Source organism: Barbus barbus (assembly GCF_936440315.1).
Source record: "Barbus barbus genome assembly, chromosome: 37".
In the NCBI taxonomy this organism is placed as follows: domain Eukaryota; kingdom Metazoa; phylum Chordata; class Actinopteri; order Cypriniformes; family Cyprinidae; genus Barbus; species Barbus barbus.
In genome coordinates, this window is record NC_136715.1 from 28,033,286 (window position 1) to 28,105,374 (window position 72,089).

A 72,089-nucleotide genomic window follows, 5' to 3' on the forward strand; every position below is an offset into this window, starting at 1 on the left:
AATGAGCAACTCGTCGTGTTTAATAAGGACACTTCCTGTATTTACCTGTAGTTTCTGGCCTTAAATTCAGAGCACAGCAGCCGTTTATATCTGACCTGAATCCATGCATGTGAACGCTAATGGTGTGAAGAATAAGAGATTTATATAGTGGTGCTGCTCATGGTTTGCAAAACGACAATCTTATGTGCAGACAAGTTCATAGACATAAGAGACGTCACCTTAAACAGTGAAAAGCATAAATAACTACTAGGAGTCTTTCTGAAGTTCATCTTAATTTAATAGTTATGAATGCTTAACACCAGAAGAGTAACATTCACCTGAGTTAACATGTAAAGGAAAGTGTAGAGCTTTGGTTTGAACTCAAGTTCATAAAAGAGCCCTCTCTATATAAAGGCTTTAAGGCATCTGTATTTGAACTGGTTTACATTTTCCCTAGAAACGAAACAGTAAGACCACAGCGACCAAGAAAAGCGGGACAGTTAGCATTAAGCGCCCGGATGTATTTACTGTAACTTAAATGTGTTTTGTACACCAAGACAAAGAACTAAAGCAATACAAAATGTTACGGAAGATCTACGTAATATAAAAATGGTGACATTTAAGACTGCGTAATTCATACGTTCACAAAACAAAGGTCATTTCAGAATTTGCAGTTTTCCATACTTAGAAAAAATATAACTTATGTACAAAAAGCATCACATCTTTTTGTTTAATCTTATTTACTGTGATTAATACATGAAAGCATGATGGCTTGTGAGTAAACTATTAAAAAGAAGACAACGATTTCACTTTCACACAGTTTTTTTTTCCCATCTTTCTTTTGGTGTCGTTCTGTTTTAACCCAGTATCCCCCATTTCTTGACATCAAGTGGACCGCTGAGTGATGTTTAGGTGACCGCGTCACAGTTTCAGTTCAGGGAATCGGAAAAAGACAGCTGAGAATATACAAGGAAGAGATGCATAAAGAGGAGGACGACGAGGTAAACCAACACCTTTCACAGCTCTCCGTCCCGGAGCCGTCTCAATGCATCTCTCCAGACAGCACACTGCATTAATAGCCATTGCTGCTGAGATTAATGGAGTGCAGATCTGTGACCTGCAGCACGCTGATGCCGCTGGACGCTAACTGCGGGTCCATAGGAACCAGAGTCTGCTGATCAGCTGCGGCGTCGGGGCTCACGCCGTTATCTGTGCTGCTCACCACACCAGAGCTCTTCTTATTCAAGTGTGTCTTGATGTGCTTGGACAAGTGGTCGCTGCGCATGAAGCGTTTGGGACACTCTGGACACGAGAACTTCTTCTCACCTGTGAGCAGACAAAGAACAACATAACAGTTTGAGTGAATGTGTTCAAACCTCCAGTCTCAATCTGTTCTTGTTAAATGAAAGCTTTAAAGCAGGGCAGTCCTGCAGAGTGGAGCTCAAACACGCTTCTAGTGCGTCTAAGAGCTCGAGGAGCTGCTCCAGGTGTTTAGTTAGGCTTCAAGCTGAACTCCACAGGAACAGGTTTGACACCACAGCTTTCAGGGATCAGAACTGAGAAAACAACTTTTGCATGCATATGAAGTCTAGTGTTTGACTCAACGGCCAGCATCACATTGTTCCACATGATATTCAGATTGTGAATAAACTCTACGCTCCCTTTATAAATCACCGGAGCTGTCCTTCACTTTAGTTCTGCTCTCTCACCTAAACTCCTGTTATAATCAAACCATCTACACCGGCGCTTCTCAGAGCAAGGACCCCTGATTCAAAATGTGTCAAGCAGAGCTACAGACTTCAATATTAATAGAAACTATCCATATTATGATTAAGAATTATTTATGTGATGCATACTGTTAAGACCGTAGATCAGAACTATGCACACAGTTATTGTTGCACATGCATCACTGCCTGTATATTACATTTTATTGTTAAAACTGAGATTTATGCATCATAAAAATATGGAGAAAAAAAAAAAAACAATTCATTGGTTGTTTGCAGTTTAATTTTACTGTGAGATGGAGAGTTAAGAGTCAAATCACTGAGTTTCTGAAATGAGTGAGGGTTTTCTAATAAAGTGCAGATGTAATCATGGCTCCACCATAACAAGAATAGCAATGTACACTGAGACATTTAAGATTATTCACCATGCATTACTTTTACAAATAATTGGAATGGAATTTAAATATATATATATATATATATATATATATATATATATATTGATAGGAATATTTTTCTAGTAATCTATTAGTGTAGTATAGAGCCATATTTAATATATAAGCCATATTTTTCATGCATTTACGTGCGAGTCATTTCCAAAATGTTGCTGTGTGTAATTGGCCGTCAGTTCTCTTAGCAGCATGAAAAACAATACTTTTATGTAACGGATTATAGCCATATAGCCTTGACAGTGTGAAAGACCGCTCACTTGACAATCACTAAACAGCTGTCACTCATCTCCGTTCGCAATCTCACAACGCTCCTTTAAAATCAATAAAGTTGTGTACATGCATAATGCATATCTTACTTGCGTTGTATTGTTGAAAACATGCCTGTGATTGGCTACATTTCTCATCACCGCAAATAGGAACAATTCATGTTATTGGAGATAGAACTCAAAACTGCAATGGATCGTTTGTTTCATTAGTAATATTATATCATTACAGTATTAACGGACACGTTTGCTCCTGACTCGAGCGGCGGGATGCAACAACACAATGTAGAGCTCATTATAATCAGTGAAGCTGTCTAACCGTAAACCGCTGCCTCGCTCTATGTATGATGTTCTGACAGAGTACACATGATCTGCAGCAGTCGCTCTGTAGACACGGTGTGAGGGTGCTCTCGCTTTCATTTCAGAGTGCTTATTTAAAATTGACTTTTTTTTTACCTACGTTTTAAGTTAACAAAAAATTATATGTTATCAAACATTAATTGGTGGACCCTGCACTACCGCTACAGACCCCCAGTGGACGATCCTTGGGCAATTGTGAGAAATAACTCTGCAACTGTGAGAAAAAAGCTGCTCTGATCGGGCAGATAAAACTAACAAAACCAGCTGGTCCTGAATTCCACCTCACACTCGTGAATGAGATCAACTTATCCAATGAATCCACACACCAGGCCCATCTTCATCAACACACACACACACACACACACACACACACACACATGTTGGTTTTTGTGGTTTATGGGGACTCTCCATAGGCGTAATGGTTTTTATACTGAACAAACTGTGTGTGCTATTGCCCTACACCAACTCTACACCTAAACTTAGCCCTCACAGGAGACTTTGTGCATTTTTAGATTAAACTCTTTTTGCAAAAACAGCCAGTTATTACTACGACTAAACATATTTACAATGTTTTTAATTTGTCCTGCTACTGGTGTCTCTATTAAATGCATTTTCCCTCAATTTTACCTATTAATTATAGCCATTCAAAATTACAGTATAACTGGAAGCCATTATTTTAAACATTTATTAGGCTCTGAAATATAACAACTTTTAATTTAAGTGATGTTTAAACAATCTTCACTAACTATAAATTGTATATGCATAATCTAAACAGATTAATCTTTATTCAGCTACAAAAGTTAATCAGTGACTAGAGTAGTCGAGTGATCTCTTTTTCTTTTGTTCTTTGATTTCTATCAGTAATCAAGTTTCCATCCAGATTTTGTGCTGTTTTGTTATCGACAAAGAGATATGCGTAAAAAAAAACTTTGTGAAATTTGCTGCCTACAGCCTGTTTCCATCCAACTGTCCTTTTACCCATAAATAAAATGGTGTGCGTCATGATGTCATCCCTAAAAAAATGAATTGTCACATAAGTTTTGGTGTATCGCAAAAATAAAAATGCCCTTGAGCTGTTTCCATACATAATTTATCCTATTGCGTAAATTATAGCCTAGGCTAGCTGTTCTTCATCCATTTGAAACAAAACAGCCTATTATTAAATTGTATAGGCCTAAAATAATTTTTATTAAGTGTCATGATTTTCTTTTTTTTTGTGTGTATTTTGTTATAGACTAGATGTAGATAGGCCACTGTTGCTAATCAAGCAATGATCATAAACAGTTGTATTATAATTTTTCTGATTAACGTTTATAGGAAATATGAATATTTTATTTCTCCTAACCGACGGTCGTTAAGCCATATTAACCGTTAACCGACAAGATTATGTTAAATTACAATTAAATTAAATTTAAATTGATAGGTGGCTTGACCCATTACAAACACCTAAATTTGTTTTCCAGGGATTCATTTTATTCACGCAAAAAGCAGCATAAACAACATGAAGGTGAGGATTCACGCTCCTGCAGCGCTTCTGCGAATGGAGAAAAACATAAGCTATTATATATAAAAGAAACAGGCCCATATGCTAAATATATTTTTCTAAATAATTAATGAATTAACGAAACGAAAGAAAGAAAACTGCAACTATTAGCCTATATGCAGAATTTCAGTTCATTTTGCGATGCAGTCTTGAGAAAGCGGCAGTTTTCCTTTATTTCACAAAAGTACGTTTACGAGGTAACTCGGCAAAACCGTGTGTTTTGAAATAATTGTGTGTGTTTTTGTCCAATGAGGCGCTACTGGTGTGCTGTCTGAGTACAGCGGCGGCGTAACCCCAGCTGTGTGTCGCCACATTCTCCAGTTACAAAGAAAATAGAAGAGAGAAGTTAATCTTCTGAAATGAAGCAGCAAAATCTTCTCCGGTAAAAGTTATTAGAACCGTGTCTAGGGACAAGCGGGACATCTCACTGCTCTGACCTTATCAGCCCGTTTGTCTCCTATTATTTGATTCGCTCTTGTCGATTATGACAGAACAGCTATGTGTATTGTATGCCTCTGCCTTCCTCTGAACCTGCACCCTGAGGGGCGCAACATCTACAGGGCTGATAGAATGGCTGTGGACTCCGGTAAAAGCAAAGGTGGGGGTGTTTGCGTCTATGTAAACAGATCCTGGTGCTCCGATGCTATTATTACTAAATCCCACTGTTCTGCTATTGAATACATCTTTATCAAGTGCAGACCCTTTTATCTTCCCCACGAATTTACAACTGCCATAATCGCTGCAGTGTATGTACCCCTGGATCTAAACTAGCCATGAAAGAACTATCTTCTGTTGTTAATAAGCTGCAAACAACACATCCGGATGGAGTTTTTATTATTGCTGGTTATTTCAATCATGCCAGTCTGAGAACTACTCTCCCCAAATTTCATCAAAACGTTGCTTGTCCTACAAGAGGAGACAACACTCTTGATCATGTTTATACAAACATCCCTGATGCTTAGAGAAACTCCCCTCCCCCACGTTGGACAATCTGATCACCTCTCCCTGTTTCTGCTACCCAAATACACCCCCATCATCAAACGTATGAAACCCACTGTGAGGACTGTTAAAGTTTGGCTGGAAGAAGCAGACTCTTCACTACAGCAGGAGTTCCTGAACACAGACTGGAATTTGTTTGCTTCTCGGGCCACACTGGACTCCCACACAGACGTTAACACCTACACCAGCTCTGTTCTACATCATATCAACAGATGTGTTGACAAGGTAACCACCCATAAAGTAATTAAACTGTACCCCAATCAGAAACTCTGCATGAACAAGGAAGTCCAGCTCCTGCTGAAGGCACGTGACGCCGCCTTCAAATCTGGCGACCGTGAAGCTTACAGCTTATCCAGGTCCAAACTGAAGAGGGGAATTCAATCAGCTACACACAATTACAAACTGCTCATTGAGGACAGATTTAAAAACAATGACCCTCGGCGAATGTGGACATGCACCCATGTCCTCACAGACTATAAACCAGCAAACAGTACACCCCCAAACAGCAATGCCACCCTCCCTGACGAACTGAACAACTTTTATGCTTGCTTTGATCGTGGAAACACAGAACCACCCATCAAAGCTGAGCTCACACCTGACGACCTGCCGCTCACACTTTCCACCAGTGACGTGTGTGCCACCTTGCGTAAGGTGAACTCACACAAAGCTGCCGGCCCTGATGGCATCCCTGGCCGAGTGCTTTGGGCCTGTGCAGAACAGCTGGCTGAGGTCTTCACCAACATTTTCAACCTCTCTTTGGCCCAAGCCATTGTTCCCAACTGCTTCAAAACAGCCACCATTGTACCTGTACCAAAACATGCTGGTGCAGTGGCCCTCAATGACTTCCGACCAGTTGCTCTTATTCCCATTATTGCAAAGTGTTTTGAGAGGCTGGTTCTTTCCCACCTGAAAACATGCTTGCCCCCAACACTGGACCCATACCAGTTCGCCTACAAATGCAACAGGTCGACTGAGGATGCCATCGCCTCAGCGCTCCAGTCTGCCCTGACGCACCTGGACAGAACCAACACATATGTCAGGATGCTATTCATTGATTTCAGTTCCGCCTTCAATACAGTGATCCCATCCACACTGATCTTGGCATCAGCCTCTCCCTCTGTAACTGGACCCTGGACTTTCTCACCAACAGACCACAGTCTGTTAGGATCAATAACACTAAACACTGGGATACCACAGGGCTGTGTGCTGAGCCCAATCCTCTACTCCCTTTTCACCCACGACTGCATACCTGTATATGGCTCTAACTCCATAATCAAGTTTGCAGATGACACCACGGTGGTAGGCCTGATCAGCGGCAATGATGAGACGGCCTACAGGGATGAGGTCCAGCATCTAGCAACATGGTGTGCCAACAACAACCTTACACTCAACACCCAGAAGACCAAAGAGTTGATTGTAGACCACCGGCGGACTAAGAAGGACCACACACACTCCCATCTACATTGATGGGGCCGAAGTGGAGCGCGTGGCGAGCTTCAAGTTTCTTGGTGTCCATCTCTCTGAGGATCTCTCCTGGACCCTCATTACCTCCACACTGATCAAAAAGGCACGACAGCGCCTTTACTTCCTTAGGAAACTAAGGGAAGCTCACCTGTCCCCCCACATCCTGCTGAACTTTTACCGTTGCACTATTGAAAGCATACTCACAAACTGGATCACAGTGTGGTACGGCAACTGCACTTTTTCGGACCAGAAAGCCCTCCAGCGGGTGGTGAAAACTGCCCAATACACCACTGGTGTCGTGCTACCCTCCATCAAAGACATTTACCACAAACGAAAAGTATCATCAAAGACTCCTCTCACCCCAGTCACAGACTGTTCACTCCTCTCCCATCTGGGAGACGCTATAGGAGTCTTCGCTGTCGCACCAGCAGACTCAGGAACAGTTTCTTTCCCTCAGCTGTGAGCCTACTGAACTCCAATCTCAGGCGCTGAACACTACATCCAAGATGGACCACCTAATGGTTAAAAAACTGCACTGTTCAATAACCTGCCTGCACTCCTCACTCACAATGTTCTTATTATTTCCTGCTATTTTGCACATTTCTGATATTTTGCACATTCCCTTGCACATTTCTACCTCCGGATGCCGTTAAGGTCATTGGCCATATATAAACTTGCATACCTCTCTTTATAATGCACCTTCTGTTTATATTTCCTTGCAATCTAAGTTGTAAGTGCAGTCATTTGCACTGAGCTAGTCTCTCCCCATCTACCTCATAACTTGCACTATATGTTATAAAACTTAATGTTTATACACATTTTTTATATCTATTTATATACTTTGTTATTTGCACTTCTGGTTAGATGCTAACTGCATTTCATTGGCTCTGTACTTGTACTCTGCACAGTGACAAAGTTGAATCTAATCTAATATTTTGTACCCGCCAACTGGCGACTGATACCTTTACATTTACAACACAGATTTTTACTCGCATTTGGTGCTTGGCGAGGGTTAATTTTAGGCCCTGTATATATGCATTAAAAATTTTTGATACACCCATTTTTAATAATAAAGATATGAAAAAGTGGTTTGAATTGATTGACTCACTCAAACACTTCACTTGTTTCATTAGTCTATGGATCAGCGTTTATGAACGAATCTTTTGAATGATTCAATGACAAACATTTTTTAACAGTCACTTGTCACCTCCTAGCAGAGAAACAATGCAATCACACTAACATTATTTGAAGCACCAATTACTTTGAAATGATGACTTGCTTTATTTTGATCATGACCATAGACATCAATGGTTATATCTTAGCTATAAACTTTCACTCCAGTATTTCTGTGATGATATGAATGACTGAAAGAGAAATAATACCGTGTAGTTGAAAGGTCTGTCTGTGAAGCTGTTTCTGCTCTCTGTGTCAGCGGCAGCGAACGCAGATCTGAATGATCCGGGATGATTCTCTCAAAGGTTTAATAGAGTTTAATAGAATCACTATCATTTAGAAATGGGATTGTGTGGGTGTTTGAAACGAGATTGCGAGCTTTCAATGATTAATAATGCAGCTCTACTTATTAGCATGCCTTTTATTAACATATTGGCTGTTTATTAGTACTTATAAAGCACATATTCTGCACGATCACATTCTACATCCCTAATCCTGCCCAGTACCTAAACTTAACAACCTTTAACTATTAATAGTGAGCAAATTAGGAGTGAGGCAAAAATCTTAGTTAATGGTTTGTTAATAATGAGAATTGAACCTTAAAATAAAGTGTGACCAAAAACAATTAAGAGGATAAATATATGCAACTGAAGGTACAAATGAAATAAACAGTGTTTTACTCTAGTTCTGTAATATTTCTTTTTACTGTTTTAGAAAATAAATAGTTCTGGTTGGTGACGCTCGACGAGTGACCCCTTCTGGTGAGCATTTAGAATGATTTCTGAAGGATTGTGTGACACTGAAGACTGAACTAACGATGCTGAGAATTCAGCTCTGATCACATGTGCTAAACTGTAATAATATTTGACAATATTACTGTTTTTAATGTATTTTTGATCAAATAAATGCTGCCTTGGTGAGCAGATGGACTTCTCTTTGAAACAAAAAATCATCTTAAATATTCAATTTTTGACTGGCGGTGTATATTTACAGATATACTGCATTTACACGTTAAGACCAATATTTGATTTTGTCACAGATCTGATATAAATATATAACTGTGTTCAGTTGAATCCTCAAGATGGGCTTTTGATTGAGTTGATCACAAGCAGTGTGAGGTCAGAATCAACTTTGAAGACTTTATTTTATTATAAGACTGAGTTTATTCAAATTACTCCAAATTATTGTTACAAATACCTCCAGCTCTTTCTTTTCGTTCATACTTTTTTTTTTTTGTCAACAACTTTATAGGTTTCTGCAATCTGCATGGCTATACTTACATAGCACAACATACACCAAATCTCTATTACCTGACACACAGTCACACACACTCACACACATACACAGACACACACAGACACACACACACACAGACACACAGACACACAGACAGACACAGACACACACACACACACACAGACTCAAGCACTCAGTGAAGTGTCTGTGAGCTCTGTAAGTGTGTGAAACTGACCTGTGTGTGTCCTCTTGTGCCGCTGCAGCTCATCGGAGCGAGTGAAGCGTTTCCCGCAGAAGGACCAGGAGCAGACGAAGGGCCGCTCTCCTGTGTGCCAGCGCAGGTGTGCCCGCAGGTGAGACGTCTTCCCATATACCTTCCCACAGCCAGGAATATGACAGATGTGCTGCTTCTTCTTACTGGGGTCACTGCTGGGAGATGACAGTTTAACAAAGACTGACATGAGAAGGCAGAGCTGCAGATGATGACCGGTTTACAGCTGGCCATAAAGATCTGTGCCGAGGGCTGGTCTAGTGAAATTAAAACCGTCAAAATACCCATCCCATCAAGTATTCTAGTTAATAATAATGCTTTGTTTATATAACACCTTTCAAGGATCGAAGGACACAAGTAATACAGGAACTACAGTTAACACAGTCAGTGATGTGTATCATTATACTGGATCCATGCATCAGGTCTTAAAGTGACAGCAGCCTATAAAAACCTGCTGCTGTCTAATCAAACTACAAAAAACAGCTTTAACAAGGATTAATCTGTATTGTTTTACAATCAGGCCTATTTGTTTGGTCAAGAAAGACTGTAGACTTCAAAACCATATATCTATAAAAAAAACTAATTTTGTCAACATTTAGAAGTACACTAGCATGTAGATGACCATAAAGCTGGGAGATATGTATATAACTAGTGCTGGCACAATGCTGAAGCTATAATATACAGTACACACTGATCCTCTACAGCAAGCACTAGCTAGTGAACGTGCCGCTGTCCTGTAGTGTGTGCTGAAGCCTGTGATGAGCAGCGTACCGTCCCTCTCCGTCTTTGCAGTAAGGGCAGGTGCAGGCTTCTCTGCGTGTGCGTCTGCTGCTGGGCGTCGGGCTGCTCTCCACATTCTCCTCCAGCGCACCGCTGTCCTCCAGACCGTCCCCCGCTGACCCGCTCACGTCCCCTGCAGAGCAAACACACACAGCTCGGAAACCAGGACGAGATCACAAAACTACCAGAAGAGATCGCTGCAGCTGCTCCCACTTAGAGGTGTGCGATATGATGATTTTTGATCGTGGACGATCTGCTTTTGAAGAAATATCGTCGTATCGCGCTACAGCACACATTCTATCAGCTGCAGCTCTGGCGCCGCCGTCTCTATATGCTGTACAGCACCACATACATTCACATCAGTGTTAACTCAGCGGTAGAGCTACTCTCACGAGACACTGCACTTATTCACAATCACAAAAGTACATGATTTGCGTGTGTTTTAAAGCCTTGCTGGTTAAACGTTTCATTCACACGCTGGTCTGACGTGCGTTTTCTCTGAGTCCGTACACCAGAAGCGTGCACTAAAACGCCTGTCTAACAGCGCATGATTACTCAACTAAGTTATCTTTTGCGCTAATACTGTCAAAACACACAAGGTTTACAGACAGACTCAGTTGGTTGTCTAAAATGAAAGTAAACAGCCGAGACAAACGGATGCGTGCCTGTATATTAGATGCGTGCAGCTCTTAAAGGGACAGTACTAAACATGCAGCAGACTGTCATTAAAGGGATAGTTCACCCTAAAATGTTACTTCTGTCATTATGTACTCACTCACGTGTTGTCCCAAACCTGTATTCATTTCTTTCTAGTGCTGAACACAAAAGAAGTTTTTTTGCAGAACGAGGGTAACCAAACAGTTGCTGCTCTACATTGACTTTGATTGCAGGAAAGAAAAATCCTGTGGAAGTCACTGAGGACCAGCAACTGTTTGGTTTTCCACCTTCTTCAAAATAGCATTTATGTTCAGCAGAAGAAAGAAACTCATTCAGGTTTAAAACTAATTTCGAGTAAATGATGGTATAAAAATAAAACACAATGACAGAATCGACAGACAGATGATAGAAAGTTTATTCTTTAATGTTAAAACAACAAAACACAAAGAGAAAAAAAAAATACTCCCTACTATTGACTGAAAAAAATAATAGAGTTGCTTTAATATGAATCAATCTATATAGTGTTTTATTTTTATATTTGCTCCTGCTAAATACACCTATTGTACCTGAAAATAAAGCACTGTTTGTTTTATTTGTATATTATGTCTATCTTTGTTCTTATTTTTTAATAACAAACAAAATATTGACATTTTTATCTTTGCCCACTTTGGCCTAAATATCCACCAATATTTTTTATATTTTGTTACTTTGAAAGGCTTTGTCTTAGGGAATAATAGGGAAATTAGTTTGGCTGAACGGCTGAGACAAAAAGAGTAAAACCAACATGACAAAGAATCGTGAAATTTAAAAAAAAAATTAATATTTTTGCCATATCTACTCCCACTGCTTGCAAGACGCTTTTGTTCCTGATCTGACAACAAGCAGAAATAACTGTGTTCATCAGTGTGCTCACTAGAAATAATGTCTTATATTGCACACACATCTGATCTCAAGTTTGCATAGCTGTGTTCTGTGTCACACTAGAAATGGTCAATTCTACAGACATGCGGCATCATAAAATCAAGAACTTTGCTTTGCTTGTTAACTGGATGTTGAGACGTGGCCAGAGGCAGGTGAACACGAGGGTTTAAGCATCAATTCACCAGCGTTTCACCGATTCATTTGAGAAATTATCATCAGATACAGACAGAAGGTCTTTACGACAACTTGCCAAATTAAAAGTTAGGGTTTAACTTAAAATTTAACTAAAAGAAATCTGAAGAACCTTAAAACACTTACAGTTCACAGACGGCAGGCAATTAAGATCCCATAACTCTAATAACTTATGACATTAAAGAGACCTTTCTACTGACTCTGAAAAACACCAGATCCTGATCAATGACCATGCCATAGTCCTGCTGCAGTGTCTGTAATGTAAGAGGGCTAAGACAGAGCTCGAGGGAGACAGAAGGACAGATGATGGTCCATGTGTGTCCGTGTGAAGAGTGGAGAACAGCGGCGAGATGCAGTCTGGTAGTGAAAGCAGCTGGTGGACAGATTGCAGATTGCCCACTACTTCAGTTAATGGTCTAGTCCTGTCCAGTTATTTTTCCCAGCTAGTGTCCTCACTAGTGTTGGGTGATATGCTCCATAATCATATCGTCCTATCATCAGCCTGTGAGATCGCAGATACACAATATTATTGTGCTAATTTATTTAATTATTTACTTCGTTTCATTGCTGGAGAATTATTATACTCCAAGGTATGGATAAAAGCAGCCTCATGTTAGTTGTATTTAACATGATCACAAGTTAATAAAAACATTGTAAGTTACTATTTAATTATAATCCTTACATCGAGAGAGAGCTGAATTCAGTCAGCGAGCACACACTCAACAACACTGCACTGCTTCAGCGATGACTCATCTGAACGCCTCTGATTGGCCATTGCATTCAAAAACCTAAAATAGTGTGTGATTGGTTATAATGCACAACACTGTAAAAAAAAAAAAAGGAAATATGATGGGACAGATAAGCCTTAATATTAATTAGGTAATAATACTAGCCTGATAATATTTAATAATAATAATAAAAATAATCATCATCTTGATATCGTAAAAGGCATCAGCCACAGACGATATCTCTGACTATCGTTGATACATGATACTATCCTCTAGTCCAGGGGTTCTCAACCTTTTGCAAGCTGGGCCCCCCCAAAGCTGGTTCATTGCAGTTGGGGCCCCAGTGCCCCCCCCACATCCCAAACACCACCTTGCATAGATAGATAGATAGATTGCCCTAGGCTATTATTTTTAGGCCCACATTATTATTATTATTATTATTATTATTATTATCATCAGTAGCGGTAGGTAGGCCTATTATCATTACTAGGCTATTGTTATAATTGGCAGTAGCACCAGGGGGCTGTTCCATAAAAGACGCTAAGAAAAGCGGGGATTAAAGTCCAAAACCTGACTTGAAATAACCTAACAAATCAATCGGGACTAAAGCGGTTCCATAAACGACAATTCAAGTTCACGCAATCTGACTAATGCTATCCAGGTTCAGTGAGTCAGGATAATGTGACGTGCAGCTTATTCTGAAGCAGCCCTTAATGTCGATCATGGATCAAATCGATCCACCGTAGCAAACAGCGAATATTTGTGCTGTTTAACGCATTTGACACATTGTGTTTTCCTCAGTGCATAACTGATACGTCACAGGTATATTTGTTACATCTGTAAATGTCAGAAAGCCATGCAAATATATCCATTTAGCTGTCAGGAGTGGGCGAGGCTTACGCGAGAGAACGAGCGCCGCGGCGCGCATGCGCGCTAAACAGACAGAGCAGAATAGAATACTAGCGCAAGAATTCTGAATAAAATATACATTCTGCTAAAATATTTGTTGTTGGACATTAAATGTGACACATAGAATTTTAATCCTACATTTAAGTGTATTTTTATGATAGCAGCAACTGTTAATCACTAGCTCAAATGAGTTAAATGTGTGTTCCTCTTATCAGTTAAAATGTACTCTGATTTCTATTATAAATTTACATTTTTAATTCAGTGATTTTAACTTTTGATTGTGTTTTTATGCTTTAATGCTTTAAAGAGACATTTTAGATTGTAATGTTTTAATGTTCTAATAACCATAAAAGGTACAGCTGTCATAAATTCAGAGAGAAAGGCTGCATGGCTAGAAACTTCTGATCAACTTCTGATTTAACTATGTTAAAATGTTATTCGCCTACATTTTGGGCACAATACATTAAATACAGTTGGTTGTAGCCTATTTTTTATTTATTTGATTATTTAAGGTGTATTTTCTGTATACTTTTATTTTTGGACCGATAATAAATGAAACTGACTGTATGTGAGAGAGTCAGTGGTAATATGATGCGTTCCTATTGGTCAGAGTTAGAGGAGCTCAGCTTAGCCTGACAGTTAGCCTGCTCCGGACCAGGTTAGTTTGCCAGCATAAGTTGCCGGGGTAACTGAGTTTGAACTTTTTTAAGTTTGATTTATGAAACCGAATCTACCAAAAATAAGCCTGACTAACCGAAATAAACCTGGTTTATACTCTAATCTTGGTTTATGGAACAGCCCCCAGACTTCTAATGTGAGCTTGCAGACATTATTATTATGAGTAGTAGTAGGCCTATCATCATTACTAGGCTATTGCTATATAATTATATGAGGTTACATGCTTTATTGTTGTTGTTGTTATTATTATTATTATCATCAGTATAGGCCTATTATCATTACTAGGCTATTGCTATAATTGGGAATTGGCACCAGACCTCTGATATTAATTTATGCTTTATTATTGTTATTATTATTAGGCCTAATAGTAGGCATCATCTGCATTTTTTACAGAAGCTTGCAGGTAGGTGATGTTAATGTGAGACCTGAGCCTGCTTTGCCTTGCAAAGATCCTCAATTCTTGGCTCAATGTTTGATAAACATAGCCTCAAATCATCCTCGATTTGTGCACGATTGCGGTATTTCGTTTTGAGTGCAGTCATTTTTGAGAATCCTGCCTCACACAAATATGTCGACGCGAAAGGAAGGAGAATCTTAAAGGCGACGTCACAGAGTTCAGGATATTCCTGCATCAATGCTGCCCAGAATGACGAAAGAGGGCAGGAGCTAAAGAGTTCCTTCAGTCTACTGGCCCTCTTCAGCTCAATAAGCTGTTCCTGCATATCAATTGATAGCTCGTTTGCTGTGCACACAAACGGATCTCGAACCCACGCAAAAGAGCGATAATCCTCTTTAAAGTATGTCGCAAATTGTTTTCTCATTGCTGACAGGTGCTCAGACGCTGATTGAAATATGGAGGAGAAATCCTGTGACGTGCCTGCATCAGTGATAAAGTCTGCAAGGCTGGGGAACATGTCGCAGTTCCCTCGACTGATGCGGCCATGCCAGAGGTCTAGTTCTTGTGTGAAGGCGTGCACTTTGTCTGCAAGGAGCAAAATATGAGTTTCGCGGCCTTGCAAAGACAGGTTGAGGCCGTTCAAGCGGTCAAATATATCGACCAAATAGGACAGAGACGCAAGCCACATAGTGTCATCCAGATGCTTCGCCAGATCTGATTTGATTTCTGTCAAAAACCACTTCACCTCCTCTCGCAGCTCATACAACCGCTGTAACACCCGCCCCCTGGAGAGCCAGCGAACTTCAGTGTGCAGAAGCAGCTGTTCATGCCCTGACCCCATCTCCTGGCAGAGGACCCCAAACAAGCGAGTGTTTAGCGGCCGTGATTTGATGAGATTTATAAATTTTCACGGATTGGTTCAGCACCGAGTCAAAAAGAACCGGCATTTTTTTAGCAGCTAGTGCTTCGCGATGAACCATGCAATGTGTCCATTTCACAAGTGGAGCTACTTGCTGAACGCGAGCAGCTAGGCCACGCTCACGCCCCGTCATTGCCTGCACACCATCCGTGCATAGGCCAACGCATCGGTCCCAAGCCAAACCATTTTCACGGATAAAAATATCAAGGACATTGAAAATGGCTTCTCCTGTAGTGTGCGGCAAAACAGGACATCCTCCTCAATCGCCTTGTCACGCAGATACCTGACATAGGTGAGGAGCTGTGCCTGCCCAGCAATATCAGTGGATTCGTCCAGCTGCAGCGCGTAGTAAGGACTCTTTTTTACGAACTCTATCAGTTGCTCTCTGATATCATTGGACATGTCTATAATTCTCCTAGCGACTGTGTCATTGGACAGAGGTACTGCACCGAGTTTGGCTGCTGCACTATCGCCTATCATTATTCTGCACATGTCTTGCGCTGCCGGCAAAATGAGACTCTCGGCGATTGTATGCGGTTTATCCAGTTTACCGACTCTTTTGGCCACTACATACGATGCCTCCAAACACTGTTTAGACACAGTGCTGTGCACTGAAATGGTTTCCTGTTGCTGATGGAGGCCATCAAGCTTTCTTTTAAAATATTCAGCCGGTTTATTTTTAATGCCAGCATGCTTTGTTTCGAGGTGCCTTTTTAATTTGCAGGGCTTCATACTGTCGTTTGCCAGCACCTCGGCACACACGACACACTGAGGTCTCAGATCAGCCGTGACTGTAAACCCAAACTGCAGGTATGCTGCATCGTACCTTCGAAGCTTTTTTGCAGCTGGTGGTGCGTCGGTTGGCTTGTTGGTCCTCACAAGAAATTTCTCCATTTTTGTTATGTGTTTTCAATAAAGTTTAGGCAATATGTAACTGTGTGTGTGGCTATGTTGAGAGACGCATCAGGGGCTAATCAGTAGGGACTTAGGCATGATCTTTAATTAAACCAACAAAATAATAATTTTGCAGACAATTCAGATTTTATTTTAATACTTAACGGTTGTCGTGTGTGTGTGTGTGTGTGTGTGTGTGTGTCTTAGTCGCGTGGGTAGTTTTAGCGAAGTGTAGCTACTGCCTAGCAGTTAAAAAAAATTACTGGCTAGGGCTGAGATTTGATCTAAACTTTAACAAGAATGTTTGTGGGTTTAGTCTTTAAAAAGACTGTTGGGGTTTTGTAGTAAAGGCCTATGTAAAACGAGATTGATAACAGACTAGCGAGAGCTGGCACAAGCGAACTTGGCAAGAGACTAGGCTAGAGTGAATGGAGAGCTATGTCGTGAGTCAATTTAAATGCAGGGATTTATTTTTGTGTGAGAGTGAGTGAACATTTACATTTACATTTACGGGAACGGCAGCAGCCATGCGCATGCGCGATTCATTTGCAGCCTGGACGCGGAGGGGTGTGTGTCTCTGACTGCTGCGCAAGGCTACTGAGAGACTGACCGCCTGTGAGTGCTTTTGGACGGGAGAGGGGCTCACGTTGAGCACAGTAGGCCTAACTGCAGAGTGATTCGTGCTTTCGAGTCTCCAAACACCACAAAAGTCTCCAAAAACACCAGTAAAAGTCACTGGATTTGTCGCTTGTGACAAAAAAAAAATTCACCAGGAGGATGATTTGTTTGTGTTATAATCAGTGCTTGAAGTGGGGGAAAAAGGTGGTGGTACTCTCTTTGCATTGGCAAATCATTACATTTTTACAGTGAAAAACAAAACTTGGAGATATTGCTGTTACAACAATTTATTGTTATTTATTTATTAACAACATACATGTATTTAAACATGTTTGTGTGTGCGTGGCTGCGTGCGTGCGTGTATTTCACAAAAACTAAAGGAAAGCTTTAACTGTATCCTATATTCTGACTAGTTTATTCGTTTTATATATATATATATATATATATATATATATATATATATATATATATATATATATATATATATATATATATATATATATACACTAAATACGACTTCACGTTTTATACGTTTGCAGCCTCTGCAACTTCCGTCCGTCATAAAAATTAATTCGGATGGTTCGATTTTCTGCATTTTTCGCATCCGTAGCAAATATTTTGAGGGGTGTTTGTGACAATTGAGAGCCACCAAATGACGAATATGAAAAAACGAATACGACAGTTTCGGACTCAGTCAGGGTGCAAGGACCTTAAACTTTTGAGGCTTGCGCAGCTTCTCGAGGAGAAATCAAACAAATGAGCGCCGTTTTCTAAAGTCTATGAGCGCAGCACACACAAATAAACTAAATTGACATACTGCAGTTAAATTTCAAAATGTGGTGTTTTTATATTTATAACATTTGAATACAGTTCAGCAACATGTGACATGTGACAATGATTTCATATGACAGTTCAACAAACAAGTTAATAATATTAAGTCACTTACATTTTTGATGAAATAATGACTGTTTTGGTCTATTTTAGCAGCGAAAATAGATCCGATGAATCCAAACAAAGATCACAGCATAGCGCATCTCACAGCAACACTCATTCGTGCTTTGAATGATTCAGTGTTTTGAACGAATCGGTTGAGTCAAAGATTCAATGACCCATGCACAAACATCTGTCTCATTCTTGATGAATCGGCCGTTTGAACGAATCGTTTGAATGAACGTCTCAATGACTTAAAACCGCTTATCACCTGCATTTGCGCTCACTAGCGACAAACCAATCAAATTTGTTCAAAACGCTTTTTTTTTTGGCTACAAACACATTTTAATTTTTATTCAGGAGTTATGTATATTTTTGTATAGTTATGTATAACTTTTTATGACAGTAGTGATAAAAAAAATTTGCGAATTTTTTTTCTCCAGTTTTTTTTCCTTCCATCCTGTAGCCTACTCGCGCCCCCCCGGCTGAGAACCACTGCTCTAGTCTATCGGCACAACCCTTAGTCCCGCCAGGATTTCGCAGGACTTTTTTCTGATTTTTGCAGCCTAAAATGACTGATTTTGCTGCGGCTTTTCTCAAAATTTGCGGTGATATTTGTGGCATTTCTTATTGTTTTTGCAGTAAAAATATCCCATGGACAACATTCTTCTAACATCGTTATAACTTTTCTGACTTAGAGAACCATCGTAGGGCTCCAGACTAACATTTGAGGACACCAGTAGAGGTCGACCGATATGGGTTTTTCTCTGGCCAGTGCCGATATTTAGAAATCAGGGCAGCCGATGGCTGATATGTTTGGCCGATTCTCTCTTTCTTTCTTTTTTTTTCCCCCTTCATCTCAGGGATGTTCATTTTTTTCAGTAATTTATCAAAATATTTAAAAAGGTTTGCTGCATGGTTAAAATATGCTGTGCATATAAAAAAAAAAATGAGTTTTTTAGAGCGAGAGAGAGAGAGAGAGAAAAATCACGTATAAGTCGCATTTTATTATTTCATTCAGAAATAGGCCTAATGCCGACGCAAAATGTTTACAAATATTATAAACACTGTAAACATAGCTAGGCTATTTTAGTTCCCCTCACTCCACAACAAATGCTTTCAATTAACAGATTTAGAGAAGAAAAAGAAAAATATAAGAAGCTAGCTATAAAGGACAAGCCAAAACAAATTAATTTAGGCTAAAACAAAACTGAAACCAATGTTGGGTCTCTCATTCGACACAAAATCAAATGTTTCCGTATTCGTGATGTATTTGAATGCCAAAATATTATTTATTATGTACAGGACAAGTGCATCTCAATAAATTAGAATGTTGTGAAAGTCATATATTTTAGATTCATTGCCTGACCATAGAGAATCAATGGGGTATTGTCAAGAGGAAGATGAGAGACACCAGACCCAACAATGCAGATGACCTGAAGGCCTCTATCAAAGCAACCTGGGCTTCCACTACACCTGAGCAGTGCCACAGACTGATCACCTCCATGCCACGCCGTATTGATGCAGTAATTCATGCAAAAGGAGCCTCTACCAAGTATTGAGTGCATATACAGTAAATGAACATACTTCCCAGAAGGCCAACAATTCACTAAAAATGGTTTTTATTTTATTTGATTGGTCTTATGAAGTGTTGTAATTTGTTGAGATAGTGAATTGGTGGGTTTTTGTTAAATGTGAGCCTAAATCATCACAATTAAAAGATCCAAAGACTTAAACTACTTCAGTCTGTGTGCATTGAATTTATTTAATACACGAGTTTCACAATTTGAGTTGAATTACTGAAATAAATGAACTTTTCCACCTGTACAGATACACCTGTACTTCACAGAATTACTGAATTTCACAGGAAAGATTTGTTTATTTTTTTATAAATAAAAGAACTGTATTTCTTTAGTCAATTATTAAAGTATTACATGTTACATGGGCTAGTTTATTCATTTTTAAGTATTTGGGATTTTAAGAGCAAGTGGGAAATGTGCTGAATGTTTAATTTCATCCAAGAGAAATTAGCAAGCAGTTAGACTTAATATACATTCGTTTTAAACGCGGAGCCATGCGCGAGTGGACACAGGTTGCGTGTGTGCATCAGGCCTCGTCCATATCGCCAGATGCGCTCGTGAGAGACTTGCGGAGCAGAACCGGGCGCGAGTATAAAAGAGCATTACGAGACAGGCTGCGTGTAAACGGCTGGTCCGTGAGACGCAGAGCGGAGCAAGTATGAGAAGCATTCAGAGACATGGGCTGTGTGTGCGGTCTTCTGAATTAGCCAACATGCAGTATATACATATATGTTTTCTTTCTTTTTAATTTGCCTAACGTTCGATCTGACCCTTTTTAAACGGTGTGTGTTTACGCAGTTGGCTAGAGCAGTGCTGATCGGGGAGAACAGAGGTGCGCTCACTCTGTTGGTTAGTAAGAGTAGTAGTCACTCAAGGCTGGCAGTCGTGCAAATGCTCTGGATCAGAGTAATATCGCGTCCACATCGCAGGCTTTGAGATTAGCAAATCGCAACGTCTCAAATCGTGATTGCGATACGATTTCGATGAATTGCACAGCTCTACCAGGTAGTTCTCGCTTCAAAAAGTTAGCAGGCAGAGGGGGACATCAGAGAGTTATCTGTTGTGCCAGTGGAATCTGTTAGCTGCACGAGGCAGTATTACGCGTTGCTTGCAGATGCGCCTGTATATTAATCGGCCTAATTCGCAGCACAATCGGCCGATGCCGATTAATTTAAAAATGCCAAAAATCAGCCGATTGATCGGCCGGCCAATCAATCGGTCGACCTCTAGACACCAGTGCCATTAAGTTCTACAGAAGGTGGCAGCAGCACCTGACAGTAAAGCACTCACCCTAATCACACATGTACATCTCGGAGATGTCTGTTTGATGTCTGCATTTACACATGCCAGACATATTTTTTAGGGTGTTTGCTCATCTGCAATACGTCTCCAAGATGTTTCCTGTCAGATGTCAAATAGACATCTGCTTCTGAGACGTTTATCAGATTCCAAGGCAGATGCTTCCCAGATCTTTAGCAGACGTCTTACTGATTTATTTGTGCTGTCTGGGTAGTTGAGATGCAGATCAAATTATATAACCTACTGTTTAAGTTTGTAAAATGGCACAGCTTTTTAAATATCTGAAAGTACACTCTTAACATCAGTCAGTCAAGCATTATAATATGACATTATGATAATCAAAGTATTATTTAGAACTTTAGTAATTAGAATTAAAACTTATGCATGAATGCATATACATTTTAACTGAATTTAGGACTGGGGGTGGTGCTTTTTTGGTCATTCACTGTTTCTGTTAAAAAAACGGAATGGAAATTATCATTAATATTGATAAAAACGATAATAATTTGAATTCTGCTAATAAAAACTTTTATACTGTTCTTATTAGCAGAATTCTTATTATTATCGTTTTATAATAAAACGCACTAAGGATTATTGAGCTGCTGGGTTCATGAATATTAATCAGGTTGTGTGCGTTCACTCGAACTGATTCGCTGAAATCAAAACTGGGAGGATAATAGGTCAGCACCAGCCAATGAGATTGCCGTTTGCACATTAGCTCCGCCCACTACCGAAGAAAAAATCCATAGGAACTCCGTTATTTTGACAGGAAAATACAACAAAGAATATCGTTTACATGTAGCGCGTCAATTCTGCATGTATGTAAGACTCAAAGCCACGGCGAGTCGTGCGCTTCACACTAGACTCACGGTACGTCAAATACAGAGCATTCAGATGATCTGAAAAATAGCACAGATCACTTGAGAGAGAGCTTAGCCTCCAACTCACGCACTAGAGAGTAAAATCTGAGAATTTACTAGCCATTGGCTAATATTAGACATCATCTAGTCACCCAGAGTGAAGATTAGTCGCATATGCAAGTGATTTACTCGCATTGTAGAGGGTTGATTAACTTTTATTACTGTCATTCTTATGAATATGAATTATATTCTAAATATAATTTGATATATCTATATATATCTATATATACATACACACATACATATATATATATATATATATATACACACACACATATACATATACACACATATATATATATATATATATATATATATATATATATGTGTGTGTGTGTGTGTGTGTGTATATACATATATATATATATATATATATATATATATATGTATATACACACACACACACACACACACATATATATATATATATATATATATATGCTAATAAATGAAATGGCTAATAAGCCTATAAGTCTCTGCAGCCATATAGTGGTAATTTAATGTCCTTTTTGTTTTTAAATAAGTGTTTGCTTTCCTACATTATGAAACTTTTAGTTTTATAAATGGAGGCAACCATATGAAGGATAAACAAATACTGTCATCACATTAAAAATAACTTTTAAATTTGGTAATACTTAAAGCTTTGAAGTGCCGGGAAAAGTTGTGTGAAGCATTTAAAAACACTCAATAACATTAGACCATTTCTGCCACAAGTTGTTCCTGTAGTTATGTTAAATCCATGGTGAATGGTGGAGATTTGTGTTTATTGAACAATGCTTTTCCTGGTTTCCACATCAGTGGCGTTTGTTCTGATATCCGGAGCTTTAACAGAATTCTGCGCCGAATTTGAATGCTTCTCACAAGGTTTGACAGAGATGTTATTGAGACTACTTTCTTCACTGTATCTCCCAGAGCTGTCTATAACGGTGTCGCGTGATCGAGAGCAGCCCGCGGCTCCGGCCCCAGCAGATAAACGCTCTGCGCCACGTAGCCCAAACGAGGATTCGTTCCGCTTTCGGTTCGTTTGTCTGATGTAGCTCTGCAATGCTGTTCATTCCATTGTTCAAATTGAGAAACAAGCATTCTTTGACTGAATGTGCGATGCGATGACGTCACAGGACGATCTAAGCCCAAAATTTGCAGAAAATGTTCAGCAATTAGAAAAATTTGTGAGCTCTTGTGAAAATGGCAGAGTTTGATAAATTCAGCGATTGTAGAATCACAAAATCCTGGAGGGACTGAACCCTAGACCAGACAGCTGATGTGTTTACCTTGTGTGGTTAAAACAGACTCTGACGCAGCCAAAACACACCAGTGAAGAAATAAACATCACTGTTTCAGCTCTCCAAAATCATTTCGGTTGAAGACAGACATTTCTTTTCCTCCTCACGCTTTTGGCCAAATATTTTCGGTTGCCGACTACACTGCACAGCTGGCCTCACGATTGGGCCACACACACAATTTCTATATAATACATCAACTAGGTGCAAAGAGATGTGTAACTCTACTAATCAGGAAAGAGCCATCTCTGCACTGTCTGCTCTCCTGAGACACACAGAGCACATGTTTACAGAAGCGCAGGGAACGGAAGCACACTCACCCGCTGTGTTGGCGATGGTGATGGGAACCCCCTGCAGCTGGTGCATCTGCAGCCCTGTGTTTCCCAGCGTGTTCAGGTTGATGGTCTGCAGGCCCGAGAGTGTGCCGGGCTGCGCTAGCGTGATCTGGGTGTTAGCGGGGCTCTGCAGCTGAAGCGTCTGCCAGCTGACCTGGCCGTTCGGCCCCACGGTGCGGATCAGGATGGGGCTGCCGTTGGCGATGGTCTGGATCTGAACATTCTGCACTCCGTCCTGAGACAGGCTCTGTGTGGCGAACACCTGGCCTCCGGCCGAGACGCTCTGCAGCACCTGCTGCGGCTGAATCACGATCTGACTGGCTTTCTGTCCGTCTCCGGAGGTGTTCTGGTAGGGCTTCCCGGGCTCTGCTGAGTTGCTCTGGGCTAGCGTTACGACCCCTGGCGCAGTCGTCTGTGTGCTGGTGGAGGTGCTGCAGTACTCTGCTGCGGTGGTGGACAATGCGCTGGTCTGGAGCAGTTGCTGAGGAGCTCCTGAGGTGTTCGCGTCTCCTACAGAGCCCACCGGGAGGAGCGTGATGTTGGTGTTCAGCGGCATGTTGGTCAGGAACTGCGCCTGATTGGGCAGCATCGCTCCGCCCAGGCTGATGTTCTGCAGTGGGATGGCCTGCTGGAAGAGTCCAGGGACGGTAAGGATGTTTCCAGAAGCTCTGCTGGTGGGGGCAGCGATGAGCTGCTGATTCCCGCTGGGAGAGGACACCAGATGGAACTGCCCCGCTGCTGTGGACACCTCCGGAGCGGTCTGAGTGAACTGCAGCTGCTGTCCGTCCACGGTCTGGAACTGCGGGATCACCTGGTACTGGACGCTCGGCATGACCCCAGAGAGAGTAGTGAACACCGGCTGGCTCTGCAGGCTCTGTGAGGAGGCCATCACGTACTGTGGCTGCAGCAGGGCTCCGGCTCGGCTCCGGTCCTCCGCGGCGGAGCTCGAGGTGCTGCTGGACACCGGGACTAGGTGCCAGCCGTTAGCAGTGTGGGACAGATGGGGCTGCTGGAGCTCGAGCTGTGCATCCTGGCCCTGACGCGACTGTTGTTCTGCAGCATCGTTTTCATCGATCCGACTGCAGGTGGCAGCCAGAAGTGCTAAAGGTGACGGCTGCTGCGAGTCCTGGAGAGAGAAATATGCTTTAGAGGCATTTCAGAAATCACTGTTGCTGCTATTTAAAAGAAATAAAAAATATGCCAGGTATTTTACTGCATTTCAAAAGCAGGCAACCACATGAGGCCACTTCATATTACATGTCTTTAAATATCAGCATTCTTGAAAAAAATCTCTTGTATGATTCAAAGACAAATACATTTTAACAGCTGATTCATTCATATACATGACAGCTGCTCGCTTTAGGTCAACGGCAGCACAAACGCAAATTTAGGATGAATGCTCAAATCACACTGGTGTGATCGTACGATGAACGGATGAACCAAGTGATCACAAAGTCAAGGATTGAGGAATGAAATAGATGAATCATTGTAGTTTAGGAATAGAATCACGTTGGTGTTTGAATCGTGTTCACGATTTTTAACGATCTGTTAAATTTTAGTGCTTTGTCATATTGGTGGTGACACCTCTCTTGCAACATGTTTAGCTATCACAGATATTATACTTAGCTTTTTTGCCTTCCGATCGCAAATTTAGCCAAATTTTGGAGAACTTAGATTAGCAAGCAAGGTCCTGGCAGATCACAATGGTCAGGTCCTCACAGATGAAGAGAAAAAAAGAAAGAAAAAAAAAAAGTGCACAAGAATCGAAAGGCAGAATCGAAATTTTAATTTTACAACAAGTATCCGATTCCTGACCTTCAGTATACAATTCTGGAATTGGAATCGATTTTCGATTCCCAACCCTAGGTGTGAATACAGCAATTACACTCTGGTCCGCAGGAAACAACCGTACAGAGACCCAGCTGAAGAGGTTTCGGTCCATTTCCGAATGAACTCTGGTGCGATTGAATTGATGACCTTAACACACGTGTGGTTTTATTCAGTTTCTGGTTCACTTGCAAAAAGGGCAGTGTGAAAGTGAACCACACCAAAAAATGAAATATAAAAATCAACAAGCAAGTGAACTAGTGGACTTTCCTGGTGTGAACACACCCATAGACTCGTGGCTCTAATTACGTCTCTATTGTGACTACGTCACTCATGTGACTTTGCAGTGTTGTGACAGAAGTTAATCTAAGCCTTGCCAGTTTAAACTTTCACAATCTTAATTCAACACTCACACATTGTACGGGCAAAGGCATTTCTGCACACAGAGGAAGCCGTCCCATCAGCTTGAGCACTGAAACGCGTTCCTTCTCTATATTCATGAGCTCTTAAAGTAACAGCAGTCTGATGCCCCTGCTGCTGTCTGTTTTTTTTAAACCTTACTTTTATCAAAATCACTATACTGTGACCTTAGGGCTTGGTGGTGTGATGGTATATATCGTTACCGCGAAATAAAATATCAACCGTAAGAGATTTTTATTCTTTTTTGTGTATACTGCAAAATGTAAATAAGTGGGCGTGGTCTACTCACCGCGTGCGACTGAGATGCTGCCATTTGTCAAAGAAACGTGGAGAAAGACGAGCAAACGGATCACAAGGAAAGGATTCAGCTTTCTAAAGGGTCGTTCATAACGTGATAGGTACTATGGTAGTATTATATTTTTTAAACGGTATTATCATCGTTACGGTGTAATGTTGTATGTGAGGCAGTCGCTAAAATGTTTGAACACTTGTGCCTGCAAATAAACAATACAATAGTGTATTTTTTGTCCTTTTGACTTTCAGCGGTGTCCTTTAAAGGAACACTCCACTTTTTTCGGAAATAGGCTCATTTTACAACTCCCCAAGAGATAAACAGTTGAGTTTTACCGTTTTTGAATCCATTCAGCCGATCTCCGGGTCTGGCGGTAGCACTTTTAGCTTAGATCATTGAATCGGATTAAACCATTAGCATTTGGTCATCAAAAATGACTAAAGAGTTTCGATAATTTTCCTATTTAAAACTTGATTCTTCTGTAGTTACATCATGTACTAAGACCGACGGAAAATGAAAAGTTGCGATTTTCTAGACCGATTTGGCTAGGAACTATACTTTCATTCCGGCGTAATAATCAAGGAAATTCGCTGCCATACCATGGGTGCAGAAGGCGCAATGATATGATGCTGAGCCTGAATAATATCACTGCGCCTGCTGCACCCATGGTACGGCAGCAAAGTTCCTTGATTATTACGCATTTTATATTTAAAACTTTATATAAATACTCATTATTTATGCAGTTGTAATTGCAGTGTTAATGTCACTTCAAACACCGATTGGATTTAATTAAATTTACACTACTAATGTATTATAACGTGTCCATGGACCACAAAACCAGTCATAAGGGTCAATTTTTCGAAATTGAGATTTATGCATCATCTAAAATCTGAATAAATAATATGTCCATTGAAGTATGGTTTGTTATGATAGGACAATATTTGTCTGAGATACAACTATTTGAAAATCTGGAATCTGAGGGTGCAAAAAAATCTAAATATTGAGAAAATCTCCTTTAAAGTTGTTCAAATGAAGTTCTTAGCAATGCATATTACTAATCAAAAATGAAGTTTTGATATATTTACAGTAGGACATTTACAAAATATCTTTATGAAACATGATCATTACTTAAAGCTGCAGTCCGTAACACTTTTGTGTTCGAAATTTACAAAATTTAGATAATAAGCGAGTACACCATTTTCTAAACTGTGTTTTTGGCTTGTCCTGAATTACTACGCTACACCTATAATAAGTGTTTATATTGGGACTATTTTAGACTGGTTCAGGTAGGTACCACTGCGGAGTAGCCCAGTACCTGCGTGATTCGTAATAGACTTCAAAAGAGAGAAATAGCTCCAGCTACAGTGTTCTTCCGCAAGATGCACACTTTTAACCGCTAGATCGCTAAAAGTTACAGACTATAGTTTTAATTTACTACTGATTTTTGGCATAAAAGAAAAATCTATAATTTTGACCAATACAATGTATTTTTGGCTATTGTTACAAATTAGAGATGCACTGATGTATCGGCCAACAATCAGTATCGGCCGATAGAAGCCATTTTTCGCTTTAAAAACATCCAATGACCGGGCCGATATATCCTGTCAAATCAAAATTGGCGGGAATGCGCATCGAATACGTGCTGTGTGTAAAGATATCTCTTGTGTGGAATTACTTTGAAGTGGGTGACAATGACGACAAAACGGCAGTTTGTAAGCTATGCACAGCTAGAGGCTGCTTTAGCTACAAAAGCTAAATGCCAAACAAAGGCTAGCGTGACTCCGTCTATCGTGCAAGTGTTTGACAACACCAGAAAATTAAAATCTGACAGCACAAAAGTGATGGAATTTATGGCCCTTGATGATCAGCCATTCTCCGTAGTGGAAGACACCGGATTTCAGCAACTGGTAAGATACCTTGAGCCTCGCTACACTTTACAGAGTCGGCAGTATTTCGCAGACATCTGCTTACCGGAGATATACAAACGTGTGGCAGATCACGTTCACAAGCTCCTTCATAACGACTCCGCGATGACCTTCACCAGATATTTGGTCTTCAGATGTAAGCCCTACTGTGCAGCAGTGGGCACTAATGGAGAGCATAACTACACTTATCTCTCCCTTAGAACAAATAACCAGAGATTAGCAAAGATGATGCGTCCGCTGCTGACATTATCCCCCTGCTTGAGACTCTAAAAAGGTTACTCAGCAAAGAAGCCGACAGTGACCACGGAGTTAAAACAATGAAAAAAGCATTACTGGAGGCAGTGCAAAAACAGTTCAGGAACACCACTCCCCACCATATGTGCTGCATCGCAACGGTGCTTGACCTGCGATATAAGGACACGTTTTTTGATGCTGACACGAAACGGCAAATGCAAGAAATGTTAGTTGCGGAGATTAAGACACTCGGACATCCTGGAGACAGAGAAGATCTAGAAGGTAAGTTTCCATCTAAAGAAATATAACATTCAATTATAATAGGCTATTCAATAATTCAAGAGTTTTTTTAAACAGTGGGCCTCGTTATTTATTTATTTATTTATTTGTTTTAGACATCGTACAGCAAAAGAAGGCTCGCATAGAAACAAAAGAATCAACAACAGCATCTTTCTCTGCCATATTCGAGTGTCAACGCAAGTTGCCAGTTACCTAGCAGAGCCGGTGATTCCCAGGCACGAGAGCGCGCTAACATACTGGGCCGGTAATCAATCCGTCTGCCTGAGCTTGCGCAAGTGGCAAGAAAATACCTGTCCGCGCTTGTACGAGCGTCGATAGTGAAAGAACCTTTAGCTCAGCATCTAATGTCCTAAACGAGAAAAGAAATCATCTAAGCTGCGATAAAGCAGAAATGCTTTTATTTGTGAAGAGGAACTTACCCCTTACCCTTAAATAAGGGAATTGAATGAGAGGTTGTGAGCAGATGTTCAGAATAATTATTGTTATTGTTAACGTCACTTAAGAACGTTCAAAAAAGTTAAAAGTACCAGTTTGATGTTCGATGATGCAGAAACATTAACCACTTATTTGAGGGAAATGCTATTTTCATAGTGTTATTTATCTAACATGAAATTATAATTAACATCATTTTCCCCATGACTCGGACAATTTCAAGACAAACATAGACAACAAGACAAACTTTGCTGTCATCCGTTCAAAACTGCTGAAAATTATACCATTTTAAGTAGAGTGATATTTGTATCTCCTCTATTGCAATACTCAACTGTTTTTTTGTCTTTTTTAAAGATATTTTGAGATAAAAACAAATCTGTGGTTCTTTTAAGTGTGTCACACCATAGGATATTACATCACACTAAAGGACAGAAATGGTAGTTATTAAAGTATTTCTATTTAACTTTGAACATGTCAAAGGAGAAAGAAAGATTTATTTTGATAAACAATATCAACATGTTTTTAAACAAAACAAAAAATAATTTATCAACAAAATTCAGTTTCTAACTCAATCAGTATGTTACTGAAACTCTTCTAGCCCTGCTGCATGTGCGCCACAGCTAAATATGATTGATATTCAAACTATAATTCACTGACATGTGAATTAATTTTTTTAAACTATATGTCTACTCTAAGGCATTATTTTGATTCTGTTTTCTATCTGCATTGTTCTCTTAGGCTCTCCTTCCTTCTGCGTGGATCCCTGTTAATTTTCTCTCTATATTTCTGTCTAGTGTTCTCATTTTAATTATATATCATATGACAGTCCCAATCATAGTTATTAATGTTGTGCGCTGCTGTTTGATCTGCTAAAGATAATCACCCTATTAAAGGGATAGTTCACCCAAAAATGAACTCCGATTTCATCAAAAATATCTTAATGTGTGTTCTGAAAATGAATGAAGGTCTTACGGGTTTGAAACGACACAAGGGTGAGTAATTAATGACAGAATTTTGAGTTTTGGGTGAACTCTTTAATGGCAGTGTGCGATTTATTGTGATAATTATATAGCCTATGTGCACATGCGCACAGATGTGTGTGTGTGTACTTGTATTAATGTGTGTGTATTATATATGCGTGTATATACATCTTCTGAAAGCGGAATAAATAATCTTTCCATTGATGTATGGTTTGTTAGGATAGGACAATATTTGAAAATCTGAAATCTGAGGGTGCAAAATAAATCTAAATATTGAGAAAATCGCCCAGTTTCCACTTCAGAAATTATAATTAGCCTATAAGGTCACCTACTTTAAACCAAAGCCAATAATGAAAACTAAAAATTAAAAATCACACTTCTCTTTCCCATATGGACAGAGACTGCTAAGCATGTGCTGAATAATGACAAATTCAGATTTGGCCAAAGGATCGCCAAAGAACGGTCCAGCTGACCTCACTAAAGTGCGTCTGTGTTAAAGATAAATAACAAACCCATGTTCAAGCTTCTGCTCTGCTGTGACTCTTACTGACCTGAAAGAGAAACCTGAGCATTATAAGAGACGTCTCGCTCTTCGTAGCACACTAGCTGTAACTCAAACAGCACAGTTCAAAACTACAACACCACACAAAATAACCTCAGGTGAGCCGCTACAAACGCACACTTTCATACAGTGTTTCAGACCAACATCAGTCTGGAGAAATCTGCTCTGGTCTCCAATCACACAGAAGTGCGGACTGTGTTTTATTTCAGTTTTAAAAGCAGACACTCCTTCCTGAGCCACCCATTTCCCTCCCATAATCCACCAGAGCTGCTCAGAGCAGGAAGAGACGAGCTGTCACAGACCTGCCTTCATTACACGCACTATAACACACACACAGTACAGCTGGACTCAATACAGTCAAACACACACACACACACTGAAACACACTTACCTGAGCTGTGCTGGAGTTTCTCTTCTGAATGAAGCTCGTGTCGTGGTCCAGCAGGACGGACATGTCATTCTGTTGTGGATCTGACACACAGTCAACAGAAACTCAGTAAACTCATCAACAGATCTGTTTGTTTATCTGAGTGTTCACAGATCAAACCGGTTTAAAGTTAGCAGAGCAGCATTAGCTAGGAGTCCGGACACGCGTTCAGTGGCCATGTTCCTTCACTAAAAACAGACGTATTATTCGTTTCTTCATCATCTTCATAACATCATCATCTTCATCATAATCGCTAACTCTATTCTCTGACTCCCGTTAAGCGCTGTTTATCGTCGCTCGTGTTATATAAATTAACTCAATGTAGGTCGCTGATCAACTTCCACAACTTAGCAAACAAGCTCCAGATTACAGTCACTAACTCCAGAAACAAAAACAACAAACCCAGATTAATCTTGTTAGCGATTATGAGACGATTATTGCTGTTTATTAGCACTTAAGCGACACACAAACAACATAATTTGGTGTTTTGGGCGAATCGATGTCGGTGTTTGACAATATAAAAATGGCAGTAAACTCATGAAGTAACTTACAGTAGTCGTTAATACCGATTAAGATAATGAACACACTCAGATATTATAAAGTGAACTCACCGCTCATTATGTGTGAAGGCGCGACTTTTTTCACGCTTCTTCAAGTCTGACATGAACTCTTAAACAACTCAACCTAACTTGATGAACAGAAAGGACTGAGTCAATGCAGCGGGGGCTATGGGCCAATCAGAAAGCGAATCGCGGTCTCCTCGGCCAATAGGATTCTTTGTTTTAACCCTTGTCATTCAGACGTTCAGAGACACTGGCCATTTCTCAATACCAAGTACGCAAAGTTCGGACTTCGCAAGTTCGACTCTGGAGTGTGAACTTCCGAGGACGAGAGGACACAAGTCCGGTAATCCTTCAATTGGAACAGCAGCGTACTTAATGGCGTCGCTCAGCACGTCATGCTTCATTGAATGTCTTTTCATTTCTTTATTTTTTATGTATTAAATATGTTATTATGAACATTAATTAACATATTAACTTGTACCTAATATGATATTAAACAACTGCATCTTTTGTGCATCTTTTATGGTTATTTACCTTGTTTAAAATAAAATTCAATGTGAAACAACTCTTTTCGTTTTTTATTTTAAATAAAAACAAGCGGGGAAAAAACGTTGGAAAATTGTAACCGTCGTTGTAAGGAAAAACTAGACACCAGACAAAAGAAAATTAAAAATTAATTAATCCATCAAAATGGAACAGTCAAAATTGCTATTGCAGTTGGTATTCTGTATCAAGATGCTGAAGAGGAGGCTGCCGCACTAAGGAGACGAATCCTTCAAAGAAGAGCCAGGATGCAGCGGAGGATGGAGAAGAGACGTGCCGCCTTAGCATGTCTCTCTAGCTTTGTACGTTGTATTATTCTTTCTTCATAAACTGTATATATATATGGTAACACTTTAAGGGGTGTGCATAAGACTGATTTTTTTCATCTTTGCATTAAAAATAACAACAGTGAATGACACTTAATGATAGTTGTCATAAACATTGAACCTCCTTCATATTCATGAAGTATTCATAAGGTGTCATGTCAGCCTGTGCACACCCCTTCAAGTAAAGTATTGCCATATATATATATATATAGATTAGATTAGATTAGATTAGATTAGATTAGATTCAACTTTATTGTCATTGCACATGTAAGGTACAGGGCAACGAAATGCAGTTAGCATCTAACCAGAAGTGCAATAAGCAGAGGTACAGGATATACAGTGCCTACAATATGTTACATATGTACAGAATATACAGATAAGGCAGTAGTACTATGGACATAATTTACAAGTTTTTAAATACTATCAGTATGATATACAGATGGGTGATATGAACATACTATACAGACGGATTGTACAGTAAATGTATGTACACTATGAGCAAAAACTATGAAAATAATTACAAATGGATATGAATAAGCTATAAATTAAGATACATAAACACTAGTGCAATGAACATTGAAAGTGCATAGAAATAAAAATTTACAGTACATAGTACTCAGTGTAGATTGGTTGTTTTTTTGTTTTGTTTTTTTAACCGATTTAATGATGGGGAGGGGTGAAGAGTTTGTAGTGGTGTGTGAGGGGGGTATCATAGGGCAGAGTTTAGTAGGGAAACAGCTGTAGGGAAAAAGCTGTTCCTGAGTCTGCTTGTCCTTGTTCGGAGGCTCCTGAAGCGCCTCCCAGAGGGCAGTAAGTTAAACAGTCTATGGTCAGGGTGAGAGGAGTCCTTAAGAATGCCGCGAGCTCGACGTAAACAGCGTTTTCTCTGGACGTCCTCAATGGCAGGGAGTGGTGTCCCTGTGATGCGTTGGGCGGTTTTCACCACCCTCTGCAGTGCCTTGCGGTCAGCAACTGAGCAGTTCCCATACCAGACTGTGATGCAGTTGGTCAGGATGCTTTCAATTGCACACCGGTAGAAGTTCCGCTGGATGATTGGAGACAGGTGGTTCTTCTTCAGTGTCCTAAGGAAGAAGAGGCGTTGGTGAGCCTTCTTGACTAGGCTGGATGTGTTGGTGGTCCAGGTCAGGTCCTCCGAGATGTGGGTTCCCAGGAACTTGAAGCTGGAGACACGTTCAACAACCATCCCGTTAATGTGGATGGGGTCATGTGTTTCACTTTTCTTCTTCCTGAAGTCCACAATGAGTTCCTTTGTCTTGCTGGTGTTGAGGAGCAGGCTATTGTCAGCACACCATGCAGCCAGGTGCTGTACCTCCTCCCTGTAGGCAGTCTCATCGTTGTCTCTGATGAGGCCAATCACTGTGGTGTCGTCAGCAAACTTGATGGAGTTGGACCTATGCACAGGCCTGCAGTCATGGGTGTAGAGGGAGTAGAGAAATGGGCTCAGCACACAGCCCTGTGGTACGCCGGTGTTGAGTGTGATGGTGGTGGAGCAGGTGAGGCCTGACCTAACATGCTGAAGTCTGTTGGTCAGAAAGTCCATAATCCAGCTGCAAAGGGAGGTGTTAACACCCAAGTCTCCAAGTTTAGTGGTCAGCTTGGAGGGAATGACGGTGTTGAATGCTGAGCTGAAATCAACAAATAATATCCGTGCATATGTGTTGTTGTTTTCCAGGTGTGTGAGTACCGAGTGCAGTACTGTGCCTACTGCATCCTCAGTGCTTCTATTGCTTCTATAGGCAAATTGGTGTGGGTCCAGTGTGTGTGGGAGGCAGTTCTTGAGGTGTGCCAGGACCAGTCGCTCAAAGCACTTCATAACAATGGGTGTGAGTGCTACGGGGCGGTAGTCATTCAGGCACGTTGGGGAGGAGTGTTTCGGCACTGGCACAATGGATGTCGACTTAAAGCATGTTGGCACCATTGCTTGACAGGTTGAAAATGTCTGTGAAGACCCCTGCGAGCTGCTCTGCACATGTCCTGAACACACGTCCAGGAATGCCGTCGGGGCCAGCAGCCTTGTATGCGTTGATCCGGTTCAATGCTGTGCAGACATCTGTGGAGGTGAGTTTGAGGGTCTGATGGTCTCCTGAGAGTGTGATCTTGGTGGCTGTCTCCTTGTTGTTGTTGTCAAAGCGAGCATAAAAGTCATTTAGCTCGTTAAGGAAGGAGACGTCTGTGACCGTTGGAGTGGAGTTGCATGGCTTGTAGTCACTGATGACCTGGATGCCCTGCCACATGCGCCGGGGGTCAGAGTTGGAAAAATGCTCCTCTACCTTTAGCTTGTAGCAGTGCTTGGCCTTCTTGATGCCCCTCTTCAGGTTAGCCCTGGATATGCTGTAGGCCTGAGCATCATCTGATCTGAAAGCAGTGTTGCAATTTCATATATATAAATAAATATCTTACCTCATAAGCACCTTATGAAAAGATTGCATAAAATACTAACTTACAAAATGAGACTACATTAGATTTTTCAAGGTGTACCAAATAAACTCAAGTATAATAGGGGTCTGACAGTTAATAACACTTAAATTAATGAATCTGCCAACATTCCATACACCTTTCTTTTGTTATTTGTGCACATCATATTACTGTGTTAACACAAACAGAACATGTTTTGTGTACAATAATAACATAGGCTACAACTTTTGGACTTTGTGAAGACCATTGTGCTAGCGCTTATCAATAAATGAATGAAACTGAAATCAAGTACAAGCAAATACCTCACCAAACAGATCAAATGTTAGAGGAAAATTTTATTCTGTCAGACTTCAACAATTAATTTCAGACAATATGTTTAAAATACAATTAAAGACTGAATAAATATAGAAATAAATGCATTAAATATAATAAAAACCACTTTAAAAAGCAATAAATATAATAAATACATAAAACAACAACAGTTAAAACATTCTAAATGTATATATTATCTATATATGTAAACAGGAGCAAAGTCCCACTCGAAGATATTCCCAGATCAATGACCAGGTACCTATCCTGGTCAAGTTCTGGAGATGATTTAAGAACATCCTTCAGGCTCTCCAGGAACAGCATCAATATGCTGGTGCAGATGCTGCCCCGTCAAAAAACCCATGGATGAGCCATGAAATTGAAGTGCTGGTTACAGTTTATTGGCTTGCCTGCGGAGCGTCCTACAGGGTCACTTCAGACACCTTCAGCATGCCACTTCCGAACTGTTCACAACGTTGTGGAAGAGATGATGACCATCCTCCACAAAGTTATTCATTTTCCAAAGGCAGAGGAGATGGAGGAGGTGGGGGTCGGCTTTGCTCGCCTTGCTGGCCATGAGGCATTCCGCTATGCAGCTGGTGCCATCGACGGGTGCCACATCAGGATTCTTCCTCCTGCAGAGCCACAAAAAAAGTGTTATATAAACAGAAAGCTTTTTTCCTTCCATCATTCTACAAGGCACCTGTGATGCCAAGGGTGCATTTTAAGATGTATACACTGGCAATCCAGGATCTGTACACGATGCCCTTGTCCTACGCAGATCACCCATGTACCAGCAGTCACACCACCAGCCTCTACCCCTTTTCCTGTGGGTGGGTCCCTAAGCTCCTGAAAATTAAGTGAAACTTACTGTTGTATTTATTATGGAAGCCATACATTATTATTATATTATTACACAGCTCTCTGAAAGGCTTGATTCTGATTGGTCCATGTTGCCACTGCTAGTCTTTGCATCAGTATCAGGAAGGCCCTCACATTTTATAACAGAAAGCAGAGAAACAGAAATCACCTTGTATTTGTCCTTCAAATTGTTCCATTTCTTTTAGGCCTGTTTGGCAGTGATTGCCAGACCCAAACTGGAAATAAAGTACCTGGGCAAAACAAAAACATAAACAGTTAAAACCGTGACACATAACATTAAAGGATTAGTGCACCCAAGAATGAAACTTCTGTCATTAATTACTCACCCTCATGTTGTTCCAAACCAATAAAACCAAACCAATAAGACCTTCGTTCATCTTCAGAAAACAAATGAAAAGATTTTTGATGAAATCCGAAAGCAACTGAAATGTTTCCAGGGTCGGAAATGTAGTAAGCAAATCAGTAAAATAGTCCATGTGACATCAGTGGTTCAATCATAGTTTTATGAAGCTACGAGAACACTTTTTGTGTGCAAAGAAAACAAAAATAATGACTTTATTCAACAATTCTTTTCCTCCAATCACCATCTTCATCCAATCACCATCTGTCTTTACTACCTTTCTGTGCCTTGAACATGGTATTTCCCTTGCTGTCTATGGAGTGTCAGAAAACTCAAGATTTCATTAAAAAAAAATCTTAATTTGTGTTCTGAAGATGAAAGAAGGCCTTACAGGTTTGGAACAACATGAAGGTGAGGTAATTAATGACAGAATTTTAATTCTTGGGTGAACTAACCCCTTTAATTTAAAGACTGCCCATATCTGGCTCCAAACCCTCCCAGACATACATGCAATGAAAAAATCAATACTTACTCCCATCCACTTTTGGAGGAGTTTCGTCTCCTGGTGAACAAGTTCTCATTGGCTGCCCGCCATTCGATTAAAGCCAAAGTTTCTTCAGCCGTCCCTTGATTAGAATATTGATAAATGTTAGTTTTACTTAACAAAAGAAGTTGGTACAAAAAAAAGGATAAACAAAAGAAACTATTAGGTAAAAAGTACAACACAGTGCTCTAGTACAACATTTATGTTTAAAAAAAAAAATTACACACACACATATACATATATATATATATATATATATACATATACATAAGTTAGGAAACTTAACTTTGCCCTCAGCCAAAACAATTTGTTGGGAAGAAATAATAGATTTGAGGCTTTAAGACCAAAGATTGTCTTATATTTACCCAAAGCCCGGCAGATACATCAAATACAAATTTTATCTAATTTAACCACCACAGAGATGTAAGAGGCACCGTCAAAGATCAGGGGGACTTGCCGAGGCACGGCTGTTCTTGATGAGGTAACTACATGAGCTTTGATCGCCTGGATCTCCGAAATCGTCAGAGCACATTTACAAATAAGCACTAACTTTATAAACTGACTGCAGATTTTAAGTTAAAACAACTATATTCTTGCCTCAAAAAATCTTGAAACTACATTTTGTGACACAACAACAATAGTATTTTAAAAATATAACTTACAGTTGTGGGTTCTCTCTTCCGCCATTGCAGCTCGACCGTTGGTGCGAAATGAATTCTGGGATATCGGGCTGCCTCAAATTCGCACAAGTCACCTCTTGATGCATCCTTGATAAAAGGGGCGGAGCAAGAACACATCCGGGGACTTTAACTGTACTTCGCTAGATGCGAACTTTGAATTGGAACAGTACTTGGGCGACGACTGATGACGTTTCACAAGTCCACAAGAACACAAGTACAGACAAGAATGCATATTGAGAAACGGCCACTAGGCACTTCTTCACGAGAATCACAAACTATGAGCTACAACAGAAAATTACTGTGATATCTATTTTTTGTTAGTTTGTTTTTATTTGTGAATCAAAATCTCAAAATATGAAAGCTTTTTAGGACAAAAGATGCAGAGAACTACTGGAATGTCTGCTGGTGTGATATTTTTGTTAATTTAATAAAAGAAAGAAAACCCTGGTTATTGCTCTCTTACAGGTCAGTTTTGCGAGACACGTGGATTATTGTTAATATAATTTATTGTTATTATTATTATTATTATTATTAGACCAGGTAAATGCTGATTTATGTTAGATGGAAAGCCTGTTGAGGATTGATAATATGCTTTAAATCACCACAAAGTTTAGTAAATGGGTAGTAACTGGTATGTAATCTAGATTATGTAATCAGATTCCAAAAAGTACTTTCAATTAGATTATATTACATCTGAAAATACTCAATCAGTCTACAGTTACTTTTTATTGATCACATGATTATAAATTATTCACACAATAGCAAAACATTATTCATAATACATTGATTCTCACTAATTAGTAGTAGTTGTACTTTATTTATCCCCTTCGGGAAATTTTGTTTCAGTGGATTTCAACATGCGTTTCACATAAACAATACAAAGACATTTCAACATGTAAACGAAGACACAAATTATAAGTAAAAAAACAAGCAAGCTCTCTTTCATTTAAGCATTTCACTGCTTGTAGTAAAAAGGACTTTTACTCCTTGTTTTTAATAAACATTGGCATTCCAATCTTCAACCTGAAGGCAAAATCTCAAACTCATCATACAATGGCTGCATATCATCAGATTTACTAAAGCATCTGGTTTGATAAATGTGTGACCCCAGACCACAAAACCAGTCAGAATCAGAATCAGAATCAGAATGAGCTTTATTCGCCAAGTATGTTTACACATACAAGGAATTTGTTTTAGAGTGAGGAAGAGATACAGCATGACATGAGGAAAGCGGGGAGAAAAAAAATAATTCACAGACTATGCTCCTTTGGGAGTACAGTGTGAGAACAGGAAAAACACCCCAGCAACAAAAAGCACATAGTCAATCAACAACACAGCCACACGACTGCAACAGGGAAGGTAATCCAGTTCCGGCAAGCAGCCATCTGGTCCTGCAGCCATTCTCGGCGCCGGTCGGACCCGCTTGTTAGGCTGGTGGTACAAAGCGGCGAAGGCGATGGATCGGGGGTGGGGAGGTGAATGCATATCTTTATATGTGCGTTTGTCTGTGTATGTATGTATTTGTATGCCTGGAGAGTCGCCACACTGGCATTCAAATCAAGTTGTCTCAGTCCGCAGAATGTGATAGCGACACAGCACGTTGCTATGGAGACAGCCTTGATCAGGACCCAGACAGAGTCAACAATCCGCAGGTGTCTGTGGAACGGGGGAGGAATGCAAGAGCGTCTCACTGCAGTGCTCTTCCCGGGATTGTTTTCGAACAGCGACCTTGGCCGGCAGTGCTGGTGTGAGAGAGCCGAAAGAAGATAAGATTGTTTGGTCTTGGGGCGAGTAGCCGTATTCCAATTTTCACGGCAACTCTCTTTGTCCATTCTGGTCTCCAAATCCATCAATTTTTCTTTTCAAATCCGAAAGCTTCTCCGTGATGGTATCCATATTGCGGTTAATAGTCTCAGTCTCAGTGCTGACCGCTCTGCCCACAGCTTCAATCATGACGGGCAGCCTTGTGAGGCTTTTGACAGCTGTACCCGTTTCCTGAATTTTACGATAACCGAGGGCAAAGCCTAATCCAATCAGCAGAAGACCTGTTATCATAGTTCCGAATAGGTAGATATCTTCAATGTCCTCCACGGAAAGAGCCGCCAGACACACGACACGCCACCTTTCCCATGCGTCCATCGTATATCCAGCTGCGAATGTCCCGCTGGGACAAACAAGTTCCCCCGAACCTAAACTTCTTGTTGAGAAGATGGTGTCAATTGCGTTGAGAGACCAGTTGATCAAATCCATGATTTTTCAGTTTGGAGAGCAGTGCAGAGAGAGTCTCTAAAGTATTAGACAATAGACGAGACGAGAGAGCAAAAGCAAGGAAGGGAAGGTAAGGGGAGGAGAGGGAAATAAAAATGCGACCGCCTTCGTTGAGAGCCAAACGAGAGAAGGTGGTCAATTTTCCAATATTGAGATTTCTACATCATCTGAAAGCCGAATAAAAAATCTTTCCATTGATGTATGGTTTGTTAGGATATAACAATATTTGGCTGAGATACAACTATTTGAAAATCTGGAATCTCAGGGTGCAAAAAAATCTAAATATTGAGAAAATCACCTTTAAAGTTATTCAAATTAAGTTCTTAGCAATGCATTGCAATGTATTGTTGACTATTGCTACAAATATGCCTGTGCTGCTTATGACTGCTTTGTGCTCCAGGGTCACATTTAGGGATGGGTATCATTAAGGTTTTAACGTTATTATTACTCTTACCGATGCTGCTTATCGATCCGGTACTTTAACGGTATATATATATATATGACAGATTAGGAGCTGAATTAACATTGCTTTATATTCTGAAATGTAAAATACATTTTTAATTAAATGAATATTAAACATCAATTTGTAAATGCACCAGTGTGCAGGCATTTTTAGTGTTTTATATACATAAGATACAGTAAGAACATGAACAAAGAAATAAAGTAAAACAGACAAATACAATAAAACAAATATACAACCGAACAGAAATAAACAGTGCTTTCATTTTTCCATGAAGGTCTACTAATATTAATGTTCAGGTAGCTTAAGTAATAGCTACAAAAGGAATCTAAAAGTAATCAAATGTAAATGAACACTGCATAGTTTTCACTGTATGTATTGGTAGATTAATGCTTACTAAAGCTATAACGTTATTCAGATTAAGAGCTGTGGGTGATTTTCTCTTTGCATTTTGTTCTTTGATTTAACCCTCTGGGGTTAAATTGATTGATGGCTCAAGCTCCAGTCTGTCACTTTAAGACAATATACTGACACACATCGGATTTTCTTCCAACTGTTCTCATCCACTTACAACATAAACTGTGTTTAAGCGAATACTCTCATAGCAGGCCATTTTGACATATTTTGTGTGTATTTTTATATATATTTTTGTGTGTTATTTTGAACAGCGCCACTTGTGTTGTACTTTCAGCGTTTTATTATCAAACATGTCTCACAATTTAGCAACAGTAAAGACGGCATTTTACAACAATCCCCGATTGAGCTGATTCAGACGTTAAGTTTTGGTTAAATTGTGCTAGAAGAAATGTGGCTATAATTCTTAGAAGCCAAAATCGAAAAAAAAAAATTTACTTAGCTTAATATAACAGCCACAGGCCTAAAGCGTAAGCAGATGTTTGAATAGTTAGTTCCCTTTTGAGGGAGCTTCGAACAGCGTCCTCTAGGGGTTGCTATGGGGAACGCCTCGGTGTGACCGGTGTCTTGAAGCATATATCTAAACACGACAATGGCTGTGTCCGAAACCGCCTACTCAATGATGAGTAGGTACTTATTTTCAAGAAGTACTTACTTAACGAGCGCTAAAAGAGTACGTACTCTACAGCCAAATTTCGTTGAGTATGAATGAGATCCGCCATGTTTATGTTATCATGTGATCTATGACGTATGTTATCATGTGATCTATAACAAGCGCAAAAACGTCTCAGGTTACGCATGTAACCATGGTTCCCCGAAGGGAACGAGACGCTGCGTCAGATATGCTTTGGGAACGCCTTCAGCGTGACCGTGCTCTGAATTATCTGTACAATCAGTCCAATGGAAGGGCGAGGCATCACAGGCGGGTGACGTCACGACCAGGAAGCTATAAAAGCACGTGAAGTGGAGCCGGCTTCAGCTTCTAGGAATGAAGCAAGCGCTGGCAGGGATGACGCAGCATCTCGTTCCCTTCGGGGAACCATGGTTACATGCGTAACCTGAGACGTTCCCCTTCAGGAACTCAGCTGCGTCAGATACGCTTTGGGAACGAGATACCCACGCCGCCAGACTGACAAGTCCCTGCCTAGTGTGACTAGGACGAGAGGACAGAAGAGCCCAGAGCGGCTCGAATGTCGAGGTCATAAAACCTTACAAAAGTGAGGGGCGTGGACAACCCAGCAGTGTTGCAGATGTCCTGCATAGACACACCTGCTAGGAAGGCCTTGGAGGCCGCCACACCTCGGGTTGAGTGAGCTCTGACTCCCATCGGCGAGGGGAGCTGAGAGGACTCATAGGCGATATTGATAGCATCCACTATCCACCTACTGAGGGTCTGCTTTGTAGCAGGAAGACCCCTCTTAGGAGGACCATAGCACACTAGCAGTTGGTCCGCCTTTCTCCACAGGGCAGCTCTGTGGATGTAGGTGCCCAGTGCTCGCACTGGACACATACAATTAAGCTTCTGCTGGTCGGGCTCCCTGAAGGGAGGAGGACAGATGGTCTGAAGTACGACGGGCTGTGGTACCACAGAGGGAACCTTAGGTACATACCCCGCTCGGGGGTAGAGAAAAACTTTGGCCATACCGGCGCAAAGTCAAGATAGGTAGGGGCCACAGAAAGGGCCTGTAAATCACCAACTCTCTTCAGAGAGGAAATAGCCAGAAGAAAGGCAGTCTTAATGGTGAGGAGTCTATCAGATATCTCCTCAATGGGCTCAAAGGGAGCTTTGCAAAGAGCCTCTAGAACCACAGCCAGGTCCCACGTGGGGACACGAGAACGTACTGGTGGCCTCAGCCTCAGCGCACCACGGAGGAAACGTGTAACCAGGGGGTGTCTGCCCACTGACTGACCACTGACAGGAACGTGGTAGGCCGCAATGGCCGCCACGTACACCTTAATGGTGGAGTGGATTAACCCTGTGGGGAAACGGGCCTGCAAAAACTCCTGAACTGTACCGATCGGGCAATTAACTGAGTCGAGCTGGCGGTCTCCGCACCATGAAGTGAAGAGCCTCCACTTCAGGGTGTACAGTTTCCTCGTAGAGGGAGCTCTGGAGGCTATGAGCTGTGCCCCCTCAGGGGCCACACCCACTGCTTCCACAGCTCCGGGTGAGGGTGGACGATAGTGCCCCCCACCTGTGAGAGGAGATCTGTCCTGACGGGAATCTCCCATTGAGTGCCGTCGAGGAGAGAAATCAGGTCCGAGAACCATACTCTGCCCGGCCAGAACGGCGCTACCAGTAGTAGACTGACCTCGTCCCGGCATACTCTCGCCAGAACTCCCAGGAGCAGAACGATAGGGGGAAGAGTGTACAGATGAAGCCTCGGCCAAGTCTGCACCATAGCATCCAGGCCCAGAGGAGCTGGAGGAATCAGAGAGAACCAGAGGGGACATTGAGCTGACTCTATAGTCGCAAACAGGTCCACCTGAGCCTGGCCAAAAAGTCTCCATATCTGCTTCACCACCTCGGGGTGAAGCATCCATTCCCCGGGCCTCGGCCCCTGTCTCGACAGAACGTCTGCTCCCACATTGAGATGCCCAGGAATGTGTACTGCTCTTAATGAGAGGAGTTTGCCCTGGGACCACACAAGGGGATGGTGCGCCAGCTTGTACAAGGGTTGCGACCGCAGACCTCCTTGGCGGTTTATGTATGAGACCACCGACGTGCTGTCGGTGTGCACCAGCCTATGGTGATCTCTTAGGTCTGGGAGGAAGTGTTTGAGTGCTCGAAACACGGCCAGCATCTCCAGCCAATTGATATGCCAAGTCAGATGGCGGCCACTCCACAGACCGCGGGCAGGGTGGCCATTCATGACCGCACCCCAAACGGTGAGGGACGCGTCCGTCGCTAGTGTTACACTGTGACAAGGAGCTCCTAGCACCGGGCCCTGGGACAAGAACCAAGGTTTCCTCCACATGTCTAAGGCACGTACGCAACGTCTCGTGACCTTGAAGGTGCGTAGTAGGTTTCCCCTCGGGGAGAACCCCCCTGGTCTTGAGCCACCACTGTAAGGGTCTCATGTACAGCAGGCCAAAAGGTATCACGTTGGACGCAGCTGCCATCAGACCCAGCAGTCTCTGAAACTGCTGTACAGTGAGTGACTGGCCCTCTTTCACTCTCTTGACTGCTGTGAGGATACGACTCGATACGAGCAGGGGACAAACGTGCCTGCATCGTGGTCGAATCCCACACCACACCCAGATAAGTGGTCCTCTGTAATGGAGAAAGCACACTTTTCTTGGTGTTTAGTCTTAACCCCAGGTCTTTCATGTGGGCGAGAACGACATCTCGATGTCGAGCCGCCGTCTGCTCTGATTGAGCTAGAATCAACCAATCGTCGCTATAATTCTGTATGCGGATGCCCTGAAGCCGCAACGGGGCCAGTGCCGCATCCACACACTTCGTGAAAGTTCCGGGGTGAGAGTGCTAGGCCAAAGGGAAGAACTCAATATTGGTAAGCTTCGCCCCCGAAAGCGAACCTCAGGAACTTCCTGTGACTGGGAAGGATGGAGACATGGAATTACGCGTCCTTTAGCTCTATCGTGACAAACCAGTCCTCGGACCTGATTTGAGACACGACATGTTTGATAGTGAGCCTCTTGAACTTCAGTCACATGACTGAGTGGTTCAGTTGACGCAGATCTAGAATGGGACTCCCTCCATCCCTCTTTGGAACTACGAAGTACCGGCTGTAAAAGCCGGACTGAGCTTCGTGAGGAGGGACCACCTCGATGGCCTCCTTCCTCAGTAAAGTCTCGACTTCTTGTACCATCACCAGAGCCTGCTCGGGGCCGACCTGAGTCAGAATAACGTTTGAATCGCGGCGGCGGGGCGCCGAACTAAATACGATAGCCTTTCTCTATCGTATGCAGGACCCAACGAGATACATTTGGCAGTAGTTTCCACGCTACCAAATAATCTACTAAGGGAATCAGTCTCTCGAGACTGACCTCTGGTGTAAGAGGAGTGGCTAGATCGGCGCACCGACAGGGGGCGACCTGTCTAACTGCTGCAGAGACCTCAGAAGAGGTGGTGAGTTTTTCAAGCTCCGCTACGTCTCCGGGCGGAAAGAACTGAAAGTAATACTCGCTGGGGACGGCTGCGCCCTGGAACAGCGGCAGGGTTGGCAGACCAATCCCCTAAGGGCATTGAGGCGAGACGGGCACCGTGTAATGCGGTGGGCACCGCTCCACCCCAGTAGGGGTCACCCTCAGAAGTCCTGGACCACTTGCATCAGGACTTCTTCGCCGAGGACCTTCTAGTCTGAAGGATGGCCCGCAGATCCGTCTTAGACTTGGAGGTCCCCGGAGGCGCACGAGAGGCGACTCTCTGCTTTTGTTCCTGCCCAGCAGCCCTCAGAGTTCGAGAGCGGCGAGGGAGGGACCTTCAGCACTTTCAGCGCCTCAACGAAGTCTCAGAGTTTGACGGGTACCCAATGCCCCGGGTGGATGAACTCCTGGATCGCCTGGGAAGGGCCCGGTATATTTCCACCCTGGACCTGACAAAGGGCTACTGGCAGATACCACTCTCCGAAAGTGCCAAACCGAAGACCGCCTTTTCAACCCTAAGTGGCCGGACCCTTCCCTTCGGCCTGCACGGGGCGCCGGCCACCTTCCAGAGGCTAATGGACATCATCCTTCGGACGCACCAACAGTACACGGCGGCGTACCTGGATGATGTAGTCATTCATTCGGAGCGTTGGGAAGACGGAGGGACCGTCTGCAGAGGGTGCTTAAGGATCTTCAAAGGGCTGGACTCACCGCCAACCCTCGCAAGTGTCACCTTGCCCTCTTTGAGGCAAAGTACCTGGGCTTCCAGGTTGGACGGGGCATCATCTGGCCGCAGGAGAAGAAGGTGGAGGCCGTCCGCACCGCCCCAAGACCCGGCACGAAGACTCAGGTACGGGCATTCTTAGGGTTGGCGGGATATTATCGCTGCTTCATCCCTAACTTCTCCTCTCTAGCCACCCCCCTGACAGACCTGACCAGGAAGGGGCAGCCTGAGCGCGTCGCATGGAGTCCAGAGGCAGAGGAGGCTTTCCAGCAGATCAAGCATGCCGTGACGGAGGAACCAGTCCTACACGCCCCCGATTTCGGCTGCCCCTTCCTGCTGCAGACGGACGCGTCCGAGATAGGGTTGTGATCCGTCCTGTCCCAAGTCCAGGAAGGTGAGGAACATCCTGTCTTGTTTATTAGCAGAAAGCTGACGAAAGCCGAGAGGAACTACGCCACGGTCGAGAAAGAGGCTCTGGCCATAAAGTGGGCAGTCCTGGAGCTGCGTTATTACCTGCTGGGCCGTAAATTCGCGGTGGTTCCTCATGCTCCAGGACTTCTGCTTCGTCGTCCGCCACCGAGCCGGAGCCTCCTACGCCAATGCGGACGGACTCTCTCGGATCTGGTCAGCCTTTACAGGTCTGTCAGGGGTCACTCCCCACCTGCCCCCAGTTTCCCTGTTTTGTTACCATTTAATATGTTTCAAGTCTTGTTTTCATTTTTGAAGCTTATCTCTATGCTTTTCTTTATATGGTAGGGGCCCCTTTAAGAATCTTAAGTTTTGGTAAAGAGTCATGCCATGTGACCATTAATAGGAAGTGAGCAAGCATGACTCAGAGAGTAGTATGTTTAGTGTATCTGAAGCTATACTGAGATAGTTGCATACATCTTGCGTCTGTTGTAGCATCGTGGGTATGTATTGACTGTTTGTAACAATATCTACGATTGCAGATCATTGTTTAGGGACAGTGTTGCATTCTATGGAGCTGATTGTTAGAAGCCTATTATTCTAGTTAATGGGCATTTCATTCTGGTAATGGTTATACTGTTCCTAGACCATTAAAAGTTGATATTGAGGGATTTAATTCATTTTATTTTGATTATATCTGTTGATTATGCATTTTGTATGTTTCAGTTTCACCTTTCCTCACAACGTCAATAAACCTGTGGACGAACAGTCTATGTCTTCAGAGTCTTGATGTTAGGGAAGAGTTTACCTGGCTGTCAAGTTATATACAGTACATATATCAAGGGCAGCACAGTGAAACCACGGCTTTTAAGGCAAGATAACGCAATGCAAGCAGGAAGATAACAATAAAGCAGCATCTCACAATGCCAGTGAACAACTGGACTATCAGATTATCAGTGTGTGGAGAGATACACTACTAGACTGTGCCATGGCAACAGGTACATCTTCATTAAAGACACGCTCTCATGCTTCATGCTCTTCAGTACGATCAAATACATCGTCAACTGGGTCAGCTGCAGTTAAGGCTAGAGCGAGAGCAGAAGCAGCAAAAGCACGTCTTACCTTCACCGAAGAGGAAGTTAGTCTAAAGCCACAAAAGGCTAGAGTAGAGGCTAGGGGTGGGCAATATGGGAAAAATATCGTATCACGATTTTTTTTTAGAAATATCACGATTCACGATTTTATCATGATTCTTTGTCATGTTGGTTTTACTATTTTGGTTTTACAAGTTCTCTGAGCATTACAGCCAAACTAGAAAGACAAAGCCTTTCAAGGTAACAAAAAACAACAAAAAAAGACATGGCAGATATTTAGGCCAAAGTGGGCGAAGATAAAAATCTTTGTCATCATTTTATCTTTCTTATTAAAAAATAAGAACAAAGATACTGTCACGGTTGGTGGTTGTAGTAAGGGCGCCCACAAACGACAAATAACGAAAGGTATATTTATTAGCTTCAACACACGAATAACCATTACAAACTTAAGATCCGACAAACACAGAGGGAGAACTGAGGACTTATAAAGGGAGTGGAACAAACGAGGAAACAAGGTAATTAATAGAACACAGGTGATGACGATAATTAATTAACAGAACTAGGACACAAACTAAAGCAGGAAGAACCAAATAAGGAAGAAACAGAACAAAACCAAAACTGACATATTACAGTATCTCCCCCCCCCCGGAAGGTGCGTCCCGCACCGTAACAGTAACATCGGGGAGGGGGGGGCGGGCGTCCTGGAGGCTGGAGCAGGACCAGGACAGGATAGGGAAGCCTCCAGGACGGATCAGGAGCCTTGGGAGACCATGGCAGGACTGGAGACTCGGGAGTCCATGGTGCATCCGGAGCCTTGGGAGGCCATGGCAGGACTGGAGATTCGGGAGGCCACGGCGGATCCGGGGCCTTGGGAGGCCATGGCAGGACTGGAGATTCGGGAGGCCATGGCGGATCTGGAGTCTTGGGAGGCCATGGCAGGACTGGAGATTCGGGAGACCATGGCGGATCAGGAGCCTTGGGAGGCCATGGCAGGACTGGAGACCCGGGAGGCCATGGCGGATCAGGAGACACGGGAGGCCATGGCGGATCAGGAGACACGGGAGGCCATGGTGGATCAGGAGACACGAGAGGCCATGGCGGATCGGGGTCCTTGGGCGGCCTTGGCGGATCGGGGTCCTTGGGCGACCATGGCAGATGAGGGTCCTCGGGCGACCATGGTGGATCTGGATCCTCGGGCGGCCATGGCGGGTCGGGGTCCTCGGGCGGCCTTGGCGGGTCGGGGTCCTCGGGCGGCCTTGGCGGATCGGGGTGCTCCGTGGCCTTGGCCCTTGGCCTGGCCACACAGACTGAGACTATATGGCCCCCCCCCAAAATTTCTTTGGGAAAGCTCCCCTCTGGGGGCCACATTGGAGGAGAGGGTTCTTGAGGGCGCTCTGGAGGAACGGACTCTTGGGGGCGCTCTGGAGGAGCGGACTCCTGGGGGCGCTCTGGAGGGGCGGACTCCTGGGGGCGCTCTGGAGGAGCGGGCACTAGAGGGCGCTCTGGAGGAGCGGGCACTTGAGGGCGCTCTGGAGGAGCGGGCACTTGAGGGCGCTCTGGAGGAGCGGGCACTGGGGGGCGCACGGGAGGCACGGAGCTGGATAGAACCAGCGGAGACGAAGGAGCGCTGGACGGGACCAGCGTAGATGCAGGAGGGCGCTCTTGCAGCGCGGACTCCTGAGGGCGCTCCTGCAGCGCAGACACTTGAGGGCGCTCTTGCAGCGCAGACACTTGAGGGCGCTCTTGCAGCGCAGACACTTGAGGGCGCACGGGAGGCGCGAAGCTGGATAGAACCAGCGGAGACGAAGGAGAGCTGGACGGGACCAGCGGAGACGCAGGAGGGCGCTCTTGCAGCGCGGACTCTTGAGGGCGCTCTTGCAGCGCGGATACTTGAGGGCGCTCTTGCAGCGCGGACACTTGAGGGCGCTCTTGCAGCGCGGATTCACAGGGGCGCTCTTGTAGCGCGGACATTAGAGGGCGCACGGGAGGCGTGGGGCTGGACGGGACCAGCGGGAACTCAGGTGGGCTGGACGGGACCAGCGGGAACTCAGGTGGGCTGGACGGGACCAGCGGGAACTCAGGTGGGCTGGACGGGACCAGCGGGAACTCAGGTGGGCTGGACGGGACCAGCGGGAACTCAGGTGGGCTGGACGGGACCAGCGGGAACTCAGGTGGGCTGGACGGGACCAGCGGGAACTCAGGACGGCTGGACGGGACCAGCGGGAACTCAGGACGGCTGGACGGGACCAGCGGGAACTCAGGACGGCTGGACGGGACCAGCGGGAACTCAGGACGGCTGGACGGGACCAGCGGGAACTCAGGTGGGCACTTGCGAGGTGCCGGAATTGGTGGGCTCAGACGAGGAGCAGGCACAGGAAGGCACTGGCGAGGAGCTGGCACTGGAGGGCGCCGGCGAGGAGCAGGTACTGGATGGCACTGGCGAGGAGCAGGCACTGGATGGCACTGGCGAGGAGCAGGCACTGGATGGCACTGGCGAGGATCAGGCACTGGATGGCACTGGCGAGGATCAGGCACTGGAGGGAATGTCATGCCCTCAAACTCAATTAAAATCCCTACCGGCACCTGTTTTTCCTTCCTCGGTGGTTCAGGGTGAACCGTTATAGGCGGCGGGATCCTCTCCAGCGCGGACGGCGCAACGTTCATCGCCCCTTGCGGCGGAATCCTCCTCGCCGTGGGCGGAACATTCATCGCCGTGTACGGCGGAATCCTCTTCGTCGCGGACGGCGCAACGTTCATCGCCCTTCGCGGCGGAATCCTCTTCGCCACGGGCGGAACATTCATCGCCGTCTCAGGCGGAACGAATTTCTCTTGGGCGGGGGGTAAGGGCGAGCGGCGAATGGCGACCCGTTCTCCCCAAAACGGGTGGCCTGGGTAAGCCACGACAGCCCGCCCGACATCCCACGCTGCACGGGCAGGGGCGAGCCGCGAACGGCGGCGTGAACCCCCGCAAACGACGGGAACCAGCTCAAGCATTTCGAGCGGCTACTCGTCTTCGGTATGCGGTCGGATCTTCTGTCACGGTTGGTGGTTGTATTAAGGGCGCCCACAAACGACAAATAACGAAAGGTATATTTATTAGCTTCAACACACGAATAACCATTACAAACTTAAGATCCGACAAACACAGAGGGAGAACTGAGGACTTATAAAGGGAGTGGAACAAACGAGGAAACAAGGTAATTAATAGAACACAGGTGATGACGATAATTAATTAACAGAACTAGGACACAAACTAAAGCAGGAAGAACCAAATAAGGAAGAAACAGAACAAAACCAAAACTGACATATTACAGATACACATTACAAATACATATAATATACAAATAAAACAAACAGTGATTTATTTTCAGGTACAATAGGTGTATTTAGCAGAGCATTCAGTGAAATTGAATGAACAAATATAAAAATAAAACACTAGATAGACTGATTCCTAAAGCAACTGTATTAACGTTTTTCAGTCAAGTATAGTGAGTGATTTTTCTCTTTGCGTTTTGTTGTTTTGTTAACGTTAAATGAATAGTTCCCCCCAAAACTAAATAGTCATCTGTCTGTCAATTCTGTCATAATGTTTTATTTTTATACCATCATTTACTCAAAAGTTGTTTTAAACCTGATTGAGTTTCTTTCTTCTGCTGAACATAAATGCTATTTTGAAGAAGGTGGAAAACCAAACAGTTGCTGGTCCACAGTGACTTCCATAGGATTTTACTTTCCTACTATCAAATTCAATGTGGACCAGCAACTGTTTGGTTACCCTCATTCTTCAAAATATCTTATTTTGGGTTCAGCACAAGAAATTAATAGAGGTTTGGGACAACATGTGAGTGAGTAAATAATGACAGAAATTAAATGTTAGGGTGAACTATCCCTTTAATGACAGTCGACAGCAATGTTTAGTGTCCTGTCCCTTTAAGACCTGCACGCATCTAATATACAGGCACGCATCCGTTTCTGTCTTAACTACTTACTTTTATTTTAGAGATAACCAACTGAGTCTGTATGCAAACCTTGTGTGTTTTGACAGTATTAGCGCAAAAGATAAGTTAGTTGAGTAATCAGGCACTGTTTGAAAGGCTTTTTAGTGCGCGTGCTTCAGGTGTATGCGCTCAGAAAAAGCGCACGTCAGACCAGCGCGCGAATGAAACATTTAACCAGCAAGGCTTGTATGCAAATAATGTACTTTTGCGATCGCGAATAAGTGCAGTGTCCTGTCAGAGTAACTCTATCGCTGTATGTCGTGTTGTACAGTATATAGAGATGGAGGCGCCAGAACTGTATTTGACATAATGTGCGCTGTAGCACGATACTACGATATTTCTTCAAAAGCAGATCGTGGAGACATTTTTATCGTCCACGATCAAAAATCGTCATATCGCACACCCCTAGTAGAGGCATCTATGGAAATGCTACAGCATAAGAAAGAGGCAGCTGCAGCAGTCGCAGAAGCAGAGGCGCTTGAAGCTGCTATTGATGAGAATGCGCAGAAACACAGTTGCAGGCTAAGTTTAAATTCTGCTCCCTTGGAAACCACACAACGCACTGAACAGTATGTTATTGACCAAACCAAAGTACAAGAGACAGAACTGCAGCCTTGTGATGTCCCTGCAAAAACAGAACCAAGCCCAAGTTACAGCATTTCAGCTTCACATCTCAAAACTGAAGCCAAACCTTTCCTTTCACGACAAACCAGTGTTGCTTTCCAACCACCCGATACTACCTCACAACAGCCATGCACCTATGAAAATGAGTATGTTCGTAAGTCACACGAAGCTGGGTTTGAAAACAACAATTTGACTCCCTTGCAACATTTCAGACCACAAAATAGCAACGGTCATCCTACTGCTCTGCCCTACCTCATATCCCCAAATTCAAATAATTGCGGCTCAAAAATTACTTTGTAAGATATCTTGCTCGTCGTGAACTTGTGGCAACAGGCTTACTGCAGTTTAATGACAAACCTCAGAATTACAGAGCCTGGAAACGTTCTTTTCAGACGGCAACTTCTGATTTAAACCTGACTGCAAGTGAAGAGATGGATCTCTTGCTGAAGTAGCTTGGCAAGGAGTCAGCAGAGCATGTCGAGCAGATAAGGGCAATACACATCAACCATCCTCAAGCAGGATTGGCTATGGCATGGGACAGACTTGATCAAACATATGGCTCAGCAGAAGTAATAGAAGATGCCCTGTTCAAACGCATTGACGCCTTTCCTAAAATAGCCAACCGAGATTATTCTAAACTGACAAAATTGAGCGATCTGTTAATGGAGCTTCAGTCTGCTTAGACCGAAGGAGACTTGCCAGGTCTTGCTTTCTTAGACACTGCAAGAGGAGTCAATCCTATAGTACAGAAGCTACCGTTTCGTTTGCAAGAGAAGTGGGCATCAGTTGGTGCAGCCTACAAGCAAAAAAAACATGTTCCTTATCCTCCCTTTGCCTACTTCGTAGACTTTGTTAGCCAGGAGGCAAGCATTGGAAACGATCCAAGCTTCAACTTTGTCTCTCACATGGACTTGACTCCCAAAATGGAGAAGACAGCTTGGAAGCCCAGTAAACAACGAGAAATCTCTGTACACAAGACAGCAGTATCTTCAAGAGTTCCCGATGATGCTGATGAACTTGCAAAGAAATCTGATGATTACGATAAACAGTGTCCCATTCATAGAAAACCACATCCTCTGAATAAATGGCGTGCTTTCCGGGAAAGGCCCATTGACGCTCGCAAGGCATTTTTAAGAGACAATAATGTGTGCTTTAAATGCTGTGCTTCGACATCACATATTGCAAAGAACTGTAAGACTAAAGGCCAATGTTCTGAATGTAAAAGCGAAAGACACCACACGGCACTGCACCCTGGGCCTGCACCCTGGATAGAGGCAGACCCTGCTACTGAGTACGGCGGGGAGGGGGAGGAAATCTCACCTCAATCACAAGTCACTAGCAAATGCACGGAAGTCTGTGGGGAAGATCAGACAGACCGATCTTGCTCTAAAATATGCCTTGTAAAAGTATTTCCAGCTGGCCGCAGAGACAAGGCAGTGAAACTACAGTATATGCAATCCTGGATGAACAGAGCAACAGATCTCTGGTTCGTTCACAGTTCTTTGAAGTGATCAGTGACCAAAGTCCAAGTGCTCCTTACATATTAAGAACATGCGCTGGAGTAAAGGAGTCAGTTGGATGAAGGGCCAGTGGCTATGAAGTAGAATCTCTGGATGGAACTGTTTGCATCCCATTACCAAGCCTCATAGAATGCAATGACATTCCTAATAATAGAGATGAGATTCCAACCCCTTATGTGGCTCGCAGTCATGCACACCTAAAGTCTGTGGCACACCTCATCCCAGAACAGGACCCACAAGCCCCAATTATGCTTCTCTTAGGTCGGGACATTATAAGAGTTCATAAAGTCCGTAAACAGGTGAATGGCCCACACAAACTGCCCTATGCTCAGAAGTTGGATCTGGGATGGGTTATCGTAGGCAATGTGTGTCTAGGGAATGTCCACAAACCACTGACAATCAGAACCTTCCACACAATCACCACAGAACCAAATCGCCCGACACTCTTTGATCCATGTCCTAATGTGTTCCATGTTAAGGAAACATACAAAGACAACCGAATGACTAATTACTCTCCGACATATTCTGTGGATAAATCTTTCTGTGATGCTGACCACCTGGGATGCACCGTGTTTAAGCGAACCAAAGATGACAACCAGGTGGCTCCTTCGATTCAGGACACCTCTTTCATGAAAATCATGGATGAAGGTCTACGAAAGGATCCAAACAACAGTTGGGTAGCGCCATTACCCTTTAAGAATCCACGTCTCCCCAACAACAGGCCTTAAGCGCTGACACGTCTTACATCTCTCAAGCGCAGCCTTGAAAGGAAGCCTGTAATGAGAGAACACTTCCTCAGCTTCATTGACAAGATATTTAAAAATGGCCATGCTGAGTGAGTTAGAGTGAGAGAGAAGAACAATGGTACCTGCCAACATTTGGAGTGTACCATCCGAAGAAACCTAACCAAATCAGAGTAGTTTTTTATTCTAGTGCCTAACACAATGGTATATCACTTAATGATGTGCTGTTAACCGGGCCTGACCTGAACAACACTCTGGTGGGAGTACTGATCCGCTTCAGGAAGGAACCCAGTGCCTTTACTTCAGACATAGAACAGATGTTCTACTGTTTTTTTGGTAAGGGAAGAAGACAGAAACTTTCTACGTTTTCTTTGGTTCCAAGACAATGACCTTTCCGAAGACATCGTGGATTATCGCATGAGGGTCCACGTGTTTGGTAATAGCCCCTCGCCTGCAGTGGCTATACATTGTCTACATCAGTCAGTTCAGATTGGTGATTTCCATGTGGACCCTGAAGTCAAGTGTTTTGTGATGCGCGACTTCTACGTAGATGATGGTCTACAGTACAAGCTGCTATCAGTTTGCTAAAAAAAAACTCAAGGCGTGCTCTACAAATCAAATCTGAGACTACACAAGATCGCAGCAAACAACAAAGAGGTCATGGAAGCCTTTCCATCCACAGACCATGCAAGTGATCTGAAAGATCTAGACTTTGAGGCAGACATGCTGCCAATGCAGCGTAGTCTTGGACTTAATTGGGACCTCCATACCGACTGTTTCCTCTTCAGTGTCTGTGATGAGGTAAAACCTTACACCCGGCGAGGTGTCTTATCCACTATCAACAGCCTCTATGATCCTCTTGGTTTCGTAGCGCCAGTCACTATCCAAGGCAAGGCTATTCTGAGAGAACTTGCTTCTGTGAATGGTGATTGGGATGCTCCCCCAGACAGCACACATTAATCTACCCGATGTCGGGCCGATGAATGCCGTTATTGTCTAGAAGACATCACATAGGGAGCGTTTGCTCATTGGCAAGACATAGCCGGGATGTTGGCAAATCATCGAAAACGACAATGAGCCAATGTTTCAACGACTCATCAAAGCTATGCCCACCTCCACCCGCGGAGGCTTATGCGACCTTTATTTATTTAGGTCGGATCTTGAGATTGCACATTTTACACTATAGGCTAGGCTATAAATGAATTAGATCTATAATCTATAAAGAGACAAGAAAGACGCCAGAAGTATATTTCCATTTCATTTTATTGAATGTTTCAAAAAGTGAATGATGAAAAAATGCTGTTAGAAAAAACAGCTCCCCAAAAAATCCGGTTGTTCTCCTGCAAGAGACAAAAACAACAATTAATTCACCGCAACACTTTCGTCATTTAAGTCTACCCTTACCGATTGCTGTTAATGAATTTTCACAGATGCAGAGAACCACAGACCGAGCTCGAAGAAATAGATTTCAAACCCATTACCGTTACCTGAGCTGATAATTCAATCAAGCAGAGACGAGCTAGGGCGTATTTGTATTTGGCTAGTGCGCTAACGCTGCCCAAAACACGAACTCTGGGTGTGGCTAGAGAAAGTTGGGACTGAAACCTACGTTTGCTCTCAATAGGGAACTTAAGCTGGTGCATATATCTGTGCATTTCCTCTTTTTTTTTTGCGTTGCTATTTTTCAAGATTCCTGAGCTGCTGCTGTTATCAAACACGAGAGAGCGCGCATAAGGTATACTGATCTGATCCGAATTTCCGAGTATCCCAGATGGCAGCTAGTGGACAGCTTCTTCTTCTTTTTTTTATTTGGCGGTTGATAACTACTTGGTGTATTACCGCCACCGCTGGACTGAAGTGTGGAACAGGAATTGCAGGTTACCTATAAATTAAATCCTTTTAAAAAGCTCTGTATCCCTTAAAAAAATCTTTACTCTATTTCTCTGTAAGATGTTTCTCAAATCAAACACAACTTCATTGGCCTCTACCTGAGCAATAAGTCCTTGCCTCTCTGCATGGTACTTCTGACACTGAATCAGCACATGTTCCACTGTTTCTAGACTGCGCCTTATGCACTGCTCACAATTACCATCAACATGTTTTTCATAAGAAACAGGGTATTATTTAAGTTGGTGTGACCTCAGCCTGGTCAGCACCACTTTCTCATGTCTGGATCTGTTAAGTAAAGTAAAGTAAAGTCGTGACGTATTGTCAAGTATGGTGACCCATACTCGAAATTGGTGCTCTGCGTTTAACCCATCCAAGTGCACACACACAGCAGTGAGTAGTGAACAAATGCACACACACACACCGTGAACACACACCCGGAGCAGTGGGCAGCCATGCAGCAGCGCCCGGGGAGCAATTGGGGGTTCGGTGCCTTGCTCAAGGGCACCTCAGTCGTGGTATTGAGGGTGGAGAGAGCGCTGTACATTCACTCCCCCCACCTACAATCCCTGCCGGCCGGGGACTCGAACCCGCAACCTTTCGATTACGAGTCCGACTCTCTAACCATTATGCCACGACTTCCCCTGTTAGCGCTTATGCTCATGTCTTTCCTCATGTTAGGTGGGAAGTACTAAATATGCCTCCCAGAAGTTCCATTCTCCCAGGTGTGCTGCCATCTCTCATAGGATCTTGCCTTAATTGTGCTTTTAACCACTGCCTTGCTGTGTTTGATCTCCACCTTCACACTGTCATTATCTGCAGCTTTCTTGGCATATTTGTCAGCCAACTCATTCCGCTCCACCCCTTTGTGCGCTGGGACCCACAAGAAAGAAAACTTAACACCTGCCTTTTGCATTCCACTAGCCAGTTGTACTATTTCTAATAAAATGTCTTTCCTGGATGCTGAGTAGGCATACTGTATGTTTAAAAGAGCAGAGCTGGAATCAGATGCTATAACTACTTGTCTGTTGCACCCACTGCTTTCTACCCATAACAGGGCAAACCATATAGCTATAAGTTCTCCTGTTTAAACTGCCAAGTCATCTGTTAGCCTTTTAGCTATAGCCAAACCCAGTACCGGACATCAGCTGTGCGCCGTTCCATGTTAAGTCACCATACTTCCATGAACATTTAAGCTGGTTAAAAATACCAACAAACTGAATGTTTATTTACTTTGCTTTGCTTTGCCTACATTAAATGACACGATACATTTTTTGATAAAAAACAAAAAACAAAACCACCATAATCTTAAATTGTATTTTCTGCCGGTCGTCTTCTCCTGTGCGGTCCCACATGAAAGAAATGGACCTGTTGGAAGATGGCGCTCCCTATACATGCAAACTCTTGCCGAATACAATTGATTTGAACTTTTCCTACAAAAACTCATCACCACCGTAGTTTGTGCGCTTTCATTTGGCTTCAGATAGGAAGGGACTGATGATAGATAAGTGCCATAAACACTAGCATGCTCCAGTTTACCTGTGTGAATTCTTACTGATTATGATTCCGGCGATGGCCTTCCATCCGGTCCTTGCTCAACCTGAGCCAATTTTTGATAGCTCCCTCCACTTCCGCCTCGGTTACGTCATTTCGAAACACTGCGGCTACAAGAGACAATAAGCAACAAGACTAGGTCAAAACCTTTGGCTGAACTTAGGCTACGGGCTCTACTAAGGAGGTCCAATTGAATTTTGCAGTGTATTATGACATTGTTGTTTATTATTGCTATTCTCCTTAATGTAGTCTGACCAACATTTTAAATTGTTCCCTGTTACATTTAAGCATTATTTTTATATTTGTTTGTCGCTTTGGACAAAAGCATCTGCCAAATCCCGTAACCATAACCATGACAAAAAAGATAATTCTTTCAACGAAATACCCATGTCACATACCAAGTAGAATCTGTCGAATTGGTCGAGACTGAATACCAGTTTTAGGTCCCCTACCACACCAATTCAACTGTGTGGCCAGTTCAGCTGTGAAGACCTTTTTGCACACACACCACACAGTTTTTTTGACAGAACTGCCTCCAGTTATGGATAGCTTTGCAATCTGTAATGAAATACAACAATCAAATTATTCTTTATTCACACAGGGCTTGCTGCTTTTGTATTTTATTGTGAGTGTGAAAACAGTGGTGCATGTGTGTGTGTTCATGTGTATGTTCCACGTCCTGTCACATGAAATATGTGCTTATGTGTGATGGGGGTGTGTGCGTGTGCCAACATTGTTTTTAAGGATGTGCAGAGCAAATTTCATTGTCCCTTCTTTGTGCAATGCAGGGTTCCCACTCTTTACTCAATGTCAAATTCAAGGACTTTTCAGGTCCTTGTCCCTCAAATTCAAGGAACCCTACAGAATCTTGTAAGACACAAATCAGGTAAATTATATCAACAAGGCATTAATTCAGTTGGTGTTACTGTAGTTAGCTTTTGCTGATGTCCAAGCAGATGACTCAAGATACATTGCCAATCTTGCTTAAGTGTTATTTTATTGATGAATGATGACTCACCCCGTGGTCACACTGGGCGACAAAATACAAAGGCGTGGCGACATACTACTATTAATTTTCAATGACAGTGGGCGACAGGAGGCAAGTGGAGGGAAGTGGGAGGGGCGAAAATAGACTTGCGGCCTATTTTATGCAAATGTCGGGCGACAACAGGTGATTTTTAGGCTACAGCAAATCCGAGTGAAAAGGCGTGACGTACGTTGTATACATATACTCAAAGTCAGTGTGACCGTGGGGTTAAGGGGGGTTCGGGGTTACTCCCCAAGGACATTTTGAAAATTCTATTGTCTCATATTCCAAATATGCTCATATTGAAGCATTTTAAATGACCTATGTACATTTTTGTCTATTTACAAAAACTTTCCAGGGCCTTGAAATAATTTTTTTAAATTCACAAACTTTTAAGGATTTCAAGGACCCGTGGGAACCCTGGTAACGACAGTGTTCCAAGTCTGATATTAAAGGACATACCACTTGTTTCTTAAAACTGGGGTCTTGGCGCAGCATCTCATCAAAATTATCCAGGTCTTCCAGTGTGGCAATTGGAAGTTTTTCTTCGTAGTCACTTCTTTGTTGGTCTTTACCTCGATTTATGCTTTGGGACTGAATGAGGGTCGTCAAGTGATCTACCTTCAGATGAAGCTCTCCCAGCTGTTCAAGCAGTAGTCTTTCAACCTCTGTTGGAAATACAGTGAAAATTCCTTCATGTTAACAAATCATAGAGGTCCTGCCACATTGGGTGTAACATAAAATCCTTGAAGAGATGTTCTGAGGTAAATCAACCCATAGCCTTGATGTTCAAAGTGTTGTCTGAGGTAAAATAATAAGACAATTTGGTACAACATAGACCAAATTGCAAACCAGCAGCTAACACTAACTCAGTTTCTATACCCCCGAGTTAGCTGCCGTTTTGCTATTCAGTCCATGTTGGACTAAACTTTTTATTTAACCAACAGCACTCGGTGACCTCAACTGACAGCACTTTGGATTGATTTGCACTGGAATATCCCAAACACAGGCGTTTACTGACGTCAACAGAGAGATATGGCCAAATTTACCTGAGCAGGTAGCTGGGACTAGCTGGCAGCTAGTGGAGAGACGGGATCTTGGCACTAGAAAATACAGGTGTAGACTGTAGTGTTACATGGCTGCTTTTGTTACCCAATAGAAAACAATGCAGCCATAATAAAGTTTTATAGTTGAACTTTCTATTGTTATATATTTTTAAAAGAACACTGAAATTACGTCCCCTACACACAAACATCTGTTGAATAGCTTGCCTTCAGAAGAGCGCAATCCTTCAGCAGAGCAACCTGCCTCCATTTCCTCAGACCTCCACCGGACTGTTGTGACTTGAAAAAAAAAAAAAAACAATTACACAATGCAGTGCTGGAAAGCCTGATTAGACATGAGATGGTTTATTAGGTGCACCACAAGTATTGTCTATAGTCTACTGTGGTCAACGTATTGGGGGAAGGTATAAGCATTGTGTATTTCTTTGTGCTGCTATCATAGTTCTTGTGCAATAACTTTTCACAATTAATGGTTTTTGCTGCTGATAATTTTTTCAGGCTTTGTGATGTATCTTATAATGTTGTAAATTTTGTAAAATTTTTTAACAAGTGGTGGTTCCCTTCCAGGAACTCGAGCTGCGTCGAACGCTACGGGGAATGCCTTCAGCGTGACCGCGCTCTGAACCAGAGTGTAAAAGTGTCCTATGAAAGGGCGAGACGTCATAGGCGGGTGACGTCACTGACCGGAAAGCATAAAAGCACGTGCGGTGGAGCCGGCGTTTGCTTTTTGTTATTCAGCAACCGCCTCTCTGTCTGTGTGCATTGTCCTTGCATGTTGTCAGGCTTATTTGGTGTTGTACGTCCTAAAAAAGATCCTGTTCAACATGTCAAAGAGTGCTAAAAAGATAAAGCACTCGGGCGAGAGCAGACCGCATTTCAGACCGTGTGTTCCCCCTTGCAGACGCTACATCACTGCGGGGGATACTCACGAGCTGTGTGTGGTCTGCTTGGGAGCGAGTCATGCAGAGTCGGCTCTCGAGGGAGTCGGCTGCCCGCATTGCGAGCTTCTTTCACTGCATGCACTCCACTCCCGGAAGGCTCTCTTTCGCGAGGGAGCCTTCGCCAGCATTCCCCGCGGCGGCTGCACTCGTGGGGTTCGCAGATGGATCTGGTAGTGGGAAGCGAGATGGGCCAGTCCCTATCTTCTTCCCCGCCTATCAGACCCAGCGGCCGCTCTCCGGGATCGGAAGCCCGTTCCGCGGATTAAATATCAGCTGCCCCGCTGAGACGGCGGTCGAACCACAGTCTAGTAAGCTCGATGAGAGATTTTTGCGTGCTAGACCGCCACCTCCACGACGGAGCCTGCCGTTTTTTCCCGATCTCCACACCGAGGTGTCGAGATCGTGGGCTAAACCATTCTCGGCTCGTCTCTTCATCCCCGCCTCTGGAAATTACGGTAATGTGGCGGGGGTGAGTGAGCACGGTTATAGAGCGAGCTATCTGTCCCCTTGCTCGGCGTCGTCTCTAAAGGCTCCATCCTTGACTACTTCAGCGTTGGTGGGCAAGGGGTACACGGCTGCGGGTCAGGCTGGTGCATGTCTGCACACTATGGCGGTGTTGCAGGCATACCAGGCCGACCTGCTAAAACAGCTGGATGAGGGAGAGGGGTTCGGGCCTGAAGATATTACCGAACTCCGTAAAACCGCTGACCTTTCTCTCCGCGCCACCAAAGAGACCGCCCGAGCCATTGGCTGTCTATGGCAGCACTGGTGGCTGCAGAGAGACATTTGTGGTTGACCTTGTCCGATTTACAAGATAAGGACAAGGTCCTCCTTATGGACGCCCCGCTTGCGCCTTCTGGCCTGTTCGGCGACTCCATCAATGCGGTCGTCGACAGGTACCAGGAGGCTCATAGACAAGCGGCGGCGTTTCAGCGGTTTCTCCCTCGCCGTTCTCCAGCTCAGGGGGCTGCTAGGCGGGAGCAGCCCTCACCGCGTACCAGCTCCTCATACAGGGAGGCGCAGAAACAGAGCGTTGCTACTCGCACCCCACCGAGGTGGGGTCGTGGGGGCAAGCGCTCTGAGTCGGGGACCTCTAAGGCTAAGCCGGATCTGAGGGCCGTTCTTAAGTCGAAGAGGTCCTCGGCTAAGAAGCCCTGACGGGCGTGGCCCGGGGCTTTCGAGGGCACACCCCCCTGGGGCAGATCGGGTGTCCGTCTCCCCCCAGTGCCCTCGGGAGATCAGTCTGCCAACCCTGCCAGAGTTCCAGGGCGCAGCTGGCTCCAGCGAGCAATACTCTCAGTTTCTTCCGCCCCGAAGTGTAGCGGAGCTGAGAAGCTCGCCACCCCTGCGGGGGTCGCTAGAGTTCCTGGTTCGGCCGTCTCCTGCCGGTTCTCCGCTTCAGGGCACCGAGCCAGCAGCTCTAGTTACATCAGAGGCCGGTCTCGAGAGACTGGTTCCCTTAGTAGACCATTTGGCAGCGTGGAAACTACTGCCAAATGTATCTCAGTGGGTCCTGCGTACTGTAGAGGAAGGCTATCGTATTCAGTTCGGCGCTCCGTCACCGCCTTTCAACGGGGTGATTCCCACGTGCGTGGGCCCCCAGCAGGCTCTGATTTTGGAACAGGAAGTAAACACTCTCTTGAGGAAGGAGGCCATCGTGGTGGTCCCTCCTCACGAAAGAGAGTCCGGGTTCTACAGCCGGTACGTCATCGTTCCAAAGAAGGATGGAGGCTTGCGTCCCATTCTAGATCTGCGTCAGTTGAACCGCTCAGTCATGCGACTGAAGTTCAGAATGCTAACGATCAATCAGGTCGTGTCTCAGATCAGGTCCGAGGACTGGTTTGTGACCATAGATCTAAAAGATGCATATTTCCATGTCTCCATCCTTCCTCCTCACAGGAAGTTCCTGAGGTTTGCTTTTGGGGGGAAAGCTTACCAATACCGGGTTCTTCCTTTTGGCCTTGCACTCTCGCCCCGCACCTTCACGAAGTGTGTGGATGCTGCTCTGGCTCCTCTGCGACTCCAGGGCATCCTCATACTCAATTATATCGACGATTGGTTGATTTTAGCTCGATCAGAGCAACTGGCAGTTCGGCATCGAGATGTCGTTTTCGCTCATATGAAGGCGCTGGGGTTAAGACTAAACGCCAAGAAAAGTGTACTTTCTCCAGTTCAGAGAACCACTTATCTAGGCGTGGTGTGGGATTCGACCACGATGCAGGCACGTTTGTCTCCTGCTCAGATCGAGTCGATCCTCACCTCGGTCAAGAGAGTGAAAGAGGGCCAGTCACTCACTGTCAAGCAGTTTCAGAAGCTGCTGGGGCTCATGGCAGCTGCGTCCAACGTGATAACTTTTGGCCTGCTGTACATGAGACCCCTACAGTGGTGGCTCAAGACCAAGGGGTTCTCCCCGAGGGGAAATCCGCTTCACATGATCAAGGTCACGCGGCGATGCCTACGTGCCTTAGACATGTGGAGCCAAGCTTTGTTCTTGTCTCAGGGCCCGGTGCTGGGAGCCTCCTGTCGCCGCGTAATGCTAGCGACGGACGCATCCCTCACCGGTTGGGGAGCGGTCATGAGTGGCCACCCTGCCCGCGATCTGTGGAGCGGTCGCCATCTAACATGGCATATCAACTGTATGGAAATGTTGGCCGTGTTTCGTGCACTCAAGCACTTTCTCCCAGACCTAAGAGATCACCATGTGTTGGTGCGCACCGACAGCACATCGGTGGTCTCTTACATCAACCACCAGGGAGGTCTGCGTTCGCGCCCCTTATACAAGCTGGCGCACCAGATCCTTGTGTGGTCCCAGGGCAAACTTCGCTCGCTCAGAGCCATTTTCATCCCTGGGTATCTCAATGTGGGAGCAGACATCCTGTCGAGGCAGGGGCCGAGGCCCGGGGAATGGATGCTTCACCCCGAGGTGGTGAAGCAGATATGGAGAATTTTTGGCCAGGCTCAGGTGGACCTCTTTACGACTCGAGAGTCGACACAATGTCCCCTCTGGTTCTCTCTAGTTCCTCCAGCTCCTCTGGGACTGGACGCTATGGTACAGGCTTGGCCGAGGCTTCGCCTGTACGCCTTTCCCCCGATCGCTCTGCTCCCGGGAGTTCTGGCGAGAGTGCGCCAGGACGAGGTCAGCCTACTGTTGGTAGCACCGTTCTGGCCGGGCCGAGTATGGTTCTCGGACCTGATTTCTCTCCTCGACGGCTCTCCGTGGGAGATTCCCGTCAGGAGAGATCTCCTCTCACAGGCAGGGGGCACCATCTTCCACCCCTGCCCGGAGTCGTGGAAGCTGCGGGCATGGCCCCTGAGGGGGCGCAGCTCATAGCTTTCGGTCTCTCAACCGAGGTTGTTGAGACCATCCTCCAGTCCAGAGCTCCCTCTACGAGGAAACTGTATGCCCTGAAGTGGAAGCTTTTCACTTCTTGGTGCGGAGACCGCCACCTTGACCCAGTTATCTGCCCGATAGGTACAGTGCTGGAGTTCCTACAGGCTCATTTCTCCGCAGGGGTAACTCACTCCACCCTGAAGGTGGCGGCTTTATCGGCCTACCACGCCCTTCTTGGTGGACTCTCAGTGGTTACACGTTTCCTCCGCGGTGCGCTGAGGCTGAGGCCTCCAGTACGATCCCGTGTCCCTACGTGGGACCTGGCTGTGGTATTAGAAGCTCTCTGTAAACCGCCTTTCGAGCCTCTCGAAGAGATCTCTGATTGCCTTCTCTCTATAAAGACCACCTTCCTGTTGGCTATCTCTTCCTTAAAGAGAGTTGGGGACTTGCAGGCCCTTTCCGTGGCTCCTTCTTACCTTGACTTTGCCCCTGGCTTGGCTAAAGCTTTTCTCCACCCTCGAGCGGGTTATATTCCTAAAGTCCCCTCTTCTACCCCACGGCCGGTCGTGCTGCAGGCCTTCAGTCCTCCTCCCTTTCGGGAGCCTGACCAGCGAAAGCTTAACTGTGTGTGTCCAGTGCGAGCACTGGACACATACGTCCACAGAGCTGCCCTGTGGAGAAGGACGGACCAATTGCTAGTCTGCTTCGGTCCTCCTAAGCGGGGTCTGTCTGCATCTAAGCAGACCCTTAGCAGGTGGATAGTGGATACTATTTCTCTGGCGTATGAGTCCTCAGGTCTCCCCTCGCCTTTGGGGGTTAAGGCCCACTCTACTAGGAGTATGGCGGCCTCTAAGGCCTTTCTGGCAGGGGTCCCTATGCAAGATATTTGCAATGCTGCAGGTTGGTCCACGCCCCTCACCTTTGTCCGGTTCTACGGTCTTGATCTCAGGGCCACTCCCGGCTCTTCTGTTCTCTCGCCCTCGTTGTGCTCCTAGTGATACACACAGGGCAGGTATTTGGAAGTCTGGTGGCGTTGGCATCTCGTTCCCCGTAGCGTTCGACACAGCTCGAGTTCCTGGAAGGGAACGTCTCGGGTTACGTATGTAACCCTGGTTCCCTGAAGGGAACGAGACGCTGCGTCTCGAAGCCATACTTCCTGTATCCCTGCGGGCAGTTGCTTCATTCCTGGAAGCAAACGCCGGCTCCACCGCACGTGCTTTTATGCTTTCCGGTCAGTGACGTCACCCGCCTATGACGTCTCGCCCTTTCATAGGACACTTTTACACTCTGGTTCAGAGCGCGGTCACGCTGAAGGCGTTCCTCGTAGCGTTCGACGCAGCGTCTCGTTCCCTTCAGGGAACCAGGGTTACACACGTAACCCGAGACGTTTTTATTGCTGATAATTTATTCAGACTCTGTGTTTCTCTGCTCTTTGAGATTGAGGTGCTGATTCCTATGTCTGCTGTGCTTACTTTTATTTTATTCCTGCTGTCCTTTATGTGGTATGTGGTGTTGAACTGGTGTGTGTTTTGTAGGATAAGCAGCTGTATGTAGCACTGTATGCCCAAGACAAATTTCCCTTCTGGGACAATTAAGTTCATCTAATGGCCAAATGCATAGAATATCTAAAATACACTTAACGTTCACTGAAAGTTTGCCCTTGATGGTCTGTCCAATCTAATTCTTGCCTTGGATTTGGTGCTGCGAGTTGAAATATATGCACATATGCTGGTCACACAGTTTTTTCAAAGTAGAAATGGTTGAGACATTGAATTTTCTAAATGTTAAATTGTCACTGTGTCATCTCTCTTACACCGAAAAGAGTCTATGCCAACATCTCGCCAGGCAGCAGGACTTTCACAGTTGTCATAGGTAGTCTCCTGTGCCTGTGAATTCACTGTTATGAAGATATACAAAAAGATTGACAATGTCTATTATCAACCACACATTTTTAGTAGCTTTACTTAAAGTAATAAATAGTAATATTGGTCATACAGTTTTTACGAAACATATTAAAGATAGCGGAGACACTAAAAAAAATTATGCATACGCGCACAAATACTTACACCCTATGTCAACATCTTGCCAGGCAGCAGGTCCACCGTTGCCAGTTTGCCTGGTCTGTGAATTGACTTATGAAGTAAAAAAAAAACATTTCTAAGTTAAAAAATGAATGCTTAAGACATTTATTTTCCATGCCATAGAACATACTAATTGAAATTCTGAAGACAATGTGCAAGAACATTCAGATGTTCTGTGAATGCCTACAATATGCCACATAGCGTGAATATACAATTAAGATGTCTCACCATGTTGAGTGACCAGATGGTTGCCTGGAGATTCAGACTGAGGCCTGGTAGTATTTCCTTTAAAGAATATAGCAAAACAGCCACTTAAAACATAGTCCACACATTGTATTTGTTTAAAGCAACACACAGGAGTTTTCTTGTACAAGTAAACGACTAGCAACCTAATATGCATACAAAACCTCTCGAACACTTCCCTGAGCCTGACTAATTGAAATTCTGAAGACAATGTGCAAGAACATTCAGGTGTTCTGTGAATGCCTACAATATGCTACATAGCGTCAATATACAATTAAGATGTCTCACCGTGTTCAGTGACCAGATGGTTGCCTGGATAATGAGACTGAGGCCTGGTAGTATTTCCTTTAAAACAATACAGCAAACAGCCACTTAAAACATAGTCCACACATTGTATTTGTTTAAAGCAACACACAGGAGTGGTCCCGAGTTGTCTGATGGCAATATAGTCAGCAATGACATACTGTAAAGGCTTGAATGTTGAACTTACCAGCTCTGTGCATTTCTTTAATGACCAAAGGTAAAAGAGGAGGGGAGGATAGTTTTTTTGGAGGGATCCGAATCATTCTTTTGAGTGTTTTGGGGGGAGGGTGAATTCGGGCTTCGGGCAAAGGTTCAGAAAGGTCTTCTTCCTCCGACGGAGGTGTTGATGACGTAGAGGGTGATGGTGATTTGATCCGTGCTGGTCTACACATTTTAGTTAACCATAATTAGCATTTCTTCATACATAAGATGAATTTTTCAAAAACTATTGTCATTTCAATCAAAGAAATGTGCTCTTACTTTTTCCTTTTTCGACATTTATTTTCATCTTGCTCTTTGTCTGTGTTTAGATCTGATGTCACACATGACATTTCCCATTTTGCCTGTATTTTCTGAATTGACTCTGAACAACATTTATCATGTTAACACTTTATTCAACCATCACACACACTGTATAGAGGTATTGTTTGTAATAACCAACAATATCAGTTCAAGATCTAAACATCGGGCTGTATTCACCAATTTTTGTAACTTTTAGCTCAATTTAGGAGTTCTCTTTTGCACAAAAGATAAAATTCTTGGTGAATACGCACACAGAGCAATATTATAAGCTATGAACCTCAATTGAATAAGGGCTCTGCATAGAAAATTACCTGATTCGTACAGAACACAAGCAGGAAATTGCTTCCAGCCCTTTGTTGATTCAGGAACAAGCCTCTTTTGAACAGCTTGGAGAAGTTTGAATTTGTCCTTTAAAGGGAGCCACCAAGCAAGGCCATCACAAAACCATTCCTTTGCCACTGGGCCAGTCGTGTTGTCCTCAAAAGCCACAATCAAGTACATAATGACCTAGTTGAAAATGGAACAGTAAAATTAATAATTTTCAAGAATCTAGCATGAATCGTTCAAAAGTAATGACCGAATGAACTTAGTCATTTTAAAAAACAGCATTTTTTCAGACTGATGAGCCTGTTTTTCAAGCTTCCATATCTCAGACAATGAAATAGATACAAGCTTAAAATTTTGCACAGTAGTTGCTGGGTATAATAACATTATTGACCTAAAATTTGAAGCAAATCCAAAATGGTCAGAATCTGAGCATGACGCGTCAGGCTATAAAGCACCTGTAAATATTCTTAGTTGTAAAAACAATACCAAAAAATATATAAAATCTTCATATAAAATTAGTTACATTACCTTAGACACTAGGTTAGACAGTTTTCTTGCAGTACAAGGCAAGGCAAATAGAAAAGCAAAGCAAATAAAAAAGTGCTTAAGACAAAGACACACAGGGTACAACAAAGAGCAAGACAGACTAACAGACACAAAACACACAGGCTACGGGGGCCCAAAAGGTCAGCTAGTATGAATGAGGGGGACAGCAATATATTGTCTTCCATGAGGTACAAGGAATACCTTCCTTTCTACCAGTCCAACATGGCAGTGCTGTATTGTGTCCATAAGTCCATTTACTAAATGTATGCCGAACGTAGATGAAGACATGGGGTATTCAAAGAAGGAGTCTTGTTGGGCAAAGGTCGAGTAGACCAGATACATCTCTTCATTCTCAACGATTATGTTCCTGACCTTTGCAACCCGTCCATGAATGTAAACATGGCTGTTGGCTTGGTCCAGTTTAAGGGTGAAGAGTTTTGTTCTGCACTGTGTGTACTGGTGTGCACAGTGAAACAAGGGCGGCACAGGTCCAGATGTATGCTCTCTCCTTACACCTAAACTTTCCACTCTTTGTGTTTGTACAGATACTCTCTCTGAAAGCCGTCGCACATCCTGCGAGCAAGGAAGTTCAGGTTTTCTGACCATCCGCTTGAGCTTCTGCATGAACTTTTCGAATTTAAAGGCGCTGAAGGAGTCCACATTTCCATGAACCTTTACATCTTGTGCAAGGTGCACAAGGTTGTGCACGTTGTAAGACAGATACATCTCACCATACAGCTGCCTAAAATGCTGAACGAACAGGACCAACGCCTCATTTGCATATTCAGTGTAGTTCTCCAGCAGTTCCTTGCTAGACAGTATGAAAATTCCAACAAACAGCAGCAGGAAGTGTTGGTACACTGCTGTATGCAGGAAATCTTTCAGGAGCACAGGACCAGTGTAAAGCAAGAATTGGCGGAATTCTGAGGCTTTCCATCTGTCTACCTCTTTCAGGGACCTTGGTCTCCGTCCAAACTCCACTGGCACATTTGTCCTCACCTTTACAAGCTTCTCAGAGAGCATCTTTACTTGCACTCCTGAGAGCCTGACAGCCAGTGGACCCTTGAGCCACAAGTGCAAAAGTCGCCTCATGACCCCCAAACAGACCAGATGCATATAATCCAGTGGGAAGCCACTGACCATGCCCAAAGAAGTGACTGCAAGAGGTGAGGATCCAAGATGATGCCCGTCATCAGCCATGTCCTTAAAGTCCTGGTCGGTACGGAGAGGTGCATCAGTATGGGGAAAAATTACACGGTTGTTCACATACTCTCCCTCTTGAGTGCATTTCTCACAACCCGAGTAGCCTGAGTGGCCTTTGACCCTCTTCAGAAACGCTCGAGCTGGAGCATCACAGACCATGGAAGAGAGTTGGAGTGACATGCTGATTCCCTGGAATGTGAATCCTCTCTCCAACTCCAGAACTTCGGCCACAAAATCTTCAAGGTACTCACTGAGGCAGGGCTTCTGAGTCCCACAGAAAGGGCAATCACAAATGGCTGCTGCGCAGGAAGGTTCGTCAGGAATCCCCGAATAGGCCAAAACTGTGTCGACAAACTTTTAAAAACTGGCAACCCATCAACATTAACTTGAAGGTCAATGCATGAACCATTGGCCAACTTGGACTTGTATTCCTCTAAAATGTGTGTAATCGAATTCAAGATGCCGAAATAGTGATAGGTTCCATGCGCCTTTTCCCTGACTGCTAAAAACTCTGACCGTGTGGTCCTCAACAATGTTCTTGAATCAACTGGGAGAGATGGATGATGGTGTTTTAGGATTTTCAGTAATTTATTCAATGCACTGTGTGTAATATGTTCCTCTGTTGCCCAGGATGCTAGATTTCCTTCCAAATCATCTGCTTCATTATCTGAGCTGCTGCACTCAGAATCTACCTCTATCTCCGCAAAGGATGATATGCTGTCCTCATCAATTGAGAACTCATCCTCCGATGCACCAGCATCAAAATCAACGTCTACATCCTCTGCCACAATGCCAGAAGCTAAACTAGACTGAATGCACTCCAGTTGCTGATTAACTCTTGCCCTGGATTTTCGCTTCAGTGTCCAGTAGGAGGGTTTATTTGCCATACTTCACAGACTAGAAAAAGACAACAAACAAGGCACATAAAAAAGGCACAAGAAGGCACAAGAAAAGAAAAAAGGCACAAGAAGTGGCAATCAGTACAACTGTTACAAATAAAGGGCGCATACACATTGCAAATGATATAAGAGAGTTGGGGAGACACATTATTGCACGCACACGTACACACAAGCATGACCATGCCAAACAGCCCAAGGGTTCCAACGGTCAAAAACTATTCCCCAGTGAGGCCCAGTCACTGAGGAGATAACACACTGGCAAGGGTTACCATCAGACACTACACACCAGTTAGGCCCAGGATGTGGTCCTGAGTTCATGTACCAAGTTTGGTGTCGATACGAGAAAGTGTTTCTAATTATAGTGCCCCTAGTGGTCAAAGGTCGCTAAAATTATTATAGAGACTGAGTCAGCAGGATTCATCATCTGTGGTGCAGGTATCTGATTAAATAAAATACAAAAAAAAAAAAAAAACGATAAAAAAAAAACATTTGTGAGCATGTTTATATCAGGAGCATCTATCTATCTATCTATCTATCTATCTATCTATCTATCTATCTATCTATCTATCTATCTATCTATCTATCTATCTATCTATCTATCGTACGTAGCCATAGACTCATGCATGCTTTGTATTATTGTAAAAAAAAGAAATTTTTATTTTTGTATTATTTGTAAACAATTATTATTGTTTAGCTCGTTATTAAAATCAATTTTTGAAGAGAGTAGCCTATTAATCATAAACATGTTCTAAACATACTTAGACTCGTAGCGTTCATCATGTTACAATGTACTCTCATATTACTTTTATTGTTTTATATAGACCATGAAAACATACTCGCGCCGTAAGAAATTTAAATACAATGAATTGCCCATCATATTCAAAATGTTTTACTGGATTTCAAACATTTTAGTCAGGAATTATAGTTTGGGGGCAACCCAACTATGATTTTGTAGTCATATAGCCATCCTGAACATCATGTATGATTTTATAGTATAGAAGATATGATTCTGCAGTCATAGACTCAAGTATGCTTTGTACTATAAGAGGATGTACTTCGTACTATAAAAAATATATTTTATATCTGAGAACTAATTGTTATCGTTTAGCACGCTATTAAAATATATTTGTGAATAGATTATTAATAATAAACATGGTCTAAACTTTCTTAGATGCGCAGCAGTCATTGTGTTGTAGTTTGGGAAAAACCCAACTAGTAATGTGTTCAAGTTTATGTCACAATAACACGCTAACTAATGCAGAAAATAAACATTACTTACTCATCAGATCGATCTTCTGAACTCTTGTTGTTATTTTGAGGGAAATCCAGCCTTTACTCAGTGCGTCTTCTTCCAGAAACGAACAGTATAGCAGCGATGAACAGAGTCTTCTGACGCTGTGTTTATGTTGGGCGTGTCCAAGCGCGCGCAGATCAGGTGGTGATTTACATGAGAACACGAGGGGGCGGGATCTTATTAAAAATAATGAGTTAGACTGGACAGACTGAACATTGTGTTGGTTTCATACGGATTACTTCATCACAGAATATTTGTTATGATTTGTTTCGATATGACTTACTTCATTTAAAAGAAGACACTTCAGGCTTTCTATAGATATAACTCTCATGTTTCTGTGTTAAGTATTCGCTGAGTTACACTTCATTTTAGTGACGCGTTTCTGAAAACAGTTCGCGGACACGGAGAAGACAAAGAGCGCACCCTGTTTGTTTTCTTTATTCTTCAAAAGCACAAAGTTTAGTTGTTATTATGAGTGAATACAAATAAAAGTAGAGCCCTTACAGATTCAAATGGTGTATTGCGCTTATCTGAACGATCAAAAATGGCAGAGTAATTCAAGCTCATTTCTGCCTTATCAGGAAAATCTGCCCCAAAACGCGTATTCGCGTTTGTCGGGCTCAGAGGGTTAAATTAAAATATTTTCCAGTGTTAGCTAACGTGAATTAGCTCACAACGAAGTTGTAATTGTACCAAAACAGCTCTGTATAAAGTAATGCACACCAAGTTATGGCTTAGCCTAGCAGGCAAATATATAAAGTCATACAATTGACACAATGCCCACTTTCTGACAATTTACACGAGTGAATTTACCAACCTGAAAATCGCTGCTCCAGTAGGCTGTATGGGTGTAGCTCTTCGTAGCTGGCTGCTAGTTCTACATGCAAAAAAGAGGAGTGACAAGTCAACACTTTCAGCAAAGCCGTTATGACACGACCGGCAGGCTAGCGCATGGAGCCAAGACGGGAGTAACTTTAAGTA

The 72,089-nt window shown here is 43.4% G+C and overlaps 1 pseudogene across 1 annotated transcript; it reads right to left on the reverse strand.

Moving 5' to 3' along the window:
* Nucleotides 1-255: 255 nt before the first annotated feature.
* Nucleotides 256-31,564, reverse strand: LOC306856704 (transcription factor Sp1-like; annotated as a pseudogene). The gene is made up of 6 exons (XR_013785905.1): nt 31,512-31,564; nt 30,865-30,944; nt 23,487-24,627; nt 10,236-10,377; nt 9,429-9,619; nt 256-1,305 (listed from the first exon to the last, which is right to left on the reverse strand). The product of XR_013785905.1 is annotated as a transcription factor Sp1-like (transcript).
* Between the last annotated feature and the right edge of the window lie 40,525 nt (nt 31,565-72,089).